Below are 72089 nucleotides of genomic sequence, written 5' to 3' on the forward strand. Positions count from 1 at the left end.
ACTGTTAGGTTAGGATAAGATCATTTTAAATCAAGGTCTGAGGCTTGAAAACCTTTGGAGTATATTTTGAAACATCCAATTTTCACAGCAGAATTGCTGCTCTCAATCTGAAGCACTGAATTACAGACCTCAACATTTCTAGCCAAAATAGCCCTTGATGGTTGGGGGAAGAAAAGAATTACAATTCATATTCGGAGGGCAGCAGGTGGTTTAAGACTTATTTATTTGTTTGTTTGTTTGTTTGTTTGTTTGTTTGTTTGTTTGTTTATTTATTTATTTATTTATTTATTTATTTATTTATTTATTTATTTATTTATTTATTTATTTGTCTTGTATGCCGCCCACTCCCGGAGGACTCCGGGCGGCTCACAAAAGACAAGGGAAAGCGGGGAAACGAGACAAAGACAACATATTAAAAACAAAACCAACATTCACAATTTCCGTGGCGGTAGATGCTTCTCAGCTCATACCAGCCTGCTGGAACAGCCAGGACTTGGTGGCTTTGCGAAAGGCCGGGAGGGTAGTAAGGGTCCGGATCTGAACAGGGAGCTCGTTCCAGAGGGCCGGAGCTGCAACAGAGAAGGCTCTCCCCCGGGGAGTCACACCAGCCGACATTGGCTGGCAGATGGAATCCGGAGGAGACCTAACCTGTGCGATCTAATTGGTCTGAGGGAGGTAATCGGCAGGAGGCGGTCTCTCAGGTACCCAGGTCCGATGCCATGTAGGGCTTTATAGGTAGCGACCAGCACCTTGAAGTGGATTCGGAGACCAATAGCCAGCCAGTGCAGCTCGCGGAGGATAGGTGTAACGTGGGTGTACCTGGGTGCACCCACAATCGCTCGCGCAGCTGCATTCTGGACTAATTGGAGTCTTCGAACACTCTTCAAGGGCAGCCCCATGTAGAGCGCATTACAATAATCCAGTCTTGAGGTCACAAGGGCGTGAGTGACTGTCTGAAGGGCCTCCCGATCCAGGTAGGGTAAATAGCTTATGTCCAAGCTGAAACTCCTTTCATCTCAGAATGCTTCTCATTCAATTTTTGTCCAGGAGGTTAGCATGAGGAAATCTATAACAAACTAAGCGCATCAGTGAAAAAACAAGAACTGTAACTTCATTTGATTTCCAAAGTTCCATAGCAGTGCACCTTGTGACATGCTGGCTACGTATAACACCAGAATCTTTTTTCCAATAGCTTGTAGTCTCCAACTCAGGCAGCCACAACCTGCAATCAGAGCCGGATTTCCCTATAGGCTAACTAGGCTTCAGCCTAGGGCCTCAAGATCAAGAGGGGCCTACATTCAAATTGTTACCAAAATTAAAATTACACTATTCTAAAAACAGTGAACACTAAAACACTGAACCGAAAATAAGGAGAAATTCTACGCATATGACTAAGAAACAAACATAAAAATGTATTGGTTAAGACCGTTCCAGCGCCGCGGCAGTTGGGGAGCCCGCCCACGTTCCCGGCACCGGCGGTTGGGCGAGAGGCGCGGCCGCTCCCAGTAGCCGCCCCGTCGACGCGGAGCCCACCAGCGGCCAGGCAGGTGAGGGCGAGGGGGCCGAGCCGGGCAGCTGAGCGCAGCAGGGGAGGCGGCTGGCCTCGCTGCCTTTGCCGCAGAGCAGAGCTGCCCTCCGTCGGGAGGCCAGCTATATATATATTGATATATATTGATATAGATCACAGTAATGACGTATTTTATTGTCTCTCATGCAATTTACAAACTTAAAAATGGGAGGTGAAAGGGCCTCATAAGTGGAATAGCCTAGGGCCTCTTTTCATCTAAATCCGGCCCTGCCTGCAGTCCATCTGCTACAGACCACAATCTCCCAGCACTCCGACACTGCTTTTCCTTTGTGCTGGTTTATTAAGTAAGAAATAGCCATGCAATCAGGGCCCTGTTGACCCTCAGCCGGACTGCATTTGTTTTAATGGGCCCCCAATCACAAACTGTGATTCCATTCCATATTTTCTGCATCCCCACTTGAATCGTTTCACCTTCCTTAGTCCGTTCCAGAGTTTGCTTCCACTCAGGGCTTGATTAATAATTAAGCTAAGTACACAGAAACATAAGGCTAACTCAAGGTCCTTTCATTCAGCAGTTCCCACAGTAGCTTCTCCTAGCTCTCTTTTTTTCATGTAGGCAAAAAACAGCCCTTCTCAATATGGGCTTCTCCGGTATCCAGTGTTTACCCGCTAGGCAAAAGCCTTGCATGGGGAAGAATTACAGGTAGCCCTCAACTTATGACAACAAATTGGACTGGAAAAATTGTTAAGTGGTTCCATCATTAAACGAGATATCACATAACTGCACCTGATTATGTGATCTGTTTTGCTGCAATCATTAAGCAAATCTCTGCTTGTGATCTTCCCTGACAGCCTCTCCAGTGAGTTTACTTTTTGGAAGATGGCTTGGACAGCCACAAACAGTGATTATCTGTGACCATCGGATGCTGTGACTCCTGTAAATATGAACTAGTTGCCAAGCACCTGGATTGTCATCACCCGACTTCTGTGACATTTGCCACATGTGAACACAGTCACAAGTCACTTTTTTCAATGCCATCATAACTTTGAAAAGTCACTAAAAATGGTTGTACTAGTCTCTGCTCTCGTCCACAACTTGTGGTTCCAATAATATTTTGCATGCTTGGAGTCATGCTCAAGGCAATATAGCACAGGGCTTACCTGAGTAACCCACTAGAATCCGCGGTGCTTGTTTTTGGGTAGACATACGGTATGTAGCAGGTTTTAGGAAAAATAGAAGCAGACAAGCAGCAACAGTGGTGGGGTTTGGTAGGATAAACGTTGTGGGCCGGCAGGAGCCGTTGGAGCTACCACCAGACTCCGACAGCAAGGGGCCTTATGAGTCGGCCCTGGAAGATGTGGAGGACCCTGGACAGGGTTCCGACTCCAAGCAGGGCGCAGAGAGACTGGTTGGTCACCAGGTGGCGCCTGAGCCTTGGATCAGTGGGGAGGAGACAAGAGAGAATGATCCATAAACCACCTGTGAGTTGTTCCAGGATGCACGCCGTCGAAGGGCTACTCAAGAACAACTAGGTAATTACAGGAGGTAATTACACTCAGCTGATGCTCATTAAGATCCTCTCCCAATTATAAAAGAGACTGCTTGTGCCACGCCCTTCTTGCAGAAGTCAACGTTAGGGACTAACGAGAAACAAACTTGGCAGGCTGGATTGCTGCCAGAGTTTGTTTGCATTGCTGCCAAGGTTTGTAGGACTTGCTGCCAGAGTGCTTCTCTCTTTGTTTATTTGCCAATTACCTCCACTAGACCGATTAGATCTCACAGATTAGGCCTCCTCCGAATTCCATCCGCCGGCCAGTGTCGACTGGCGACTACCCGGAGGAGAGCCTTCTCTGTGGCTGCTCCGACCCTCTGGAACGAGCTCCCCGTGGAGATTCGCACCCTCACCACCCTCCAGGCCTTCCGCAAAGCCCTTAAAACCTGGCTGTTCCGACAGGCCTGGGGCTAAAGAGCTGTTGCCCCCGTCTCGAATGGTATGACTGTTGTGTGTTTTTAAATTATGTATTGTTTGTGTCGTTTTTAATTTTTGTTTGATATCCCCCTTCCCTGGTTTGAGTTGTGAGCCGCCCTGAGTCCCCCTCGGGGAAAAGGGCGGCATATAAATAAAATAAACATTCAAACAAGAGTCTGGACTGATTAAAAAACATTCTCATTTACGTATGTCTCGGCTTTCATTCCTGGATGGAGGAGGGGGTTTCAGAACAGATAAATATTGGGGATCCAAGATTTTTCAAGGGTTGTTTGGGGTATTTGTTTTAATGGGAAAAAAAAACACAGTATTTGTGCTCTCCCTCTCCTCATGCCTCTGAGTTCAAAAATTGGTGGCTGTTAAAAGAAATCTGTGGATTCTTTGGAGTGTTTTTGGTGATGCAATTTCCCTTTTGTGCTGCATATGAGCAGAAGCAGGTAAAGTCATACCTGGACTGCATTCAGTGCATTTACAAATACTTACTTTCAACTAGGTTTAGTAGTGCAATTAAAGAGGTATTTTGTAAACATTCTTTGGTAGGTTATAACTATCTCCCAGTTTTAAGTGTAGTTCAAAACCAAACTTTAGGCACCCAGAATAAGAATTTAATGGATACAAGCATTGTTCCTCCTCTTTTTTTGCTTACTCTTAAGCAATCAATTTATTTCGTAATAGCTAACACCAACAAAATGTTGAAACAACATTGAACTAGATAAATCTTTCAACTCTTATCCCTCAATCATTTCTTGGTTTCTCTGCCATCCACTTTTGTCTACTAACAATTGGTGAGCCTACTCAATCATTGCTAGGCAATGTTGTGAATACCCGTCCTTCTGTCTCTTTTCCTTTTCTAAATTTTTACCTTAAATTTGTGTGTCGTTGTGCAAAGATTCTGCTTCTATGCTTTCCTGCTTGCTTCATTGAAATTGCTAATTGATAAGGTTCTGTTCATAAAAATCTCTTCTGAGACCCTGGTTCTTCTTTGGCCAACACTGTTTTCAGTGAAAAGTGTGACTAGAGGGAATCATGGCTGGAAAGAGATTAGATATCCTCAGAACCACAAAGTTGTCTTCAATGAAAGCTACGTATGTTAGGAATGTATCCTGTGTCAGAGACCAAAAATCCTACATATATCAATACCAAACAAAGAGAGTTTTGCTCTATTTCAGCACTCCACACACGTGGAATACTCTGAAATCCAGAAAAGGTTATTTCAGTTTTATCCAGTTGCAACCATTAAATTATGTGATTGTCAGTACCATTTATTACAAAAAACAACTTTCACATTCTAAGGGGTGGAAGAGATCAGGTTTAGGAAGAGAGGAAGGTCTCATCAGGTCTTTCATAACTTTTTCCTATACCAGTTTTTTTTTTTTTTTTGCAATCATGAGATAGATGAGATCTGTAACGCCTTGGATTTTTAAAATTTGGCCACACAGTTAAGAGATGCTATCCCAACATAACTGGAAGATGCCTAGAATGGCTAGGTTTCTTCCCATCCAACACTTTCAAAATTGTGATTAATTCCTTCTCTATAGGAGTACATTTCTGCAAGACACTCAATTGACTTTCAAAGCAGTAGAAATGCCCCACAAAAACAACAGGTACTAAATATTCCAGAGCTGTCATCCTTCTCCGAGCAACATCATATGACGATTGCATAATACTTCAGGGATGAGATCATCTCAATATCAGTGAAGAGGAAGGGCGAGTCTTCCTGAATAATACCGCTTTGTAAAAAAGTGGATTTTTGTGTTCTGAAGGAAAGTCCAACGGGAGCAGCCACGTGGGCATGGTGTTTTCCAGTAGAGGAGAGACGCTCAAGAAGTGTAGAGTGATCTAATTTTTCCCCATCCCAATGAAAACAAGGCTGCACTTCAAACACTCAGAGGAAAGGGAGATTGTCAGTGCACACACTTGCTGTTCCTTCCTGGTGCTTCCAGCAATCGATGTGGCAGTGGCTGTTGATACAACAGTGATCAAATGCTTCCAAGGAGCCCCAAACTGGCCGCGACTATGCCATTGTGCCAATGCAGTTTGTTTAGCAGTGAACGTCCAGCCAGTGGCTCAGTTGGTTGAGGTCCTGGAACTAACAAAACAGAAGTAGTCTCTGCCTATCTTTGAGTCTTTCCTAGCAATCCGTCTGATGGTCTGAGGTGGGGCTGTCCAAGATGCTTGAGGGCACAGGACGAGGCTGCTGCTTGCAGTGAAACATGCTGGAAATATAGAAAGCCTGCAAAGGAAAACATGAGAAAAAAATTGTAATTGTAATTGAATAAATTTATATGCCGCCCAATCCCGTAGGACTCCGGGCGGCTTAGAAAATACAAGACTAAAAAGATAAAAAGTTGAAAAATAAGGAGAGAGAAAAACAAATTTAAAAACAACACACCATACACTCAATCGAGGTGGGGCTGGACCTCGTTCATGAGGTCAACAGCCCCAGGCCTGCCGGAATAGCCAGGTTTTAGTGGCTTTTCGGAAGGCCGAGAGAATGGGGAGGGTCCGGATCTCTGCGGGTAAATTGTTCCACAGGGCCGGAGCAGATAAAATGGCATAAGAGAGCCAACCACTTTCAACAGAAGCTCAGTTAAAAGACAACATTCAACTCTACTATTATGCACTGAGCAGTGGTGGGTTTCAAAATTTTTTGGAACCTACTCTGTGGGTGTGGCTTCCTTTGTGGGAGTGGCTTGCCAGCCATGTGACCTGGTGGGAGTGGCTTGCCAGCCATGTGTTTGTTTGTTTGTTTGTTTGTTTGTTTGTTTCTTTCTTTCTCTCTTTCCTTCCTTTTGTCTCTTTGTTCCTTTTTTCTTTCATCTCTCTCTCACTCTTTTTCTTTCTTTTTTTATTTATTTCTTCCTTTCTTTCTCTTTCTCTCTCTGTGTCAGTCTGTCTGTCTGTCTGTCTGTCTGTCTGTCTGTCTTTCTGTGTGGGGGGGCAGTGGTGGGTTTCAAAATTTTTTGGAGCCTCTTCTGTAGGTGTGGCCTGCTTTCCAGGTCCACTGGTGGAACTTCTTCTAACTGGTTTGGTAGATTTGATGAACCGGTTCTACCGAGTAGGTGCGAACTGGTAGGAACCCACCTCTGGCACTGAGTCTACAGTTTAAATCTTTGGCCAAAAATGGCCCCTTCCAACTTTCAGATACAGCTATTCAATATATCCATTTTCTGATTCACTGGCTAGACTATTAATGTCAGATATAGAGGATGCTGATCAAAACGTTATGAATTTCAAATCCCCATAAATTTGCCTTCAGTTCGGGTCTTCCTAAAATATACATAGTTTTCTGAATTTCAGCACATCTCAGCCTTATGTTCCCTTTGTTGTGCTGGAGGCAGAGGGGAGGGGCTGGGATCACCCAGCCTGGCTAGGAAATGGAATGAGTTCCTCCAGGCTGTCTACACACAATGCTTACAAGGGTGTGTGTTTCCTGGCACCTTGTGCTAAGCCCTGTGTCTTTGCTCACTTCCCAGACCAGTTCCTTCTCACTGAGCTAACCTTCATCAATTTCCTCCACATCACAGCAGCAGAATCCTGATGGGTTTTAAAAAAGCAGGAAAAGGCTAATGGAAAAGGGCAAGTGAAAGAATTAAAGAATTGGAGGACCTCTCTTATAAAGGACAGCGAAGGCATTGAGGGATATTTGAGCCAGAAGGGAAATGGAGGTTAAAAGAGGGAGCTTGATATAATTTTATGAAATGATGCCTACTGTATCTGCTATAGGCTAAATATTCAGTCCTTCTGCCCAGAGGTGGGTTCCTACCAGTTCGCACCAGTTTGGTAGAACCGGTTCGTCAAATCTACCGAACCGGTTAGAAGAGGTTCCACCAGTGGACTCGGAAAGCAGGCCACACCTACAGAAGAGCTTCCAAAATTTTTTGAAACCCATCACTGACACACAGACAGACAGACAGACTCACACAGAGAGAGAGAAAGAGAAAGCAATAGCAATAGCAATAGCAGTTAGACTTATATACCGCTTCATAGGGCTCTCAGCCCTCTCTAAGCGGTTTACAGAGTCAGCATATCGCCCCAACAGTCTGGGTCCTCATTTCACCCACCGCGAAAGGATGGAAGGCTGAGTCAACCTTGAGCCGGTGAGATTAGAACCGCTGAACTGCAGATAACAGTCAGCTGAAGTGGCCTGCAGTACTGCACCCTAACCACTGCGCCACCTCGGCTCCTCAGAAAGGAAGAAAGAAATAAAAAAAGAAAAAAGAAAGAAAAAGTGAGAGAGAGATGAAAGAAAAAAAAGGAAAAAGGGACAGAGAGAGACAAAAGGAAGGAGAGAGAGAGAGAGAGAGAGAGAGAGAGAGAGGGAGAGAGAATACATGGCTGGCAAGCCACTCCCACCAGGTCACATGGCCGGCAAGCCACTCCCACAAAAGAGGCCACACCCACAGAGTAGGTTCCATAATTTTTTGAAACCCACCACTGCCTCTCTCACAAAGTTTAGAGCAGACCTCATGCAGATTATACTCAAATAACGTCATTGGTACTACAACTAGGACAGGCAGAAAAACCTTGTTTTCCCTTATATTTAACAGCTAAAGATTCACTGCCACAATGTTCACTAGCACCGACAGCTTGAAAAGTGAGAAAAGACGGTAGCAGGCTCATCCATAGCAAATTTCTATAATACTGTAGCCAAATGAAACCTGCACACTGAGAATCCACTGGTGGGCAAAGGGGGAACATAGGTCAGTGGCCTTTGAGCTGAGCTTGTGAGTGTCTAGAAACACCAGACAGATGTCTGACCTTTGAAACAGGATACCAAACCGGACGAGCCTTTGCTGTACTAGATAGTTGCCCAATCAGCATGCAATTATGTATTTAGTGCGCACAAGTATTTATTAGCTGGTTCAAAATAAGGACTATCTGTTGCACAATCCTGCAAACCAGAAGAGTCCCTGTGGGCTTTCCAAATGAGAGCAGAACTAACACGTGAGCAGCAATTGGTTGAGGAATCATCTCAACTGCAAATTAGGAGTTTCCATATCTGGGCTGCAAACATCCAGCAACTATTAAGATGGCAGGAAAAGCTTAGAATTCTCTGAGAATCTTCGCCATAGGTTTTGTGGTCATCCAGATAAATTTGTAACCCAAATACCACTAGCCTTACCTGAAACGATTTCAAGCTCGCTTGATCAAATAGGTTTATGTATGTAAGAGCCAGAGGTGGGTTCCTACCAGTTTGCACCTATTCGGTAGAACCGGTTCGTCAAATCTACCGAACCGCTTAGAAGAGGTTCCACCAGTGGACCCGGAAAGCAGGCCACACCTACAGAAGAGGCTCCAACATTTTTTGAAACCCACCACCGGTCCTTGGATATGATTATTCTACACTATCATGCTCCTATTTATAAAACTCAGTGCCTCTGTGAAAGGTAAGGATGACTACTGCGTTTGTGGTGCAATCAGAACATTGCCTGTGTTGAAGTTGTTTTAACGCAAACCAAAGATGCCCTTTAAAAAAGAAGCTGACATCCTATTCTTATGCATGCCAGTGCTGTGTGTGGGGTAATTTAAGGTGGTTCTGACAAGTGTCCGTTGGCATCTTCATATCCGGTCACATGGGCGGCAGGCCGCTCCCATCCGGTCACATGGGCAGCAAGCCACTCCCACAAAGGAGGCCACACCCACAGAGTAGGTTCGAACAATTTTTGAAACCCACCACTGGTAAGAGCATAAGCAGCCTTTTCCCACAGCAGCCAATCACTTGCAGAAAAAAGCCCACGAGTCTCCCAGCAGATGGACTTGAGAGGCAATCTCACAGCTTTGGAGCCTAATAGCCACTGATCCCCATTAACTGGTCCAACCCTTTTTTTGAAGCTAGCCAAACTGGTAGTCAGCACCCCATCTTGCAGTACGACTATCAAAGTTTAAATACATGTAATGTAACTCCCCCTGCATTTGTCTGCCATAAATCTTTCAGGGTTCAGTTTAATTGGGTGACGTCTCATTCTAGTATGGGGAAACCTCTTTGTCCTCTTTTTCCAAACCATGCATAATCTTTTAAACTCCAATCATGTCCCCTCCTAGTTCCTTCCTTTCTAGATTAAAAAAATCCACCAATACTTGCAATCTTTGCTCGTAGGGAAACTGCTCCATCCCCTTTTAGGCGCCCTTCTCTGAACTTCCCAGATATTCTAGGCGTGGTTGCACCATTTATTTATATAAGGCACCAGCTGATAACCAAGCATTGCCCGGGTATTTATAGACATTGAAGCGTTTGTCTGACAGGGAGCCATTGAGAAGGGCTTTCCTTTCCCCTTACTCCCATGCCCATCATCCCTGCCCTCTGCCTTCCCCCTCCCATGTGCTCCTCTCTCCCACCCCATTTACAATCCTGGCACTTTGCCCCGAAGCGTTTGTCTGACAGGGAGCCATTGAGAGCGGCCTTTCTTCCCCCTACTCCCATGCCCATTATCCCTGCCCTCTTCCTACCCCCTCCCATGTGCCCGTCTACAATTGGCACTCCAGAGTTATGCTGGAACACACACACACACACACACACACACACACACACACACACACACACACACACACACCAGGGGTGTCTTACCTCCCCCAATACTTGTTTTCAGAGGGTAAGTCATCTGTGTATCAGATTTGGTTAAAATTGCTCAAGGTGTTCCAGAGTTATTCTGCAACACCCCCCCTACCCCCCACCCCACCCCAGGGATGTTCCCCCCTCCTCAGTATTTGTTTCTAGAGGGTGTCATCTGTGTACCAAGTTCGGTTGAAAATGCTCAAGGCGCTCCAGATTTATGCTTGAAAATAGATAGATAGATAGATAGATAGATAGATAGATAGATAGATAGATAGAGATAGATAGATAGATAGATAGATGATAGATAGATAGATAGATGATAGATAGATAGATAGATAGATAGATAGATAGATAGATGATAGATAGATAGATAGATAGATAGATAGATAGATAGATAGATAGATAGAAATCATAGATGATAGATATAGAGAGCCGAGGTGGCGCAGTGGTTAAATGCAGCACTGCAGGCTACTTCAGCTGACTGCTATCTGCAGTTCGGCTGTTCAAATCTCACCGGCTCAGGGTTGACTCAGCCTTCCATCCTTCCGAGGTGGGTAAAATGAGGACCCAGATTGTTGTTGGGGGCAATATGCTGACTCTGTAAACCGCTTAGAGAGGACTGAAAGCCCTATGAAGCGGTATATAAGTCTAACTGCTATAGATAAAAAAATAGAAATATAGAGATATAGATAGGTGATAGATAGATAGATAGATAGATAGATAGATAGATAGATAGATAGAAATCATAGATGATAGATAAAAAATAGATATATAGAGATATAGATAGGTGGTAGATGATAGATAAATAGATAGATAGATAGATAGATAGATAGATAGATAGACAGACAGACAGACAGACAACAGACAGACAGATATAGATACACACACATACATCCATATATATATTTATATTTATATATATATATATATATAATATGAAAAATATTAAAGAAAGATTAATATCTTGGATCTCTATTTTCAATATTGTTTTTATTGCCACTAATATGCTGTTCTCCTCTATTTTATCGTGGAGGCAGATTTTCTTATATGTTTTTCTTCCACCAAATGCATGCCTCCAAGAACACTGGAAGATGAATTAGGATGGGGCAGGGGGGAAAGGATTGGCCCCCAATTCTTCCAGATAAGCTTCATAGACAAATAGAGAGTTAATCCTGGGTTTCTGATCTTAGTCTAATATCCTAGAACACTTGGATTCTCTAGAAAAATAGAACATGCAAAATTAAAAAAAAGGAAATTACGACACTTACTTAACTTGTACAAATCTGCAAAAATTTCATTTTAGTTTGGATTGAAAAGAATTAAAAAAGGAAATTATGACACTTACTTAACTTGTACAAATCTGCAAAAATTTCATTTTAGTTTGGATTGAAAAGAATTAGGAACAGTATAGAACTTAGTATAGAATTAAAATAAGTAAAGCTAGTCTTTGCATAGGAGAGCATAAAACAATAGAGGTTAGAGATCAGCTTTCCCCATCTGTTCACGTTCAGATTAGCTGGGCTGTGTACCCAGTGGTGTATTAACCATTAAGCAGATTTAGCACATGCTTAGGGCACCAGGCTAAAGGGAGCATCACAAAGTTGAGAAAGAAGAAAAAACCCAATGAAGATTTGTACAGTGTGTACAAAGGAGGGGGACACCAAGATTTGTCAGTGATTAGGACACCTTAGTGAGCCTTAATCCGCCACTGGCTATACCTCCCATTATACCAAAACCATAATGGCCTATTATTTGCTGTTTTCTTGTCCTGACCCATCCTGTCTTCTTTTAGAGAGCCGAGGTGGCGCAGTGGTTAGAGTGCTGTACTGCAGGCCACTTCAGCTGACTGTTATCTGCAGTTCAGCTGTTCAAATCTCACCGGCTCAAGGTTGACTCAGCCTTCCATCCTTCCGAGGTGGGCAAAATGAGGACCCAGACTGTTGTTGGGGGCAATATGCTGACTCTGTAAACCGCTTAGAGAGGGCTGAAAACCCTATGAAGCGGTATATAAGTCTAACTGCTATTGCTATTGCTATTTTAGCTTCCGAAGGGAAGCCCTTATCTCCTGCTTCATTTTGGCAACAGCCCCAGTTCAGTGGTGGGATTCAAATAATTTAACAACCGGTTCTCTGCCCTAATGACCAGCTGGGTAGGCGTGGCTCGGTGGTCACGTGACTGTGGGCGTGGCCAACTCAACGTCACTCAGGTCGATGGGCGCTTCACCTTAGCTGTGACAATGTCATAAGGGTTAAGCGGAGAGGCAGTTTCTGTAAGCAGGGCAATAAAGATTAGGCTAGAAACAACACCAGAATGTTTCCTTCCTGCCTTCCTTACAGGATTAGCCCTGTAAAGTGGGAAAAAAAACAAAAGGAGATTTCTTCCAACAACCGGTTCGCTGAACTGCTTAGAAAGTTAAAAAAATCGGTTCTCCCGAATAGGTGCGAACCGGCTGAATCCCACCACTGCCCCAGTTGAAGTTAAGGGGAGTTGTTCTTAAGTATCACCACCATACAGGGCCCCTACTGCCCAAGAAGGCTCACCTGGGCGCTTCTTCTTTTCCAGTGGGACAGTCAACACTATTTAGTCAAATAGGAATGACCAATTTCCGCCATCATCACAGTTGCTGCAAAAGTGGCCGGAACAATGTCGCTTTCTTTTGTTTGACTGTGAACATTTTGTTTGACTCAAAACTTTGGTTTGCGTGTGAAATATAATACACCATTCCTACAGAAGTCCCCCTTTAGGATGAGGGGGGGAAAACTATTTTACATTTTGTTTCAACAGCCAAATCAGAGGCCTCTCAGCAGCCCTCAGTCTGGATTATCAAAGCTGACATAAGACCTAACAAATGCTTAAAAACTAAATCTCTTAAATCCAATGTTGATTAGGCTTAGCTGTGTGCAAGACATGCTTCCCCGCAGCCCCCACCTCCATTAAACATGTTGGGCAAACAAGCCCAGAGTTTATGTCAAGGGAGGAATAGCCTTTTAGAGTTGGATTGCTTTCCACCACACAAATGAAATTCAGCTCCCCAAAGACTCATGCTCGACGGGGAAGTCTGAGAACTGTAAGATGAAAAAAAAATACTAATAAACAGGACTTTCTAGAGGACACACTTTAATTCATTTTAGATCACTCTCCTCCTGCATGACAGCAAGAACATAGAATAACAGGGTTGGAAGAGGTCTTCTAGCCCAACCCCCCACTTGAGCAGGAGACACTATACCAATGATGGAGAAGCTTTTTGTAAATGCGTGCCAAAATTGTGCGTGCACGCGAGGTAGCGTGCATGTGCGTGCCCACACCCACAATGCACCCCGCCCACGTGAGAATGCCTGTGCGACCCCCTGCACACACACGCATGACCTTCTCTCCATGCAGTGGGGGAGAGTTTTCATCCTACCCAGGCTACAGAGGCTTTCCTGAAGCTGCCCCCCCGGAGACCCCTCGGAAGCTGGAAATGGATCGTTTACGAACTTCCGGTTGGACCGTTGGGCCTGTTTTTCACCCTCCCAACACTCTGGAGGCTTTCCTGAAGTCCGGGGAGGGTGGAAATGGCTTCCCCGGGCCCTCCAGAAGGCCAAAAATCAGGTTGCCAACGGGCACATGAGTGCTGGAGCTGACAGCTCATGTGCCAGCAGATATGGCTCCGTGTGCCACCTGTGGCACGTCGCAACTCTATACCATTCTGGACAAATGGTTGTCAAACATCTTTTTGAAAACCTCCAATGAAGGAACACCTACAATCTCTGGAGATAAGTCGTTCCACTGAGTGATTGTTCTCACTGTCAGGAAATTTCTCCTTAGTTTTAGGTTGAATTGAATTGAATTGATTAAATTTATAGGCCGCCCAATCCCGGAGGACTCCAGGCGGCTTACACAAAACAAGAAAAGAAAAAAAATAAACAAAATAAAAATAAAGATTTAAAAATTCTCCAACACGCATACGTTCTGATCGGGGCTGGACCCTACATAATAAGGTCAACAGCCCCAGGCCTGCTGGAACAGCCAGGTTTTAACAGCTTTTCTGAAGGCCATGAGGGTGGGTGAGGTCCGGACCTCTGCGGGTAGCTGATTCCACAGGGTTGGAGCAGCCACAGAGAAGGCCCTCCTCCGAGGCCCCGCCAGCCGACACTGTCCGGTTGACGGCGTCCTAAGGAGGCCCACCCTGTGGGATCTTATCGGCCGTTGGGAGGTATGTGGCAGTAGGCGGTCTCGCAAATACGCTGGTCCTGAGCCATGTAGGGCTTTAAAGGTAATGACCAACACCTTGAATTGCGTTCGGAGACCAATTGGCAGCCAGTGCAGCTCGCGGAGGATAGGTGTAATATGGGTGTATCTTGATACACCCAATATCGCTCGCGCGGCTGCATTCTGAACTAGCTGTAGTCTCCGAACGCTTTTCAGGGGTAGCCCCATGTAGAGCGCATCTCTCTTACATAACCTTTCACCGATTACTTCTTGTCCTATCCCTGAGGTGTTTGGAGAATAGGTTATCCCTTTCCTCTCTATGACCGCCCCTCAAATATTGGAAGACTGCTATCGTGTTATTTCTAATCCTTCTTTTGTTAGACTCGACATATTTAGTTCCTGCAACTGTTCATCATACAGTTTAGCCTCGGTCAACCATTTGCAAATCCATCCAGTGGCGATGGTGTCTTATTCCACATTTTTCTACCTTACCAAGGAGTAAGTTGTGATCTGCTTTGCCAAATACCTTAATAAAGTCTAGGGAAACTATGTTCACATTATTCCCAGATCCACTAATTTAATCACTGTGTCAAAGAGGGCAATAGGTTTTTTTCTGGTATAATCTGTTTTAACACATTCCTGTTGGCTTCTCGTAATAGCTTTGCTCGTTTCTAGGTGTTTGCAAATCAGTGGTGGGATTCAAATAATTTAACAACCGGTTCTCTGGCCTAGTGATCATCTGGGTAGGCGGGGTTCGGTGGTCATGTGATCATGTGGGCGTGGCCAAGTCAATGTCACTCAGGTTGATGGGCACTTCGCCTTGGTTGTTACAATGGTAATAAGGGTTAACTGGAGAGGCAGTTTCTGTAAGGGGGGCAATAAAGATTAGGCTAGAAACAACACCAGAATGTTTCCTTCCTGCCTTCCTTACAGGATTAGCCCTGTAAAGTGGGGAAAAACAAAAGATTTCTTCCCAAAACCAGTTCTCCGAACTGCTTAGAAAGTTACCAACCGATTCTCCCGAATAGGTGCGAACCGGCTGAATCCCACCACTGTTGCAAATCTGCTGCTTGATTATATTTTCTAGGATTTTTCCCAGGTACTGAAGTCACATATTAATCAACTAATTCCTTCTCACTCTCGAGAGGCAAAAGAGGGTCAGGCAGAGTGACAAACACAGGTTGTAACTTACCACCCAATAGGCTACAAGTGCTCCCTGTAGCAGTCCCACAATCACATCAGATGGGTGGTGCCGATAGTCTGAAATGCGAGTCAGGCCCGTGTACAGGGCTATCATCAGTAACACAAACTGGACCAGTGGGCGTAGCAGGCGAGCGCCACGCCAGGTGAATCGGGCCTGCAGGTAGAACTGGGGAACAAGCAGCGGAAACAGAGTATAAAGCAAAGAGTAGCTCACAGAGAGTTTCCCCCCCCCCCCCAATCTGTTTAAATCTGCAACTCTGGCAGAAGCAATGACAATGATCCAGGAATCTCAAGAGCAATACTCCAGAGAAATTGGAGGATTAAAAGAAGGGGCTGGATAGATTCAGCATGGAAACGCTAATAAATGGAGCTTTCTTGCTTAGCACAATAGATTAACCAATTGATGCAGTGGTGGGTTTCAAAAATTTTTCGAACCTACTTTGTGGGTGTGGCCTCCTTTGTGGGAGTGGCTTGCCAGCCATGTGACCTGGTGGGAGTGGCTTGCCGGCCATGTGCTCTCTCTCTCTCTCTCTCCCCCCTTCCTTTTGTCTCTCTATCCCTTTTTCCTTTTTTTCTTTCATCTCTCTCACTTTTTCTTTCTTCTTTCTTTCTTTCTTTCTTTCTTTCTTTCTTTCTTTCTTTCTTTCTTTCTTTCTTTCTTTCTCCCTTCCTTCCTTTCTCTTTCTCTCTCTGTGTGAGTCTGTGTGTGTGTGTGTGTGGTGGGTTTCAAAATTTTTTTGAACCTACTTTGTGGGTGTGGCCTCCTTTGTAGGAGTGGCTTGCCGGCCATGTGACCTGGTGGGAGTGGCTTGCCGGCCATGTGTTCTCTCTCTCTCTCTCTCTCTCTCTCCCCTTCCTTTTGTCTTTCTGTCCCTTTCTCCTTTTTTTCTTTCATCTCTCTCTCACTTTTTCTTTCTTTTTTCTTTTATTTATTTCTTTCTTCCTTTCTCTTTCTCTCTCTGTGTGAGTCTGTGTGTGTGTGTGTGTGTGTGTGTCAGTGGTGGGTTTCAAAATTTTTTGGAACCTACTTTGTGGTGCAGAGGTGGGTTCCTACCAGTTCGCACCTATTTGGTAGAACCGGTTCATCAAATCTACCGAACCGGTTAGAAGAGGTTCCACCAGTGGACCCGGAAAGCAGGCCACACCTACAGAAGAGCTTCCAAACATTTTTTGAAACCCACCACTGGTCCTTGGATATGATTATTCTACACTATCATGTTCATATTTATAAAACTCAGGGCCTCTGTGAAAGGTAAGGATGACGACTGCGTTTGTGGTGCAATCAGAACATTGCGTGTGTTGAAGTTGTTTTAACGCAAGCCAAAGATGCCTTTTGAAAAACAAGTTTACATCCTATTCTTATGCATGCCAGTGCTGTGTGTGGGGTAATTTAAGGTGGTTCTGACAAGTGTCGTCGGCATCTTCATATCCGGTCACATGGGCGGCAAGCCACTCCCATCCGGTCACATGGGTGGCAAGCCACTCCCACAAAGGAGGCCACACCCACAGAGTAGGTTCGAACATTTTTTGAAACCCACCCCTGGTCCTTGGATAGGATTATTCTACACTATCATGCTCCTATTTATAAAACTCAGTGCCTCTGTGAAAGGTAAGGATGACTACTGCGTTTGTGGTGCAATCAGAACATTGCGTGTGTTGAAGTTGTTTTAACGCAAACCAAAGATGCCTTTTAAAAAACAAGTTTACATCCTATTCTTATGCATGCCAGTGCTGTGTGAGGGGTAATTCAAGGTGGTTCTGACAAGTGTCCTCGGCATCTTCATATCCGGTCACATGGGCGGCAAGCCACTCCCACCTGGTCACATGGGGTGGCAAGCCACTCCCACAAAGCAGGCCACACCCACAGAGTAGGTTCGAACAATTTTTGAAACCCACCACTGTCCCTGTGGTTCATGCAGTGTGCCGATGATCTGCCCTCTTCCCAAACACCACGTCTATGAACCTGAAGAGGGGAACTTACCACTAAGTACATCGTGGTATACATGGCAAAGGAGGCATGGCCAGAGTAAAAGGATTTTCTGGAAGAGAAAATAAGATATTTCTCTGAAGATAATATGCACTGCTTAGTTTGGCATACTGGCTCCAGCCACAAATGACATTTGATCATTACATAACCTTACTCTGACTACACTAAACCATTTTCTTCTGATATCCTTTTCATGGTTTTGATGGCTATCCTGAAAGGCTCCAATCCCACCAACATTAATCATAAGTACCCCAGGACTCAACGTAGTTAACTATTTCATTAAAATCCATTATTTTAGGGAGACTTACATGCCCATAAATTTTCATCGGGCTGAAAGCTTGGAGAACAGATTAATTTGATTGTACAGAAAAAAAAGATTATTTGATAACACAACAAAGACTTCAGAAAGCTCCCTTGGCTGCCATCTAGTGGCTATCCAGATTTCTGGAGTCCAGATAGGATAGCTTTAGTGTGTTGGAATGTCTAACAGTCCCTGGGAACATGCAGAGAAAGGGGGAAATATGAGAAGGAGATCCTCAGAGTAATTCCATCTTAATTACGCTGGGTTTAAGTTGATCTAGAGCAGTGTTTTTCAACCACTGTGCCGTGGCACACTAGTGTGCCGTGACATAGTGTAAGGTGTGCCGTGGGAGAATTACTTTATATATAGTCAATATAGGCACAGAGTTAATTTTTTTTAACATTTTCTAATGGTGGTGTGCCTCGTGATTTTTTTCATGAAAAAAGTGTGCCTTTGCACAAAATTTTTTGAAAAACACTGATCTAGAGAAGGGATTTGATAGACCTCTGAGAATTTGATACATTACCCCTCTAGCAATAAAGTTTCCCCCCCCAGAAATCCAAGGGATTCTTGAGTTTGTCAGCCTTGAAAGGTTTGATACCCAGTGAAGGCTGAGGTCAGTTTTGACTGTAGCTTTTGGGTCAAGCTAATAATAAAGACTGCAATACAATAAATGCATTGTTCTCTAACAGAAGCCTCCCTCGGTCTATTTTATTTATCAGTCCTTCCTGTTTGTTTTTTTTAAAAGCATTCTGTCTCCTCGACTACCATCATGATTAAGCTGACAGTAGACCTATTCAAATCAAAGATAAAGCCAGATAGGGATAGAACAGGAAAGTTGGGAGATAGGTAAGCTGCAGGCGGAAAAAAGCTTCTGCGTGTGTTTTCGTTCGTTCTAAAATGAAATCTGATCCCATTCCTCCTTTTGAGGCTGGGATAACGACAGACTGAACTGCACAAACCTCCCCACCATTCCCTCTAGTTCTGGCTGGGTTAACTGCTCATCCCGTTGATGTCAGCCTCTGCTTCGCTGCTGCTTTTCGGCTGCCATTGAAACGGGGAGGGGGGAGGCATGGTATTTGGGAGGGGAATCATTATGTGCTGGAGGATTGTTATTAGGAGCTGCCCTGACTATCTATCCGCGCATGTGGAAGAGGGGAGTTTCCCGCCAAGGCTAACCGTCCAGCATTATAGAGCCGTGGTGGCGCAGTGGGTAGAGTACAGTACTGCAGGCCATTTCAGCTGACTGCTAGTTCAGCGGTTCAAATCTCACCGGCTCAGGGTTGACTCAGCCTTCCATCCTTCCGAGGGGGGTAAAATGAGGACCCGGATTGTTGTTGGGGGCGATATGCTGACTCTGTAAACCGCTTAGAGAGGGATGAAAGCCCTATGAAGCGGTATATAAGTCTAACTGCTATTGCTATTGCTATTATTCCACCCTGATGATGCTTTTTGAAGACATCTCCCACCTGACGGTTGGGTGAAATATTATTGGACTATGAAATGGGGTGCCAAGGGGAGGGGATTGAACTGTACATGATATCCATTGCTTCCGCGCCAATTTACTCAGACTCAGCTTTGCTTTGCTACTCATCGTTTGTAATTAGTAAAAGCACACTTAATTCTAAGCATGGAGTTGAGTGGTTTCTTTCCTGATTATTAAACGAAGGAGCACCTGATAGTTCCAACCTGTATCTCCTCAGTCCAGATACTCTCCAGATCTTACATGAAACACATTTGCTGGAGTGTGTTTCGTCAGAAAGAACCAGAAGAGATGAATGGAAATGACAGAGGAGTCGGCTGAATGTCAGGAGAAATGTATAATGGTAAAACAAAGGGGAAAAAAGAGATTTCCTACCCCCCAAAGATAATGCAAGCTTTGGATGGCATAAGAATTGCCATCCCATGCCATGGGAGGAGCATGTAGGGGTGAGTATGGCAGAATGGGAAATCCAAGGTTTTTTTCTATCTATTCCCTTGGATTTGTGTCTCTTGCAAGGGATATACCACTTGCATCCTTCTCCATGGGCACGGGCAAACATTTCGCCACTCCTTGGGATTGCCCATTCAATTCAGTAGTCTGATTGAACAAAACTTGCCATTGGGGCAAGAAAGTGGGTGCCTCTCTGATATTTCACTTCTAATGTTCCTTGTGAGCAAGCTTTTTTTTTTTAAAAAAACAACTCCTATTTATTACACCCAAATTGTTTTCTTTCTTTGGTTTAGATGTAAAGAGCCGAGGTGGTGCAGTGGTTAAATGCAGCACTGCAGGCTACTTCAGCTGACTGCAGTTCTGCAGTTCAAATCTCACCGGCTCAGGGTTGACTCAGCCTTCCATCCTTCCGAGGTGGGTAAAATGAGGACCCAGACTGTGGGGGTGATATGCTGACTCTGTAAACCGCTTTAGAGAGGGCTGAAAGCCCTATGAAGCGGTATATAAGTCTAACTGCTATTGCTATTGCTATGTACCCTAATATATCGGCTTCACTTTCTCAATTTTGAGATTTCCCTCTTATGGTCTCTGATAAAATGATAAAAGCTACCTACTCCAACTTGAGAGATGAACCTGCAACCTGAGTGGCAGAAGCGAGTAAGTTGAATTTAGGTTCATACCCAGCACTGATGCCTACAGTTAGATGACTTCTTGGCATCTCTTTGCAATAGTAGCAATAGCAATAGTTAGACTTATATACCGCTTCATAGGGCTTTCAGCCCTCTCTAAGCGGTTTACAGAGTCAGCATATTGCCCCCAACAACAATCCGGGTCCTCATTTTACCCACCTCGGAAGGATGGAAGGCTGAGTCAACCTTGAGCCTGGTGGGATTTGAACAGCCGAACTGCTGAACTGCAGTCAACTGAGGTAGCCTGCAGTGCTGCATTTAACCACTGCGCCACCTCGGCTCTTTGGAAGTTGGAGCCTATTTGTTCTCCTTCAGAGTGCAGATCAAGCATGGACACATTTGTGTAGCCGATAGCCATGCTTTTTAGAAGCTTTTGAGACTGCAGTTCATACCATTGCACACATTAATAGGTATTCTTGTTTCCCTCGGGGAACTTTTTGGTGGCTCCGGGGCTTACTTAAAAGGTACTTCGGACCTGCAAGTTGCTCACACTTTACACACCTTTGAGCTAGACTTACACAATTCTTATCTTTTCTGGCTAGCCGGTCCCACTGCCTGGGTTGTAAACTAACTTAGTTGGAGGCCACCAGAACAAGGCAAGTTGCTGCATGCAGCATCAGAAGGAAACAAAGATTCAGCCCTTTTTCATAAGCAATTCGGCTACAATGCATGTGAAATAACCGTGGCACGACAAAACTACGCTCGACTAAGCCGCGCCCGATTAAACCGTGTCGCTGACGTCATCAACAGGGCGACAACAGCGAGCGCGGAGAAAGAAGGGCGCTTTAAATAGCGCTTTGAAAGCAAGCCGATTCAACTTAAGGTAAGGGTTAGGTTTAGGGTTAGGTTTAGGGTTAGGTTTAGGGTTAGGTTTAGGGTTAGGTTTAGGGTTAGGTTTAGGGTTAGGTTTAGGGTTAGGTTTAGGGTTAGGGTTAGGTTTAGGGTTAGGTTTAGGGTTAGGTTTAGGGTTAGGTTTAGGGTTAGGTTTAGGGTTAGGTTTAGGGTTAGGTTTAGGGTTAGGTTTAGGGTTAGGGTTAGGGTTAGGTTTAGGATTAGGGTTAGGTTTAGGATTAGGTTTAGGGGGTTAGGTTTAGGGGTTAATTTTAGGTTTAGCTTTGACAGCGTGCTTCTGTCTCCGCGCTGTTGTCGCCCTGTTGATGACGTCAGCTACGCGGTTTCGTCGAGCGCGGTTTTGTGGTGGAACCGAAATAACAGGAATAAAAAATATCTACACACCGTCACTTTCCCGTGAATCGTTGTCAATGTGCCAATCGCGGGGCTGGGCATCGAGAGGCTGTCATAATACATACCTGGCCTCCTGTTCCTTAGAGCGGCTACCAGTGCATACATAGTCCTCCAGGTATCCAGCAGAGCAGACGAGGTGCGTGAAATTCGGTTGGCAGACAGCCAGAAAATGTGGGCGGAGGCGACCTACGGCAATTTTCGCCATGTTAGTGAGGGACTGGCCCACGCAGCAGCCAAAAAGGAAGGCCCCAATTTCTTTATAGAGGGCAGCCACGTAAGGATTGGAGATTGTGGAGCGTGATCTGTGGGGCAGATGGTGCACGTGGAAGATTTCGCCTACAGTGATCTGCAAGAAAGAATAGAGAAGGTTGGTCTATAAGCAATTCTGAAATAATTTGGGAGTAGCGATAGGATAAATGTTTCTTAAATAATGTGGGAAAGAGGAAAAGGGGGACCCATCCTTGATGAAAAAAGTAGGGAGCGTTGGTATAAAGACCCTTAGATCAGAGAACATAGAATAAAAGGTTTGGGAGGGACCTTGGACATCTTTCAGTCCAACCTCTTGCTCAAGCAGGAGACCCTATACTCTTCCAGACATATGTCTGTCCAATCTTTCTTGAAAACCTCCAGATGCCTTTATGCTTAGGCCTTGGTGAAGGAAACGTGTCCAATTACACAGTTCATTCTTTGATCATTAGGCTATGGGGCAGTGGTGGGATTCAAATAATTTAACAACCGGATAGCAATAGCAATAGCAGTTAGACTTATATACCGCTTCATAGGGCTTTCAGCCCTCTCTAAGCGGTTTACAGAGTCAGCATATCGCCCCCAACAACAATCCGGGTCCTCATTTTATCCACCTCGGAAGGATGGAAGGCTGAGTCAACCTTGAGCCAGTGAGATTTGAACCGCCGAACTGCAGATAGCAGTCAGCTGAAATGGCCTGCAGTACTGCACTCTACCCACTGCGCCACCTTGGCTCCTTGGTTCTCTGCCCTAATGACCATCTGGGTAGGAGGACCTTGGTGGTCATGTGACTCTGTGGGCGTGGGCAACTCAATGTCACTCACATCGATGGGCGCTTTTTCTTAGCTGTGACAATGTAATAAGGGTTAACCGGAGAGGCGGTTTCTGTAAGCAGGGCAATAAAGATGAGGCTAGAAACAACACCAGGATGTTCCCTTCCTGCCTTCCTTACAGGATTGGCCCTGTAAAGTGGGGAAAAAACCAAAGGAGATTTCTTCCAACAACCGGTTCTCCGAACTGCTTAGAAAGTTACCAACCGGTTCTCCCGAATAGGTGCGAACCGGCTGAATCCCACCACTGCTATGGGGATTCCGTAGTCATGAGCCTAGCATTCCTTCCCCCTTGCCTCCCTCCTGACTCACTGCTAGGAAGGCGATCAGGATGCCTGCCGAAATGAGGACTGTGTCGTTGATGGTCTCAGGATGCTTCAGGGGGTAGCTGATGCTACTGTCATTGCAGAAGAAGCCACGGTGCACTGGAGAAACGAGGCCGAATTCGCAGATGAAGAATGGGACGGAGACTACAGAAAGAGGACAATTTTTTATTTTATTTTTCCCTTTCTTTGTTACTTATTAAGTATTTTAATTTTAAACTTGCTTTTATCTTTTTTTTTCTTTTATCAGCATAATAAGCACACACACACACACAACACAGAGGTACGATTCAATGGAGATTTTAATATTAAGTAATTAGCTTAAGGCTGAAACCATTAGCATCTATGTGATAATTTAATATGAGTTGCAGTTCTTTAGTGTTATTTTTGCATTTGGATGGGGAAAAATAATAATTTTATGCTTGTAATATTGAATCCTTAATGATAATTAACATTGATATGTATTTCCGCGCTCGACTAAACCGCGCCCGATTAAACCGTGTCGCTGACGTCATCAACAGGGCGACAACAGCCAGCGCGGAGAAAAAAGGGTGCTTTAAATAGCGTTTTGAAAGCAAGCCGATTCAACTTAAGGTAAGGGTTAGGTTTAGGGTTAGCTTTAGCGTTAGGTTTAGGGTTAGGTTAAGGGTTAGGGTTAGGTTTAGGGTTAGGTTAAGGGTTAGGGTTAGGTTTAGGGTTAGATTAAGGGTTAGGATTAGGTTTAGGGTTAGGTTAAGGGTTAGGTTTAGGGTTAGGTTAAGGGTTAGGTTTAGAGTTAAGTTTAGGATTAGGTTTAGGGGGGTTAGGTTTAGGTTTAGGGGTTAATTTTAGGTTTAGGGTTTACAGCGTGCTTCTGTCTCCGCACTGTTGTCGCCCTGTTGATGACGTCAGCGACGCGGTTCAGTCGGGCGCGGTTTTGTGGTGGAACCAGTAAATAATACAATGTTAATAATCTCTAATCATATCATACAAACACCACAAAGCAACGTATAGAAAACAATGCTGTAAACATAGAATACCAAACTAGCTAACATCATCAAGGCTAATAAGGTGTGGGGTTTGCCCTCAATTTAAATTCTAGTGCCTTGCCCTCTCAGTGAGGACGGGAGTTGTCTTGTAGGGTTCTTTGGTCAGGCCCAGTGGTGGGATTCAGCCGGTTCGCACCAATTCGGGAGAACCGGTTGTTAACTTTCTAAGCAGTTTGGAGAACCGGTTGTTGGAAGAAATCTTTTGTTTTTTCCCCACTTTACAGGGCTAATCCTGTAAGGAAGGCAGGAAGGAAACATTCTGGTGTTGTTTCTAGCCTGATCTTTATTGCCCTGCTTACAGAAACTGCCTCTCCAGTTAACCCTGATTACATTGGAACCGCTAAGGCGAAGCGCCCATCGATGTGAGTGACATTGAGTTGGCCACGCCCACCCAGTCACATGACCACTGAGCCCCACCTACCCAGGTTATCATTAGGGCAGAGAACCGGTTGTTAAATTATTTGAATCCCATCACTGGTCAGGCCACTTACTGTTAACTTACTAGGAGTGATGATGCTATCTAGCTTAGTAATTAAACATCTGCAAGAAAACAATTAAGCGCTGATAGCAACAAGGACTCCTCACAAAGGGAAAATGAAAATAACACATGTGTACTTTCCCAGCTTGGTGCCTTCCAGAGTTATTAGTATTAGCTGTCATGTATTGTGGGCAATTCTAGCGTGACCCGTCAAAAGCGTGGAGGAAAAAATCGCGCTCGCCGAAAGCGCGCATGTGACGTCATCACAGCGCGACGAAAAAAATTAAAAATTGAAATAAAATTAAAATTAAAGCAAGCCGATTCACATAAAGGTAAGGGTTAGGGTTAGGGTTAGGGTTAGGTTAAGGGTTAGGGTCAGGTTTAGAGCGTTAGCGTTAGGTTAAGGGTTAGCGTTAGGTTTAGCGTTAGGTTAAGGGTTATGTTTAGGGTTAGATTTAGGCTTAGGTTAAGGGTTAGGTTTAGGGTTAGGTTTGGGGGGGTTAGGGGAAGGTTTTAGCTTTATTTTTACATTTTTCGATCACAGCGCGATGTTTTCGTCGCGCTGTGATGACGTCAAATGCGCGCTTTCGTCGAGCGCGATTTTGTCCTCCACAATTTTGTGGTGGAACCCAATTCTAGTCCTTACGTTTTTATCAAAGTATACTTTCTTGTGACAAGAATAAGACATGGATCCCTATAAATACAAAATTGGCCTAGTTCTCGGGGGTCCCCAATAAGCAGAGAGATATAGTCCCTGTCTAGGTTAAATTCCTCCGGTAGAAAGGAACAGCCAGCATGTATTCGTTGCCCTGAGAAATGCAAAATGCTGCCCTGCGGTGGGATAGGATGGGTGGGTGGGTGGGTGGGTGGGGGGAATACACAGCGAGACAGTGTCTACATGGATAGGAAATACATCCAACAATGTTCTTGCAACTCACAGGATCTTCCTCCCAAGTATGCAGCCCCTGTAGCCATTATTATGGACATTTTGCTAATAAATAATACATATGAGAGTTTTAGAATGCAGAATAAGCATAGCAGACTAAGAAAGGACCTTGGAGGTCTTCTAGTCCAACTCCCTGCTCATGCAGGATTTTCCTTTGGAATGTTAAAGTAAGTCTCTCTCTATATGTTACGTTGTAGTTTGCTCATTTCTGTCCTATTCCTTCTGTTGAGACCCACCTACTATCTAAACCTGGATTAGATTTGAGGACAAGCACTTCTGCATCTTAAGTTCTCTTCCCTCCCTGAATCCAGTTGCAAAGCCCTACAAAAAACATAGAATACCAAACTAGCTAACATCATCAAGGCCTACATGGCCTAGGACCCGGATATCTGCGAGACCGTCTTCTGCCGCACACCTCCCAACGGCCGATAAGATCGCACAGGGTGGGCCTTCTCCGGGTGCCGTCAGCCAGACAATGTCGGCTGGCGGCTCCCCGGGGGAGGGCCTTCTCTGTAGCCGCTCTGACCCTATGGAATGAACTACCCCCAGAGATCCGGACCCTACCCACTCTCATGGCCTTCTGAAAGGCTATTAAGACCTGGCTATTCCGGCAGGCCCCGGGCTGTTGAACTCATGACCGAGGTCCAGCTCCGATTAGACTGGGTGCATGATGTGGTTTTTTAAATCTGTTTTCCTCCGTTTTTTAACTCTTTACTTTTAAAAAATTATTTTCTGTAAGCCGCCCGGAGTCCTTTGGGATTGGGCGGCCTATAAATTTATTAAATCAATCAATCAATCAATCAGTCAAAGGAATTAAAAAATTACAGTTTTGATTTATTACTTAAGATGTCATCTGATATTAATCTGAGAGAACTCTGAATGTATACATTTTACCATGGTTTATATTTAGTGTCACAACCCCTGGTAAGCCCCAATTATGGGAGGAAGCTAACTGCTTCCATCATCTGTCAATCGGCTCGTCACAAGAGTCCATCACGACAGAAACCCAACATTTTTACTGTTGCCTTTTTGTTATATTTGTGTTTTTTTTTAAATTTGGTATTTTATTTACATGGTATTTTTATTTACCATGGTTTATTTCAACAAATCCCAGCTCAAGACTAACAACAGTTTATCTGGGATGAGATGATAAGGCAAAACCATAGTTTAAGAAAAGCAAAACTTCTGATGTTTTTTTTCCCCTGGGCTTCATTGGAAAAAAAGGGAGCAATAAGTCTGTGGCTCACTATCATAAAATGCAAATGCACTTTTCATCTCAGCAATTCAGTGTACATAATAAGGCAGGCTATTATTATTAGAGTGAGGGAATGAAATGGAAGTTGTGGTTTGTTTAACCACAGTGACTTATTAGAGTTGAAGTTGAAAGTTGACTGGATTTACATGGTATGTAAGACCAAATCAAACCAACCACATTGTAGTTGTAATTTGTCTCTCTGGGTCCTCCTATGGTTTTCCTCACTTGCAGATAACTAAACAAAGTGGTGAATGCATCTCTGTCTCATTCGCCAAAATCTTTTTGCTTTCAAGTTCAATGCTGAACAAAAAACAAAGTGAGTTTGAGGAATGGCTTAACATTTGTGGGAGAAAGTAGCTCTAATTGATGCCCATTAATTAACACCCACTGGTTATGTTCAGGTTAACTTAGGCCAGATACAAGCCTAGCATGCTGCAATTTGTTTTCTCCTTGATTAGCTTTCTATTAGCGCTGACTCTTGAACACGATTTAAGGGATTGTATGTACAAACCAAGAAAAGGGCCTTATTTAGTAATCTAATCATGTGTATTGTCTGAGTGGAGCCATAATATTACCAAGAAGCCGACCCACAATTCCAAATCACATTTTTTTTAGCAATAGCAGTTAGACTTATATACTGCTTCATAGGGCTTTCAGCCCTCTCTAAGCGGTTTACAGAGTCAGCATATCGCCCCCACAGTCTGGGTCCTCATTTCGCCCACCTCGGAAGGATGGAAGGCTGAGTCAACCATGAGCCGGTGAGATTTGAACCGCCGAACTGCAGATAGCAGTCAGCTGAAGTGGCCTGCAGTACTGCACCCTAACCACTGCGCCACCTCGGCTCTTAACAATGTCGTTCCTTCCTAACTACCTCCCTAAGGGATCTTTTAGACAAGATTCCTGGTCTATGTCCATGCTATTACATGCCTGCTTCATCTTTAGCGATGGCAGTTTCAGCATCGTCTCTCAGATGAAGAACTACAATTGTTTAGAGTTGGTAATTGTATTGTTAGGAAACTGCATTAAAATCAAATGTGTCTCAGGGTTCCGGGTTTTCCCCACCCAAAAGAAAGTCAAAGACCCATCCCCTGCACCCACAATAGCAGTAGCAATAGCAGTTAGACTTATATACCGCTTCATAGGGCTTTCAGCCCTCTCTAAGCAGTTTACAGAGTCAGCATATTGCCCCCAACAACAATCCGGGTCCTCATTTTACCCACCTCGGAAGGATGGAAGGCTGAGTCAACCCTGAGCGGGTGAGATTTGAACTGCCGAACTGCAGCTTTAGCAGTCAGCTGAAGTGTGCCTGCAGTACTGCACCCTACAGTGCCTGCAGTACTGCGCCACCTCGGCTATTGCTATTGCTATTTTTTTTTTTAAAAAGGAACAAAAGAGTGGTTGGATGCATCGAAAACAAAATTAGGTAGGTGGGAAGCTAACCGAAACCACAGGGAAAGAAATAAGAATGATAGGAGGACATTTTGCTGCTGGAAGGATGGTGGTTTTAGAGTCTCTGTCCTGGTTCACACTGTGTACTAAGCCATTGAGAGACCGCCTGCTGCCAATTACCTCCAATAGACCAATTAGATCCCACAGATTAGGCCTCCTCCGAACTCCATCCGCCGGCCAGTGTCGACTGGCGACTACCCGGAGGAGAGCCTTCTCTCTCAGCCTTCCATCCTTCCGAGGTGGGTAAAATGAGGACCCGGATTGTTGTTGGGGGCAATATGCCGACTCTGTAAACCGCTTAGAGAGGGCTGAAAGCCCCATGAAGCGGTATATAAGTCTAACTGCTATTGCTATTGCTAATCTCACCGGCTCAAGGTTGACTCAGCCTTCCATCCTTCCGAGGTGGGTAAAATGAGGACCCAGATTGTTGTTGGGGGCGATATGCTGACTCTGTAAACCGCTTAGAGAGGGCTGAAAGCCCTATGAAGCGGTATATAAGTCTAACTGCTATTGCTATTGTATCTGCACACTACTCTCATAAGGGTAACTTCCTTTCCCCCATTTTCAAAACGAACTTTTTGCTTCGGTTTAAATTATATGAATTTTTGAAAAACTATTTTCAAAGTTAAAAAGTATCAGAAAGCCCACCTAATACAGGAATTTGGTAAAATAATAGTTTTCTTTCTTGCATTTCTTGCAGCTTCTGTTTGCTTTCCCCCCTCCCCCTCCAAGGAAAATAAAAGCGATTGGCAAGGGCTTTCCTGGCATGGGAAGCTGGGAGGGCACAGCAAGAGGGGAATTGTCTGGGGGGGGGGAGAGTGTGCAGAGCAGCCGAGCTGGCCAATCTGAATTCCTGGCAAGTTGCTGCTGAATTGCCCCAACCTGCATAGAATCTCTTCCAAATTAGCTTAGAGTTCAGCTGGCATCAGCACAGGGCAACAGTAATGAAGAAATACCTCTAGACTTGAACTTGGGAGACAGTTTCCCAAATGTATGGTTTTATCACAATATTTAACAGACGAGGCCTGCCACACCCTCTCGAGAGCTCCGGAGCATATTCCTTCATTGAAAAGCCATGGAGCCTAGCCCCTTGCCCAGCTGCTGATTGAGGTGGAATAGCTAGCAGTAGGGTTTCCAGGGATGGCATGTTGATTATCTGGAGCGACGCTAATAACAGCCCCAGATCCTTCGAGGTCATACAAAAGCTTATCTCCCGTGTTTCAGTTATGCCAATATGCGTCTTTTCAATCTTTCGATTTTACTTGATGTGGTATTTCTACGAAGCTACATATTCCCAAGCATCCAAATTTTCCTCCTATGCCCTTTCCTAATTTTTTTGAAGGTCTTTTTTAAAATTATTATTATTATTATTTTAATTTTATCAATTTCATATATACATTCACAATTATATGATCTCATAACTGTTATTAATAATATGTATTTATAACAATTTTTCCCTACTGTTGACAATATACTTGAAGATTGCTTTTTTAATATCCCATAGATCCATCTTATCTTACAACGGTCCTACTTCTTCCCTCCCTCCCTCTTTCCTTCCCTCGTTTCTTCTCTCCTACTCCCCTTCCTTCCCTCCCTCCTTCCCCTTCCCTCCTTCCTTCCTTCCCTCCTTTCTTTTCTCCTTCTCTCCTTCCTTCCCTCCTTCCTTCCCTCCTTCCTTTTCTCCTTCTCTCCTTCCTTTCCCCCTTCCTTTCCTCCTTCCTTCCCCCCTTCCTTCTCTCCTACATTCCCTCCTTTTTTTGAAGGTCTTGTTTGCTAGCTCACAATAACTTTTTCCAGGTTTCCACAATGGTCATCTCTTGCCATCATCTCCCTCCTCCCTCCAAGCTCACCTTATATGGTGCCCCAGTCCTGCCATGCATGTAGATCTTCCCTGGCACTAAGAGGGAGCTATTAATATCCATTTCTCTTGGCGCCCTGAGATATTCCCATTGCCTCTCTTGGCCAACTGCCCAGGTGCAGCCTTAATAAACAGTGAGACTGTCCGGGCAGTTACACCAGGTGGAAGGTCCCTGTCTGAAGAACTGATTGGATTCAGGATTAGGATTTATTTCATTTATATGCCGCCCTTTTCCCCCGAAGGGGACTCAGGGCGGCTCACAACTCAGTCAGGGAAAGGAGGTACAAACAGGGGATAAAAAGACAAACAAACAATACACAATTTAAAAACACACAACAACCATACCATTCGAGAAGTGGGGGCAAAAGCTCTTTAGCCCCAGGCCTGCCGGAACAGCCAGGTTTTAAGGGCTTTGCGGAAGGCCTGGAGGGTGGTGAGGGTTCGAATCTCCACGGGGAGTTCGTTCCAGAGGGTCGGAGCAGCCACAGAGAAGGCTCTCACACATTAATATAAGGCACAATGTTTTCTGCTCAGAATAAAGCAGATGGGGGACATGGTTTGCTTGTTTGGGGGGTTCCCTCTCCTTTAATAGGCTCACTAGAAGTACATAAAAAGAGCAGCTAAAAAGGAAGTAAGAAAAAACAAGCCACGAGTGTTTTGCTTCTTTGCAAGACAGATTCTAGCTTCCTCAACAAACCACGATAGACACAATTTGTGCCTTAGCGCAATGCACGAAAACAGCCTTCAGCTGCAAAGCAACTATCTCCTACAGTTCAACAGCATGACAAAGGAGGACTTGCTCTGAGCCACGAGTGACACCCTTTTGACATTATTTGGCAGGGTGTTACTCCTGGTCTCTGAAAACAGGCAGCAGCCTGCCTGCCCCGCCCCCCCCCCCGCCCCCCCCCCCCCCCCCGTCACAGCAACACCCAGGAGAGCAAGATTCAGCCTGTGATGTTTTCCGAGTTCAGGGAAGGAGGAGAAGGTTCATGAAGAACTGAAAGTAGGAAAAGCAGTGGAGGGAGGAGGGAGGATGCTCATAAAACTGTGTTGGGATCAGTTGCAGAAACAGAAGCAGTCTGGAGTTCCAGCAGAGGATAAAACCAGGATATTCCTTTCCGGGAACAGATTTTGCCTACCTACAACTTGAACTCCCTTTGTCCCAGTGGTGGGTTTCAAATTTTTTTGGAACCTACTCTGTGGGTGTGGCCTCCTTTGTGGGAGTGGCTTGCCGGCCATGTGACCTGGTGGGAGTGGCTTACCGGCCATGTGTTTTCTTTCTTTCTTTCTTTCTTTCTTTCTTTCTTTCTTTCTTTCTTTCTTTCTTTCTTTTTCTTTCTCTCTTTCCTTCCTTTTGTCTCTTTGTTCCTTTTTTCTTTCATCTCTCTCTCACTCTTTTTCTTTCCTTTTTCTTTTTTTATTTATTTCTTCCTTTCTTTCTCTTTCTCTCTCTCTCTGTGTCAGTCTGTCTGTCTGCCTGTCTGTGTGTGTGTGTGGGGCAGTGGTGGGTTTCAAAGAATTTTGGAACCTCTTCTGTAGGTATGGCTGGCTTTCCGGGTCCACTGGTGGAACCTCTTCTAACCGGTTCGGTAGATTTGACGAACCGGTTCTACCGAATAGGTGCGAACTGGTAGGAACCCACCTCTGCTTTGTCCCAAGTTAACCTGAGCTATGCTAGCTGCCAGTACCTCTGGGTCAGCATCTGAAGGACAATCCAATTCTTATCTGAGATACCTTCTGAATGCCCCTTCCTGCCCACCACTACCGATCCAACCTTGTTATCACTGCCAGTCTGCCAAATTGCCTGCAACCGGAACCCTTGCTCCTTCCAGATCTCTGTCAAATTCTGCAGATGAAGTAGTGGCCTGAACAAGTCGGCTCCTTAGTAGCCATCGATGTCAGTCCACCTAGACAAACCTTGGTGCAAATTTTCTCCTTAGGGTCTGGCCATATTTCCCAACAACCTGGCTCTAGCATATATTGAATGCTAGGTTAAAATTGTATGAAGTCAGAAGAGGATTATTGATACAACGCGATGGATGAAAAGACCCGCAATTTCCCAGTGTTCCAGCTTATAGGAAAGATTACCCAAACTTTCAAACTGACCTAGCAACAGCAATAGCAGTTAGATTTATATACCGCTTCATAGGGCTTTCAGCCCTCTCTAAGCGGTTTACAGAGTCAGAGTCAGCATATCGCCCCCACAGTCTGGGTCCTCATTTCACCCACCTCGGAAGGATGGAAGGCTGAGTCAACCTTGAGCCGGTGAGATTAGAACCGCCGAACTGCAGATAACAGTCAGCTGAAGTGGCCTGCAGTGCTGCACTCTAACCACTGCGCCTCCTCAGCTCTTATTACTACTTTATAGACAAAGTTTAATTCTGCCTTTCACCCAGATCTGTCCCAAAGGCATTATCTTATCTGGCTCTGACTATAGATATGCACGCCTGGGAATAATAAGACATTTATACCATTGTGAACTATGAAGAAACTGGATGGAAATGTTATAATATTCTTTTCAAATATTAAAATTCTAGAACCAATGGAGTATATCAAAAAGATTCCTCACCAACTTCTACCAATATTATAACATAGGGTACACATTATTATGTGGAATTCCTGCTTTATTATTTGATAATGGACACAGAACTACTATCCATCACAGAGGTTAGCAGTAATAGCTAAAAACGTGTCCTCCTTATTCAACGTGGTCCTTGACATTTCAGATACTGGATGGCAGCAGTTGCCTTGTGTGTGTGTGTGTGTGTGTGTGTGTTTGTGTGTGTTTGTGTGTGTGTGTTCTCTAAAGCAACCATTGGTGAACAATTTCCAATTTTTTAAAATAAACGTTTGCACATACTAATAGTTTGACAGGATACGTACCACACGTAGGACCTATTTCTGAATGAAATCTAAAACTGGTGTGCCTATTTCCATCTGACATTATGGTAGACTGGTATCATTTTCTATCTCTGGGCTGTTTATGAAGGTTCCATTCCTAATTCCTATTCAAGGAGAACCAGCATGGTGAATACGTTTATTACAAAAACTGGGCTATATATATATTGGGGACAATGCTTAAAGAAGCATTGACACTTAAGACTAGTTTTTGCAGCAATAAAATATATTTTGGTGTCTGAGATAGAAAGTCTACACCCCATCTCTTGTGAACAAGTATAGTCTTCTAGGAAATTCATCTGCAAACACCTAATTCAAAGTTGTTACCAAGACAATAGCTACTCTGCCTAGGGACAAATCAGATTTCCCCCACCCCTCAAGCTGTGACTAAATATTCCTAGAATTGGTTAACTTCCTTTATTTCATTTCTGCAGACATTCTCTTCTAAAGACTGCTTGTTCAGATTTCTTGTGTACCTATTAAAAGGGTATTCTCCTAATGAATCCCATTAGACTGCAATCCAATATTGTTATAATCAGTGGTGGGTTTCAAAATTTTTTCGAACCTACTCTGTGGGTGTGGCCTCCTTTGTGGGAGTGGCTTGCTGGCTATGTGACCTGGTGGGAGTGGCTTGCCGGCCATGCGTCTCTCCCTCCCTCCCTCTCTCTCTCATTCTCTCTCTCTCTTTCCTTCCTTTTGTCTCTCTGTCCCTTTTTCCTTTTTTTCTTTCATCTCTCTCACTTTTTCTTTCTTTTTTCTTTTTTCTTTATTTCTTCCTTCCTTTCTCTTTCTCTCTCTGTGTGAGTCTGTCTGTGTGTGAGTCTGTCTGTGTGTGTGTGTCAGTGGTGGGTTTCAAAAACTTTTGGAACCTCTTCTGTAGGTGTGGCCTGCTTTCCGGGTCCACTGGTGGAACCTCTTCTAACCTGTTCGGTAGATTTGACGAACCGGTTCTACTGAACTGGTGCGAACTAGTAGGAACCCACCTCTGGTAATAATGCTTCCAGAATTCCCACATAATTCCTAATTATTAAAACTATATTGAAAAATAAGGCTATATAGTATGCAGTTCTCTCATTTCAGAGACCTGGTCCTCTTCACAGCTAATTCTATGGGAGGGGAAAAAAAATGGGTACTTTCCTAGCATCTTCTTTTTTTTCTGCTTCACTTGTAAAGAGAGAGAGTCACATTTCAAATGTGGCCACATACTTTTATAGCTTGTTCTTCTGCAGTTGTGAACTGAAGTGATACCTTTGATCTCCCAAATCTACAACTAGTTCACTAAAAATTCATATCTGCCAGGAATTCATTAGGTGACCTCAGGCAATTTCTTCTCTCGGCCTTATCTGCATGATGGGGATAACAAGATTGTTCTAAGGATGACAAGATAAAAAGATCTGAAGGTCTTTGAGTACTTCAAAGCAGCCTCACAGCCTCCATGATGGCTTGGAACATCATTCCCTTACTTAAAAGTATGGTTAGCAAGGGGTGTGTGTGTGCTGGTTGGAGAACACGGGAGTTGTCCTTATCTGTACAACATTTTATACTTGCTAGTAATTATTATTAAAAAGGGGCTGCCTTGAAGAGGTTAAAGCTTCCTTGAAGTCAGTGGATGCTGATATCACTACAGTAGCAGCAAACAGTGAAAATAATTCTTTCCCTTTGCTCCAGTCTGCCTTTCTCGTCTTTTCTCTGTGCTTTCTCAGGCTCCATGTCAACTTGGAACATCCAGTTTGGGCTGTGTTTTCATATCAGAACTTTTTACTTAAAAAGATAAATAAATAAAAATACAGCTTCCTTGGAGACCAACCAGGTCACTTTCTAAGGAATTTTTTCAAGGTTTTCAATAACATAAGGACACCGGGGGTGGGGGGTGGGGGGCACGGACACACACACACATACACACACCATCCTCATCAGGACTGTGGCTGGCCTCAGCTTTTGTGTTTTGAAACACAACTCTTTAGCTTTCAAAAAAATGTACAACCCAGTTTGGAAAGGAAAAAAAAAGAGTAACTTATTGAAGTGCAAAAATGGAATGTCCCCCTGGAATGAGGGTTCACCGACAAAAGGGCGAATGACAAAACTGCGCCCGACTAAACCGCGGTGACAAAAGCGCTCCGACGAATGAGCGCTGAATCACGCCGACGACAGCGCGGCGACAGAAGTGTGCTGTAAAACTAAACCTAACCCTAACCCTAAACCTAACCCCTAACCCTAACCGTAATGCTAAACCTAACCTTAACCCTAACCCTAACCCTAAACGTAACGCTAACCCTAACCCTAACCCTAAACCTAACCCTCAATGTAACCCTAACCCTAACCCTAAACGTAACGCTAAACCTAACCCTAAACCTAACCCCTAACCCTAAACCTAACCCTAAACCTAACCCTCAATGTAACGCTAACGCTAACCCTAACCCTAACCCTTACCTCAAGTTAAATTGGCTTTCTGTCGCCGCGCTGTTGTCGACACGTTGATGACATCGCGGTTTTAGCGACGCGGTTTAGTCGGCCGCGGTTTTGTCGTTCGCCCTTTCGTCGGGTCACGGGAATGAGGACATAAGAAGAATTTAAATAAGGTCTCCTGCCTTAGGCAGGGGACTGGACAAGAAGGCCTCCAAGGCCCCTTCCAGCCCTAGGATTCTGTCTTTCTGTTTCTATAATTCCCTTGTGCCATTCTGACGAAATAGCAATAGCAATAGCAATAGCAGTAGACTTATATACCGCTTCATAGGCCTTTCAGGCCTCTCTAAGCGGTTTACAGAGAGTCAGCATATTGCCCCCAACAATCTGGGTCCTCATTTTACCCACCTCGGAAGGATGGAAGGCTGAGTCAACCCTGAGCCGGTGAGATTTGAACCGCTGACCTGCTGATCTAGCAGTAGCCTGCAGTGCTGCATTTTAACCACTGCGCCATCCCTTTCTGACGGTCGTACATCTGTCTCGAAGCACCAAACACGTCTCTTTCTACCGAGCACACTCTTGTCCTCCTCGCTGCTGAAACCCCACCAGAAGGTGACTGAAAAAGGAAGAAGCCAAAATCAACTGGTGGGCTGGATTTAAACTGAGCTTTTCCGCCTCATCAGTTCTGTCTGAAAGTTTCCTCATTACTCCGAATCATCTAGCATAAAATTGAGGCTGTTTGTGAGCCGAAAACCTGGTTACAAGGGTATAGAATTTAACTTCCTGGAAAATGCCACATTCATTTTAAAAAGGAGCCTCTAGGGTTGGAGGCAGAGGTGGGCTCCTACCAGTTCGCACCTATTCGGTAGAACCGGTTCGTCAAATCTACCAAACCAGTTAGAAGAGGTTCCACCAGTGGACCCGGAAAGCAGGCCACATACCTACAGAACAGCTTCCAAATTTTTTTTGAAACCCACCACTGGCAAGGATCTTGTAACTTGACAGCTTTAAGACTTGCATGCTTCAATGCCAGAGTTTCTGAATAACTACTTGGACCGACCTAAGTACTAATTCATAATTTCATTTCCAGTCACAGGGGCGGCAAGCCACTCCCATCCGGTCACATGGGTGGCAAGCCACTCCCACAAAGGAGGCCACACCCACAGAGTAGGTTCCAACAATTTTTGAAACCCAACACTGGTTGGAGGCAATAATAAACTCTGCGTGTCCGTGTGGGTAGAGCCTTAGGAAATATCAGAAGGCAGAAATATGACTGAACTGAGTTCACTGGAGTCTGGACTCGAGGGGGACCATATGGTTTAGCAGAAGTAGAAACCTGATCTTTGCTGCCATGATCGGCAAAAGTGGGTTATCTTAAATTATCATTTGGTCTCCTGCAGCTCCCCCCCCACCTTTTAAAGTCTATGGAGATTCTCAGTCATCCAGGTCATGGTTGCCCAAAGATGCTTTTTCAAAAGGCAACCGGATTTCAAGAGGAGATGGATTGATTATATACAAAATAAATATGGGACTAAGAAATTCCACCTGGGTTTGTGGATAGGTTTGTGGAGAGCGACCTGTGGGAAAAAGTTTTCAAACTTCTTCCCTAGGTGTCCCCCCCCCCCAATAACTAGGCTTAACTATAGGAAGAGTCCAGCAGGAGGTTGGGGGGGAAGTGCCTAGGGGAGAAGCGAATCACTGGGTAGAGTGCAGAATTGAAGTTCTGCTTGCCGTGATTGCCCATTCTTCTCAAGAATTTGTTCTCGTCTCTATACAATTATTAACCAGCAAGCAGAAGATCATTAACCAGGGAGCACAAATGTGCAGAAATATGTGTTGTTCTGACTTCCAAATGGTCGTCTCCCCTTGAATAAAGGAGAAAGGCCTGTGCCTGAAGTTTCTTAGTACTCCTAAAAGTTCCATGCTTATCAATGGCTATACAGCTGCTTCCTCAGGGAGACATTCAGTGGTGGGATTCAGCCGGTTCGCACCTATTCGGGGAGAACCGGTTGGTAACTTTCTAAGTAGTTCAGAGAACCGGTTGTTGGAAGAAATCTCCTTTCGTTTTTTTTCCCACTTTACAGGGCTAATCCTGTAAGGAAGGCAGGAAGGAAACATTCTGGTGTTGTTTCTAGCCTAATCTTTATTGCCCTGTTTACAGAAACTGCCTCTCCGGTTAACCCTTATTCCATTGCAACAGCTAAGGCGAAGCGTCCATCGACCTGAGTGACGTTGAGTTGGCCACGCCCACCAAGTCACATGACCACCGAGCCCCACCTACCCAGATGGTCATTAGGGCAGAGAACCGGTTGTTAAATTATTTGAATCCCACCACTGGAGCCATTCTATAGGTGGTTTCTGTGTTGGCGAGCAAGCAACTACTTATTGGATGTTTACCTCATTGGAGGCGAGAGTGGGCAAAGGGACATCCATTGCAATCTCTCCTGATACTGCCACGTGGTCTCCACCTATCTTGTAGGAAGTGACACCCGCTCACTCTTACTGCTTTTCCCAACGGCAACCACTATAGCAGAGCACTTGCAGAGCAAGAAAGTGGAAGTGAACCTGATAACTGAGTGTCATAAACTTAACACCCTATCAGAAAGCTATTTCAGAAGACTTGACTTTGCTCAAGAGTTGCCTGCTCCATCCCAGCCGCGGACCGCTATGATTCGTAGTGACATCATTTCCACAGCAGATGCTAAGGCTAAAGTCCTCTGTGGAGGATGAAATGAATCACTCTACATGGGGCTGCCCTTGAAGAGTGTTCGGAGACTGCAGCTGGTCCAGAACGCAGCCGCGCGAGCGATATCAGGGGTACCTCGGTACACCTGTGTTACACCTATCCTCCGCGGGCTGCACTGGCTCCCTATTAGTCTCCGGACGCGCTACAAAGTGCTGGTGATTACCTTTAAAGCCCTACATTTGATTTGATTACATTTATATGTCGCCCTTTTCCCCAAGGGGGACTCAGGGCGGCTCACAATTCAAATCAGGGGAGGGGGGTACAGACAAGAAATAAAAAAAGACGGAACATAACAATACATAATTTAAAAAACACACAGCAGTCATACCATTCAAGGCGGGGGGCAACAGCTCTTTAGCCCCAGGCCTGTCAGCCAGGTTTTAAGGGCTTTGCGGAAGGCCTGGAGGGTGGTGAGGGTTCGAATCTCCATGGGGAGCTCGTTCCAGAGGGTCGGAGCAGCCACAGAGAAGGCTCTCCTCCGGGTAGTCGCCATTGGCCGGTGGATGGAATTCGGAGGAGGCCTAATCTGTGGGATCTAATCGGTCTGGTGGAGGTAATTGGCAGCAGGCGGTCTCTCAAGTACCCAGGTCCAATACCATGAAGGGCTTTATAAGGCTCTGGACCTGGATATCTGAGAGACCGTCTCCTGCTACACACCTCCCAACGTCCGATAAGAACTCACAGGCTAGGCCTCCTCCGGGTGCCGTCTGCTGGACAATGCCGGCTGGCGACCACTCAGGGGGGAGCCTTTTCTGTTGCTGCTCCGCCTCTGTGGAACGAGTTACCAGCAGAGATCCGGACCCTCCCCACCCTTGCGGCCTTCCAAAAAGCCACCAAAACCTGGCTGTTCCGGCAGGCCTGGGGTTGCTGACTCAAACCAGGTCAATCCCCAATTAATCCGAATGTATGTTGTGTTTTTAAAATGTTTGTATTGTTTTATGTTCTTCCCCTGTATGTTATTTTTATTTTATTCATACTTGTAAGCCGCCCTGAGTCCCCCCTGGGATTGGACGGCATATAAACCCATTAAATTGAATTGCTTGAATATCTGAGCAGTGGTTTCAGCTGCATCTTTCAACTCAGAACAGCCTTGGACAGATGCAGACATAACAGCTGGATAGGCCCACTTGGAACACCCAGTACTGGTTACTCTGATTCTTCCATATGATAATAAAGTTTGGTCCTGCTTTACCAGATTCCCAATTATTCAAACTCAAAATAAAGTGGACTGCCACATAAATTAAACATGTACAAATTACCAGAGAGGAAAACAGAAATGGCTCAACTTTCTGTTTTCTAGATTTTCAGATAAAGGCCAATTCAACTGCAAGAATCCTTCCATACTCCATTAACCACCAGATATGTTGGACTGCAACCTTCGTCATTTCTAGCTACTTCTAGCCAAGTACAAAATAAGTGGAAACTCTATCGACAATATGGTTTTACTCAGTGAAGAGTCTGGGAAGCTGGAGATTCCCAGTTCCCACTTGGTTCAGACAAGAAACATGATAGATGCAAGAATTCCCAGTTATATGCGTAAGGAGGTAGCAGTAGGAGCATAAAATAAGCTGATCCATCACCTCTATCGCAGAGAGAAGTTGACTATTTAATTCAGTGTTTCTCAACCGTGGCAACTTGAAGATGTCCTGGACTTCAACTCCCAGAATTCCCCAGCCAGCATTCGCTCTACATGGGGCAGCCTTTGGAGAGTATTCGGAGACTACAACTCATCCAGAATGCAGCCGCGCGAGCGATTGTGGGTGCACTTCGGTACACCCACGTCACACCTATCCTCCGCGAGCTGCACTGGCTACCGATCGGTCTCCGGATACGCTTCAAAGTGCTAGTCGTAACTTATAAAGCCCTTCATGGTATTGGACCTGGGTACTTGAGAGACCGCCTGCTGCCAATTACCTCCCAAAGACCCGTTAGATCGCACAGGGTCGGCCTCCTCCGGGTTCCGTCTACCAGCCAATGCCATCTGGCTACCACCCGGGGGAGGGCCTTCTCTGTGGCAGCTCCGGCCCTTTGGAATGAACTCCCCGCAGAGATCCGGACCCTCACCTCTTTCCAGGCCTTCCGGAAAGCTGTCAAAACCTGGCTGTGCCGGCAGGCCTGGGGTTGATGAGTTCCCCTCCCCTCTCGACTTGTGTGGCTGTATGACTCTTGTGTATTTTAATTACGTGTATTGTGTTTGTATCCCCTTTCCCCCTTTTGAGTTGTTCACCGCCCTGAGTCCCTCCCGGAGAAGGGCGGCATACAAATAAACTAAATCTTAATCTTAATCTTAACATTCTGGGAGTTGAAGTCCAGACATCTTCAAGTTTGCCAAGGTTGAGAAACCCTGATTTAATTCCTTCTCATTTCTCATCCCTCTGGGGCAAAACTGTCTCTTGATAAACAATTGCCATGTACTAGTAAACGTTAGAAATTGCAGAGCCCCCATCCTTCACTCACCCACAAGTAAACACACAACATCCACCGCCACCAAGGTCTTCCTCAGCAACCTTCGCGGAGGTGCAAGGGCAGCGGATTGAATGGCCGGGCTCCCCACGGTGACCCTAAGCTCTCTATGTCCACGCTGCCACTGTAAAGGCTGCAGGGCCTGATGGTGATGATGGTTTTGCATGTTCTGTCCAGGTCAGCTTGCCTTCCTGCGGGATCAGGATGGATCTAACTGCTTAGCCCCCTGCAAGGAAAAGAGAATCCAGAGCTTCGGTTCCAGGTGGAGAGATGATTTAACTGAGATCGAAGTCAGTAGCTTTCTAGGAGCCGAGGTGGCGCAGTGGTTAAATGCAGCACTGCAGGCTACTGCTAGATCAGCAGTTCAGCGGTTCAAATCCCACCGGCTCAAGGTTGACTCAGCCTTCCATCCTTCCGAGGTGGGTAAAATGAGGACCCAGATTGTTGGGGGCAATATGCTGACTCTCTGTAAACCGCTTAGAGAGGCCTGAAAGCCCTATGAAGCGGTATATAAGTCTACTGCTATTGCTATTGGAAGAAAAAGGTGGTTTGGCGAAGAAGGCAAACCTGGCTTCTTGAGTGTCCTCGGGCGATTCTGTCCGACCTTCCAAGGGGTCTGGCGGCCAGGTGGGCTGGGCTGGGCTGGGCTAGGGCGAGGTTAAACTACAACCAGTAACTTTTCGTTGCAAGTTCTTAGCCCAGCGCGCCTGGAGGCGTTTTGCAAGGCTCTTCTTGTAACGAGATGCCAGATCCCGAGCGAACCGAACTTGGGGAGGGAACGGGGCAATTCCTGGGGAAAGGAGCTGCTTCGGGGCAGAGACCCACCTGGCGCCTTCGCTTTCGCCTCCAAGCCACGCGCGTCCGGGTTGGCGACGGCGGAGGGAGGACGGCGGAGGGACGGAGGGTTAGTCTTTCCCGGCGGGGGCTGAATCTCGGCTCAACTCAACTCCGTCTCTGCTCGCCTTTCGTCGGTTCCTTTCCTTTCCCTTCCTGACGCGCCCGTCCTCCCTTCCCTTCCCTTCCCTTCTCCTCGGCTGAGTTGCCGGAGAGAGAGTCCGAGCGGGAGAGGAAGTCGCCGAGCGGCTGCGATCCAACTCACGTCATAGAACCCATCGAATTGGATCGCACGTGCACTTGCGCGCAAGCCCCCCTCGGGCTTACTTCCGAGTCGATCCGACGCCGCCGACGCCGAACTCTTGGGAAGCAGCAGGAATGAGCCGGGAGGGGCGAAGGGGGTCCCCTCGGTGGCCAACCCTCTGGCCCACGTCCCTAGGATGGGCCATCGTCGGAAGCGTCCCGCGCCCAGAGATCCCACCGAAAGATCCCCGGGATGGGAGAAACCGCGCCGGGCAGCGACTCCCCCTCTGGCAGCAGCCGCGCTCCTTGCGCCTAGATCCGAAGGCGGTCCTGGTCAGGTGGCAGTTCTGGGAGTTTCAACCGAAGAATAGACCCCAATCTCCATTGACCTTACTCAACTCTTTTCTTCCCCCTCCCCTTCTCCAAACTCAGAGTCTCGCTCCGCCGTGTCACTGCGTGGGAGGCAAAAGGCACCGCTGGCGTTCTGCGATCCGTCTGAGCAAAGATCAGGTGTCTCCAATCAAATTATCGGAAGGGGAAAGGAAATGTAATTTAACCCATCAAGCGCACCACGGAGGAAATAGCAATAGCAGTTAGACTTATATACCGCTTCATAGGGCTTTCAGCCCCTCTCTAAGCGGTTTACAGAGTCAGCATATCGCCCCCCACAGTCTGGGTCCTCATTTCACCCACCTCGGAAGGATGGAAGGCTGAGTCAACCTTGAGCCGGTGAGATTTGAACCGCTCAACTGCAGATAACAGTCAGCTGAAGTGGCCTGCAGTACTGCACCCTAATGGATGGATGGATGGATGGATGGATGGATGGATGGATGGATGGATGGATGGATGGATGGATGGATGGATGGATGGATGGATGGCTAGATAGATAGATAGATGGATGGATAGATAGATAGATAGATAGATAGATAGATAGACAGACAGACAAGAGACAGACAGACAGATGGATATATAGATATATAGATAGATAGATAGATAGATAGATAGATAGATAGATAGATAGATAGATAGATAGATAGATAGATAGCAATAGCAATAGCAATAGCAATAGCAATAGCAATAGCAGTTAGACTTATATGCCGCTTCATAGGGCTTTCAGCCCTCTCTAAGCGGTTTACAAAGTCAGCATATTGCCCCCAACAACAATCCGGGTCCTCATTTCACCCACCTCGGAAGGATGGAAGGCTGAGTCAACCTTGAGCCGGTGAGATTAGAACTGCTGAACTGCAGATAACAGTCAGCTGAAGTGGCCTGCAGTACTGCACCCTAATGGATGGATGGATGGATGGATGGATGGATGGATGGATGGATGGATGGATGGATGGATGGATAGATAGATAGATAGATAGATAGACAAGAGACAGACAGACAGATGGATATAGATAGATAGATAGATAGATAGATAGATAGATAGATAGATAGATAGATAGCAATAGCAATAGCAATAGCAGTTAGACTTATATACCGCTTCATAGGGCTTTCAGCCCTCTCTAAGCGGTTTACAGAGTCAGCATATCACCCCCACAGTCTGGGTCCTCATTTCACCCACCTCGGAAGGATGGAAGGCTGAGTCAACCTTGAGCCGGAGAGATTAGAACCGCCCAACTGCAGATAACAGTCAGCTGAAGTGGCCTGCAGTACTGCACCCTAACCACTGCGCCACTTCGGCTCTTATGGGTCTTCCTCATTACCCAATCAAAGCACAATCCCTCCAGTAATCCGATGTTCGCTTTAGTTTGTTCCCAGCCCATAAGTGACATGGTTCACACGTCGTCTTTATGGTACTTGCATTTCTATGGTATTTTCTTCAACTTTGACAACGTCGAGGCATTTAAAATCTGCTAGGCCAGTGTTTCTCAACCTTGGCCACTTGAAGATGTCTGGACTTCAACTCCCAGAATTCCCCAGCCAGCGAATGCTGGCTGGGGAATTCTGGGAGTTGAAGTCCAGACATCTTCAAGTAGCCAAGGTTGAGAAACACTGTGCTAGGCATTCTTGCTTTATTAATTCTTAGTTAAGTTAGATAGACTACAGTGATTTGAAACAGAGGTGGGACTGCGAATGGCCGTAGTATCCAGAGGTGAGTGCTGACCATTACAAGCAAATGGGAGGAAAGAGCTGTGGGAAGTTATCACCCAGCCCTCTCCCAGAAAAATGAAATAGGAAATATTGAAAAAGGCAGAATATTTCTCTGGATGTGAAAAGAAAGAAACATGTTTTAAAAGAACAGAATAGCTGCCTGTAGCTTCCTGCCCATCCCCACTTTGTCAATGGGCCATTAAGAAGGCCAAGCTAGTCACCTTTACATAATAAAGACTTCTCCACTGCAGCTACAGGAAAGCATGATAATATTGGCCCCAGCTGACCACATGGCATCAATCCAGCCTGCCAAGCTCATAACAATGTTCTCCGACATTCGATCCTGTGTTGACTTCTGCAAAGAGGGGTGTGTGCACAAGTAGCTTTTTATAGTCTGGAGAGGAGCCTAATGACCACCAGCTGAGTGCAATCACCTCCTGTAACTGCACAACTGTTCCTGACGCCTAGTAGCTCTTCGATGGCGTGCATCCAGGAACTACTCACTACTGGCCTCCGGCTCACTCTCCCTTGTCTCCTCCCCACTGGTCCAAGGCTCAGGTGCCTCCTGGTGGCCAACCAGCCTCTCTGCGCCCTCCTTGGAGCCGGAACCCTGTCCAGGGTCCTCCACATCCTCCAGAGCCGACTCAGAGGGCCCCTCGCTGTCGGAGTCTGGTGGCAGCTCCAACGGCTCCTGCTGGGCCACAACACTAATCTGATTTGGAATGTAGTCTCCTGGCTAGTGTAACATTGGCATATACTAAATAAAGAAATTGTCAGAGCCAGAGGAGGACTAGAAAAAGACGGATTAATTTAGAATCCTTAGTTGCCACAAATGAACAAAGTCCAACTCTCTTTGATTGCTGTTGACCCTTATTTAACTCTAACCAGTTGCTGACCATTAGTTGAGAAGATACCTGCGCGTAGGCTTTTAGCAACAAATCAGCTAATTTGAACCTTCACGTGCGGACCTGGTTTTTCATGCCTGACATCAACTGTACATTGACATCTTGGGTACCATTGTATTGATTGATGGGTATGTTTGAGATGGGTTGAATTGGACCCTTTCAGTCAAAAAATAAATCATGCTGTGTACTGTTTAGGAATGGGAAACAAGAAATGGCATTGTTTTCATAGTGAAGAAAGAACAGAACTTTGTTCTCCCACCACTAATACAGAAGATGAGGATGATGAAGCTTATGATTAAATTCAATCTGAAGTTGACAGAACACGCAGGCAAAATGTGTTGCTTGTGGTTGGAGACTGCAATGCCAAATTTGGAAAAAAAAAACATTTGGACCATATGACCTACGAAATTGAAATTAATCATGATAATTTACCCATAGATTAGGCCTCCTCCGAATTCCATCAGCCAGCCAGTGTAGACTGGCAACTACTCGGAGGAGAGCCTTCTCGGTGGCTGCTCCGACCCTCTGGAACGAACTCCCCGTGGAGATTCGGACCCTCACCACCCTCCAGACCTTCCGCGCCGCCCTTAAAATCTGGCTGTCCCGGCTGGCCTGGGGTTAAAGACTCCAACCCCTACTCGAATTGTATGACTGTTGTGTTCTTAAATGATGTAGTGTCTTTATGTTGTAAATTGTTTGTCCTTCCCCCCCCCCCTTTGAACTGTGAGCCGCCCTGAGTCCCCCCAGGGAAAAGGGCGGCATACAAATAAAGTGAAAACTAAACTAAACTAAACATTTCTGCAATCCACTTCTTTCTTCATTGCCAGCCTAGTCTTCAAACAATGCCTATATACATGGATATCAATAGATGGGGTATGCAGAAATAAAACGATTATATTATTATTTTTTTTGAGAATTTTTTTTTATTGTTTTAGTTAAACAAAGAAATATAAGAAAAAGAATTGTCTTTCGTTACATCTTGTAGAAAGCGTATCAATCGGTTACCAATACAATAATTAGAGAGGGCTGAAAGCCCTATGAAGCGGTATATAAGTCTAACTGCTATTGCTATTGCTAATACATTCCGTGCGTTTCTTCCACAGTGCTTACATATACTTCATTTAAATCATGTCGTACATTTTAAGTCAAGAAAGAAAAGTTATGTATTTTACTATCCCTTTACCATAATTCTCATTTAGTTACCATTTTTTAAACATGTTTTTATCTAGAATCATTTATATTAGAAGACACAACCACCTACTGGCGTTCATTTACAATATCAATGGATCTCCAATAGCATTACACCTTTATGACATGTTCTAAAATTAATTCGGTTAAGTAAGATATCTAAGCATCACCACCACCACCACCCCGTAACACACCTGTATGTAGAGCCGAGGTGGCGCAGTGGTTAGAGTGCAGCACTGCAGGCTACTTCAGCTGACTGCAGTTCTGCAGTTCGGCTGTTCAAATCTCACCGGCTCAGGGTTGACTCAGCCTTCCATCCTTCCAAGGTGGGTAAAATGAGGACCCGGATTGTTGTTGGGGGTGATATGCTGACTCTGTAAACCGCTTAGAGAGGGCTGAAAGCCCTATGAAGCGGTATATAAGTCTAACTGCTATTGCTATTGCTATTGCAGGGACAGCTCTCTAGGCTGTGTTTTGAATCCAGATTTGGTTGAGTTCTCAGATGACACGTTGGGGCCAATATTATCATGCTTTAATCCCATCCCCCCTGGAGGTGAAGTGGAGAAGTCTTTATTATGTAAAGGGACTAGCTTGGCCTTCTTAATGACCCATTGACAAAGTGGGGATGGGCAGGAAGCTACAGGCAGCTATTCTGTCTTTTTAAAACATGTTTCTTTCTTTTCACATCCAGAGAAATATTCTGCCTTTTCAATATTTCCTAGGGTATTTCATTTTTCTGGGAGAGGGCTGGGTGATAACTTCCTACACTAGTTTGGTAATGAAACATGCAAGAAAACAACCAACCTCAGAGAGCACCAAGGACCCCGAAACTGCCTGGAGACGTCTAGGTTACAGCTGCAATTATAGAGGCAATAGGTACATTGATTGAAGATCTGAAGGATCAGATAAGGAACAAATCTTGGAGGGAAAAAGTATATGTACTGGTATATCATTATTAGGAGTTGCTGATACTTAATCAATCAATTGTTTTTGCTGACTCAAGAATGTTCTATTGATGGCATTTAGATCCTAAAAAGTTGGCTTCTATGTATCCGAATGTACAGCCTAAATGTTGGAGGTGTGGTTCTCTCGATGCTACATATTTTCATATATGGTGGACCTGCCAAAAGGTTAAGGCATTCTGGATAAAAATATGGTGGGTTATGCAAAATATTTTTAAAAGAAGGATAAAGTTTACTCCTCAGTTATTCTTACTAGGTATATGTACTGACTTTACAGTGGTAGAGACTAACTTGATTCTGCACCTAATAACGGCAGCAAGACTGTTGGTGGCGCAATACTGGAAGAAGGAAGACTTGCCTACAATCCAAGAATGGACATTGAAAGTCACAAACTTAGCCGAGATGGCTAAAATATCGGCATATCTTAAAGATCACCCAAATGAGAGATATAAACGAGACTGGAAAAAAATGGATTGACTATATGCAAAATAAATACGGGACCAAGAAATTCCAGTTAGCCTCTGCTTAAGATCAGAAATGATTTAAACTGTTAAAAGTTAGTTCAGTAAGAAGAAGCTAAGGTCAATGTAGAGATGTCATTCATTTCTTTATTTCTTTTTTCTCAATAGATTTTAGACTGTGTTAGTTAAAAATCCATACCGTGTACAGGTTCTGGGAAGTGGGGGGGGGGGAAAGAGGAGGGGGGTTGGGGGGTTGGAGGGAGGGAGGGGCACACAAAAAAAAATTGTACTTCAATGTTTTAATGATTGACGAATGATGAAATATTTGTGTTTTTTTAAATAAATACCTTGATGTGAAGAATGGGCGACCCTCAGTGAAACTCACATTCCCACCTAAACATTTTTGACAAACACACCAGGGCTTGTTGACAAGTATTTTGGGCTATCCCTGAAATAATAGTTCGCTTTGTGCCCGTGGTATAACCATGTTTCTTCAGAAGCTGGTCAAAGTTAGCTGAGCTTTCTCTAACTGTACGTCTACTGTTACAATAGAAGAAACAGGCACCCATTGAATATAAACAAAGGAACTAATCGGTTTCTTGAATGAATACTTAAGACTGGTGCCACTGAAAGAGAAGGGGCCTCCCCCTACTGCTGAGTTAAAGTGATATCCACCCTTCCTTGACTCAGCAGAAAAATACGCCAGAATAAATTTTGCTGGTGCCCACTACAAGCATTGCTTTTATTTAGAATTTTTCTCCTCTTCTTTATAATGACAAGAAATGTGACTTCCTCCAGATTCCTCCAAGTTGTATTAGGGAGACAATTGGCGTGGGGGGTGAGAATCCACATTTTCACTATTACACTATTTCACCCTTGTCCTAAATCAGAGACAATCCATCAAATTAAAATGCTTACAGTGCTGTTGACTGAGCAATCATGCGCTATTGCACAATTCTGGGAGATCATCAGCATAGTTCTGTTGTGTCCTGTTTTGTCCCTAATAATTTTGCCTTTTTCAGGGCCGAGGACAAGATAAACATTATATTCCAGGGACGCAGGAGAAAAGGATGCGGACCAGGTTAATTATGTTTGGGATAAACACATGTCCATCATCTGACAAAAAAATAAATAAAAATAGGAATAAAATACAAATATCTACAGTTACTATAGCCAATCTTAATACAAGTAGATTAGAGCTTTCCTGCGGAGTTGATTTCTTGGTCCAGTCACAGATTGGGGCTGATGTATACCTGAAAATAAATTTAAGCTCCAGTTCAGACACCTGCCTGGAGCTGTCAGGTAAATACTCACCTGGATGTCTGCTCCAGGAAACAGAAGTGATTTACATTCTCTGGGCCAGAGCCATTGATCACTCCTTCCCTTTCTCTCTCAAGAACTATACGGTATACTCTACAATGATCTATCACCCAGCCCTCTCCCAGAAAAATGAAATATCCTATATTGTGTTTTGAATCCAGGTTTGGTTGAGTTCTCAGATGCCATGTGGTCAGTTACCATGCTTTAATCCCATCCCCCTGCAGCTGAAGTGGAGATGTCTTTATTATGTAAAGTGGACTAGCTTGGCCCATTGACAAAGTGGGGATGGGCAGGAAGCTGCAGGCAGCTATTCTGTCTTTTAAAACATGTTTCTTTCTTTTCACATCCAGAGAAATATTCTGCCATTTCAATATTTCCTAGGATATTTCATTTTTCTGGGAGAGGGCTGGGTGATAACTTCCTACCCATACAAACAGGAACTTGCAAGGAATTGTAGAAAATTCATGTGTACGTCTAAGTGTGTGACCTACACACAGAGCTCCTGTTAACAAATCTTGAATGAACTGGCATGCTTGTGATGTCGCTAAGATCTTTTAAAACAAGTCAATGGTTCTAATAGCATGGATCTCTGGATAGAGCAGAAAGTCCCATCTTCCTTGTCTGCAAGAAGAACAGATTTCAACTGGCAGTCCAACTCTACCCTTCGTTTGCTCTGAAGCAACAACGCTTGGTGGCATTTGGCTAAATAAATATAATGATCTGCAAAGAAGCTACAAAAATTTCGAAGAAAACAATTTTATATAGTGTGTAGAAAATATTCAAAATTTTAAAACAATGTCCTAATTAATCATAATGTTTTGCTTCTGAATTCTTTATTCTCTCCACATATATCCACCTGCTATTTCCTCAGTTTGCTGCTCCATTGCTGATTAGCTAGGCATCCACCTTGTAAGTGTTGGATGGCCCACTCTACCTTCCACATAGCTGACTAAACAACACACAGCCACAACTTTGTTCTGTAATGATTTATTCAACAGATGCAACTGGTTCAGCCTGTGTTAGTTGCAGTTTGAACCAGTTAGGGCTGTTTGTTTTGGCTGCTGCCAGAAGTCTTTTCTTAAGGGCATAATTCTGTGGTTCCTGCCACAGGATATATCAGATTTCTTTCTCACCTCCGTAATTGGAAGGAAATTTCAGATTTGGAAGGTGGCGGTGGTGGGGACACTCTACACCTTGTTTTTCAAGTCCTCCCCTTCCTGAAATTAGGAAATCACCGCCTGTATTGTGAGAAGGGCTGACGTTATGTAGTCGTCCAACTGCTTGGGAAAACTGCCAAGACGTAACATTGAATGGATTTTATTCTCTCACCACACTCAAAATGGAAAAGCTTGTTATTATTATTTTTCTGGCCAACATCCAGCTTCATTCTAAGAACAACAGCAAACACTGGCTGCAGTTTGCTGCTTTTTTCATTGGTCCGGAGCTCCTATATTCTTTTTTTCAATTTTTTTTATTTTTATTACATAAACAACACATACAAACAACAATAAAAAAACCAAAAGGAAAAAAGGAAAAAAAAGAACACACACACAAAAAAAGAGAGAAAAAAACCATCATCACATAGAGCATGTCGTTTGGTTACAGGTATTTTAACATTTATCATTCTTGTACATTTATTATTTCATTTAATAGGTTATAATATACAGTTTGGGTTGCTTTGTTTACCATCCCTTCCTCCTGTTATAACACCACCTTATTCTCCCTTTCTTTTCTCCCTCCCTCCCTTCTCTACTTTCCTCCTTCCTCCTCTCCTTTCCCTTCCTTCTTCCTGTACCTTTCTCCTACTCCTGCTCTTCCTCTTCCCCTTCCTACCCTCTCTCCTCCTCTTTCTCTCCTTTCCATCCTCCTCTCCTTACCTCTTTCTTTCCACCCTCTCTCCCTTCTCTACTTCCTTCCTTCCTCCTCTCCTTTCCCTTCCTTCTTCCCGTACCTTTTTCCTACTCCTGCTCTTCTTCTTCCCCTTCCTACCCTCTTCCTCCTCTTTCTCTCCTTTCCATCCTCCTCTCCTTACCTCTTTCTTTCCACCCTCTCTCCCTTCTCTACTTTCTTCCTCTCTCCTCTCCTTCCCCTTCCTTCTTCCCTTACCTCTCCTTTGCTCCTGCTCTTCCTCTTTCCCTTCCTACCCTCTCTCCTTCCTTTTCTCTCCCTTCCATCCTCCTTTCCTTTCCCTTTCCTTTCTCCCTCCCTCCCTTCTCTACTTTCCTCCTTCCTCCTCTCCTTCCCCTTCCTTCTTCCTGTAACTTTCTCCTACTCCTGCTCTTCCTCTTCCCCTTCCTACCCTCTCTCCTCCTCTTTCTCTCCTTTCCATCCTCCTCTCCTTACCTCTTTCTTTCCACCCTCTCTCCCTTCTCTACTTCCTTCCTTCCTCCTCTCCTTCCCCTTCCTTCTTCCCTTACCTCTCCTTTGCTCCTGCTCTTCCTCTTTCCCTTCCTACCCTCTAGGAGCTCCTATATTCTAAAGAGCTGTGGGCAGAGCTTGATGCTGCTGCCTTGAGGAGCAGCCTGTGTCGTAACTGTGACAGTTTTATGGAGTGTGCAACTATTGGGTTTCCTTAGTTCTCCACTCATGTTTTACTTCTTTTGCTTTAATTTTTGTCTGTTGATGGAGACAATCCATTTAGACATAAAGACTCGGCCAAAGGATACAGCTTGCCAAAAATGAACTTTGTCGCTGGAGAGTTTTGAGAATGTTGACCTCACCTTCTCATCCGCTGATTCCCCTAAATCAGTGGTTCCCAACCTTGGCAACTTTAAGACTTGTGGACTTCAACTCCCAGAGTTCTCCAGCCAGAAGAGAGAAGTTGGGAGTTGAAGTCCACAAGTCTTAAAGTTGCCAAGTTTGGGAACCACTGCCCTAAATCAATGTTGCTCTACCCTGGCAACTTTTAAGAGATGCTAGCTGGGAAATTCTGGGAGTTGTGGTCTACATATCTTAAAAGTTACTAAGGTTGAGAAACACTGTCCTAAATGCTCCAGTGTAATTCCAGTGACATGGTATTATTATTGCTTCTTACAGTAGAGGCAAGGAAAAAACATGACCCGTCAAAACCGCGGTCCACTAAAGCGCGCCCGATCAAAGCGCGTACGTGACGTCATCAGCAGCGCGACAAATAAAATTAAAAATAAATTAAATTAAAATTAAAGCAAGCCGATTCACATAAAGGTAAGGGTTAGGTTTAGGGTTAGGGTAAGGGTTAGGTTAAGGGTTAGGATTAGGTTTAGGGTTACGTTAAGCGTTAGGGTTAGGTTTAGGGTTAGGTTAAGGGTTAGCGTTAGGTTTAGCGTTAGGTTAAGGGTTAGGTTTAGGGTTAGGCTTAGGGTTAGGTTTAGGGTTAGGTTTGGGGGGGTTAGGGTAAGGTTTTCGCGTTAATTTTAAATTTACCGCTCACAGCGTGCCGTTTTCGTCGCGCTGTGATAACGTCATGTACGCGCTTTCGTCGAGCGCGCTTTAGTCTACCGCGGATTTGTGGTGGAACCAGGAAAAAATGCCAACAGTAAGGAATGCAGATTATATTATGCAAAATCGGAATAATATATATGTACATGTAGGTTCTTCTATGAGTTCAGACAATTACCATTTATTCAACAAATCATAATTAAGGAATTAACAACAAGTGTGAACTCTTGTCATAGAGCAGTTTAGGGCAATTTATTTTAATATATATAATACGTAATAATTAAATCTCACTTATTTCAGTGTGCTTCATTATAATAATCTCTTGTGTTTAAAATTTCAATTTACTTGCATCTACTGTCTGATTTGAGTTCAATAGTTACACAGTGCCACCTACTGATAAACCTAGCAAAAATAATGTTCTGTTCAGAAAAAGTTGAAAGTAACTGAATCAGTGAACCTTCAACAACAATGGTAAGAAGCAAGATGGTGCAAAGATTTCTTCGTATGGACTCGTTCAAAAAGATGTTTGGAGAATTGGATCCACAAATGGCAGCAGATATAAGACTGTTCTGTTATTGGAGAGATACAGGTTGATAGATGGAAGAGTATAATTCAAAATTAGCTAAACTTACTTAAATCCATTGGTAATAGGTATAGTTAAATAAAAATTGATAATGATAATAATGTATATAATGTTGAGCTGTTATGATAAGTAATAATTGGATATGAGAAGGGAAGGTTAGAAATATTTTTGGACTATATATAAAGATTATTAATAACAATAATAATTATCATAAACTATATACAGTTAAATTTTAACTAATAGGGGTAAAATGCTATGATATAGGATATAGTTAAATAAAGAAAGGATAATGATAATAAATTATATACATGGAGGATTAGAAAATTTTGGTATTAAATATTATGGATGTTTAGCTAAAACAGGATACGAGGATTTAATGTTAATGGAGGATTTTATAAATAAGTAAATGAAATGCCAGCGTGTGGTTATGGATTGAATCTTGGAATACTTAAGGATGAAGGATGTTTAAATAACTGTAGTCAAATAAAAGTGGAGGTATGATGATGTCAATACAGTAAATATTTGAGTTAAGATATTTGAATTAATATGAATTATATTTGATGATGGTGGAAGAGATGCACAAAAGCTTTTTGTAACCAGCTGATATACTTTTTACAATGTATGTTTGTTTTGAAAATAAATAAATAAATAAAAAATTTATTAAAAAAAGAAAAAGAATCAGTCTGAGCAAAATTCCAGCACCACATCTTTGCTGTTGTGCTCTGAGCTGGAAAAAGAATGAGGGCTCATAGTGGTTTTTTTTCCCACTATTCACATGGCGGAAGTGAAAAAGACAAATTCCATCCTATCATCACAAAAGAGATTGACAATTAAAACACCAACATAGTGGTGCCCTTATACAAAACTACAGTAATGGTGTACAGTTGTACAGTTTGGGATAGAACATAATGCTAGCATAATCATGAGGGCAAACAGCTTTCTTAGAAGAAAAAGTAAACTGTTTGGGATGCTTTAAACCAGCCTTGCCAACTTTAAGATGTGACTTCAGCGCCTAGAATTTGGAATTGAAGTCCACACAGGTTACAGCTGCAGGGGTTAAAACTGCTTTAAACTAACATGGGGGCAGGGGGAACATGACCAAGGGGGTGTATGACCTAGAGATGATAGACAGAATTTCCCCCCTTCTCTTAAAATTCTAGGACAAGGGACTATTCAATGAAGCTGAAGTTCACATATGCCCAGCAACTTGATTGGGAGATTGTCCTCTAAAAATTACAAAATGTGATCCTTGAAAATATACCAGTTGTGATTAGTTCCCCCCCCCCCCTTTTGTAAGTCTCTGTGAATAAGCAAAGAATTTCTCACAGCAGCTGATAACTGAAAAGCCTTTTAGGACTTTCTGTTAGACACAAGTAACCAGACCTAATGAAGAAGATTCAAGCTCATTATTATATTCTGCTTATTATATAGAAATCTCCCTAGAGCACCAGCCTTAGACTGGAAACAGATAGATAAGGATATCCTTATCTATCTATCTATATATATATCCTCCTCTGTGTGTGTGTGTGTGTGTGTGTGTGTGTGTGTGTGTGTGTGTGTAGATAGATAGAGATAGAGATAGAGAGATATAGATATAGATGATATAGATATAGATATAGATATAGATATAGATATAGATATAGATATAGATATAGATATAGATATAGATATAGATAGATATAGATAGATAGATAGATAGATAGATAGATAGATAGATAGATAGATAGATAGATAGATAGAGAGATAGAGAGATAGAGATAGAGATAGAGATAGAGATAGAGAGATATATTCAGGTGGCAGGGTGGGTGGGGGTGGGTGGGTGGTGTCAGTTCTGGTTGTCTTGTGACTATGCAAGGATTCAAGACTAATTCTGCTCTTGAAGTTTCCCTCCTGCCATCCTGGGTGTTTCCCAATACTTTCTCAGTGATAGAAATAAATTTTCCGGTCACTTAATTCTATTTCTCCATTCAAGCTGAAACTAAGTTAATCAATTAAAAATAGCAAATGGGAGAAAATACTCTACTCAAACTTTCTTAATCCCCCGCTTCCCCAAATAAGTTACTCAGACCTGTTCCACGTATAAAAGGAGACGGTCTATGGACACAAATAGAGTTACCGGTAATTAAAATGGTCTTCCAAGGAAATTGCATATTCACAAGAATAAACACCATGGATGACAGGTACTTACACACACTTGTGCCTCTCACGTGTCACCATAGAATTCAGTGGTGGGTTTCAAATTTTTTTGGAACCTACTCTGTGGGTGTGGCCTCCTTTGTGGGAGTGTCTTGCCGGCCATGTGACCTGGTGGGAGTGTCTTGCCGGCCATGTGTTTTTTTTCTTTCTTTCTTTCTTTCTTTCTTTCTTTCTTTCTTTCTTTCTTTCTTTCTTTCTTTCTTTCTTTCTCTCTCTCTCTCTCTCTCTCCTTCTCCCTCTCTCTCTTTCCTTCCTTTTGTCTCTCTGTCCCTTTTTCCTTTTTTTCTTTCATCTCTCACTTTTTGTTTCTTTTTTCTTTATTTCTTTATTTCTTCCTTTCTTTCTCTCTCTGTGTGAGTCTGTGTGTGTGTGTGTGTGTGTGTGTGTGTGTGTGTGTGTGTGTGAATGGTGGGTTTCAAATTTTTTTGGAACCTCTTCTGTAGGTGTGGCCTGCTTTCTGGTGGAACCTCTTCTAACCGGTTCGGTAGATTTGACGAACCGGTTCTACCGAACTGGTGCAAACTGGTAGGAACCCACCTCTGCTAGAATCAGTAGGTGCATACTTCCACACCTAGGACAAGCTCCCCTACAAAACAACCCTTTTGCACCCCAGTTTCTCTGCAGCTATCTGGCTTTCATTTTATTTATTCTTGCCCAACTCTGGCTTGAGTTGGAACCCCAAATTATTCTGACACAGACACACCAGCATCCTGTTCATTCATAGTAACTGTGAATTTTTCAGAATCCTCTAATTCAAAGGCTTTAGCTGGTAAACATATTGTTCTTAACAATGATTTTTTTCACCAAACATTATCATACAATTTCCCCCTCCCTTTGATGCATTTTCTGTTGTGTGTGGAGGGCTAAAGGACTTCTTCTGAATTATTTATAAAGCAAGCACCATCATGGGGAATAATTTCCTTTCAGTCTCTCTGTAAACCTAGCCCCACGGCTGCCTTAAAGTGCTATATAGAAGATGTGGTGTATAAAATTGTCTATCATGATTAGGGTTCCCAGATTTCAGAACAGACATTATTGTGATCTTGGCAGGCTGGATTGCTGCCAAGGCTTATCTGTGCCCGTTTGCTGCCAAGGACCTGTCTGTCTATTAATAAACTCCGTAAAGTATCTTTGGCTCGGAGTGTGCTTTGGTGTGGAACGAGGGGCGTCAAAACAGGTTAGTATCAGCCTAGTGAGTATATTTGCTTGGATAATCATTGCCAATGGATCCACAATATTACCAAATTCAATTTGAAAAGGCTAGAACATCTGATGTCCCTAAACCTGTCTTTAGATTGTCATTATAGCAGTAGTGATGTTATTTGATTTCAGGTTAGTTACAACATTATGCAAAAAATCGATTAATCCCACTGAATTCCGGTGAAATCTCCAGCCAGTATGTAACATCCCTAGTCTAGTGGAAAAGTAATTAGGAAGCCTTCCAAGTGATGATATGTTTGTTATGTCATCTGCAATGTTCCCTCTAATTTTTTTTCAGGGTGAGCGGAAAAGTATAGTGTTTGAGCGGCACAGTTTCATGCCTGAGCACCTAAGAGAGCCACAGTTTGAACTTCTGTCTCGTCTGCTGGACATTTGCGCAACATTCCAAGCGTCAAGCGCCAATTGCGAGCGAGGTTTCAGCCTGATGAATGCCAGGCATGAAAATGTGCTACTCAAACACTATACTTTTCCGCTCACCCTGAAAAAAAAAAGACTTCTGCTCAGCTTTTACATTGTTAGACTGGCTAGAGAGAGACATGGCACCAACAGGGTCCTGGGTCCTGGCATTTTGCAGGCAACCTGTCCTCTCACATTCCTTTGGAATGCAACCCATCACATTTGAATTAGATTTTGCCAATTATCCTATTAAAAGATAATCCTATTATTCTAAAATATGACTAACTCGATATTAAAAATGTAAATATTTAATGCTGATAAATAATAGCAGTAATTGTTATTTAGTATGATTAAAATCAGTATTGATATATCAATATATCTATCAAAATTGACAATAAACACTAAAATAACAATACAAATATATAATGTGGAATATAAATGTAATAAATATAATATATAAATACAACATAAATGTAATAAAATAATTCATCATGAAACTCTCCCTCTTTAAAGTAATAAGATCAATTAAATAGTCTAGCAAGTTTGGACAATATGCTATATGTTATGTTACTTAAGAATATATATGCCTCAGAATCAGATACAACATCCACATCATTTCCAACTGAGTCAATAAAATCATATGCCATGCCAAAACTATTTTAAATAAAGATATGAAATTAATCAAGTATTGCATTTATTTTTCAAAATGAATGTACAATTTTTTTTATTATTTAAGTTTTGTACCCTATCTTTTCTAACTAACGTTAACTTTAAAAAGATGTTACATCAGACTACAATACAAGTAATTAAATGAAGACTAAAATAAGTGTTTTGGCATATTGAGCTTTTTATATTTCTTTCTAATATTTCTTCCTTAGTTGAGAACTTGCTCCTCAGCTTACTTACGCATTAACTGTTTGTTGCTTTTATGGTTTATTCATTCACTGCTCCATCTTCAGTTTTTTTCACAGGGGGCAGGGCTTCCTTCCTTCCTTCCCTCCACTCCTTTGGCCACCAATTTTGATCAAACTCTCTCTCTCTCTCACACTCTCTCTCTCTCTCTCTCTCTCTCTCACACACACACACACACACACACACACACACAGACACGTGTTCTTTGGGTGGGGGTTGAATTACTCTGCCTCACTGCGCAAAGTCGGCTCAGCATGTGTTCGGCCCCTGCTTACGCTGAATCAAATCTGCAGCCGGCGGGACCATTTCAAAGCTGCCAGTCCTCTTGGTCCTTCTCCTTCACCGGCAAAGCAGCGGCGGTGGTGCCTCCCCCTTCGCTCGGAGCACCTCAGCTGGGCTCTGGGTTATCCCTGCCATCGCCTCCACCTCCGCCGCTTTCCTACTAGCTCCCGCGGCCTCAAGCACGGCAGAGGAGGAAGGGGGAGGGATAACGCGGGGGCCAGCTCAGGTGCTCCGCGTGGAGAGAGAGGCACCACTGCGGGAGCTTTGCTGGTGAAGGAGAAGAAGCAAGAGGACTGGCGGCTCATCAAAACAAGTCTGGGGAGGTCCTTTGCAAGCGGCCAGTTCTAGCTGCCTGCAAAGGACTTCTCCACGTTTGCTTTGGTAGAAAGCTCTGCGCGGCAGTTAGAAAGCTCTGCGCGGAGGTTTCTAGCGACGTGCGCGGCCGCGCACGCGCGCACCTTAGAGGGAACAGTGGTCATCTGATATGTCTGATATTTCATCAGTTGCGAATTAGAAAGGCTTCTTGCATTATTTAGTTTCATTTTGCATGGATTCCTCCTCTCATGAAATTTCTTTTTATAGTGTGGGCATCTGGATTCTTTGTAATGTGATTGTAATTACACACATTAATGTGTAATGTGAGGCAGCGAAAATTTTAAAATTTATTGAGCATCCAAGATCAAGGCTGGATCCGGAAGTGCTCCCGAACTAGAACAACTGTTTATTTCATTTATCACAGTTTTGTATTCTGCTTTTGTTCTGACCCCCCTCGTCCCACACCAACACATACTCCGAGCCAAAGTCAAGTTACGGCATTTCATTAACTGACAGGTCCTTGGCAGCAAACCGGCAGAGATAAGCTTGGGCAGCAATCCATCACAGATAAACCGTGGCAGCAATCCAGCCTGCCAAGCTCACAATAATGTTCTCCAACATTCGTTCCTGTGTTGACTTCTGCAAAAGGGGCGTGTGCACAAGCAGTCCTTTTATAGTCTTGAGAGGAGCCTAATTACCACCAGCTGAGTGCAATTATCTCCTGTAACTGAGTAACTGTTCTTTACGCCTATTAGTTCTCCGATGCCGGGCATCTAGGAACAACTCCCTTGGCTCTTCCCCACTGGTGACGTCCGGATCACACTCCCTTGTCTCCTCCCCACTGGTCCAAGGCTCAGACGCCTCCTGGTGGCCAACCAGCCTCTCTGCGCCCTGCTTGGAACTGGAACCCTGTCCAGGGTCCTTCACATCCTCCAAAGTCGACTCATAGGGCCCCTCGCTGTCGGAGTCTGGTGGCAACTCCAACGGCTCCTGCTGGGCCACAACAGTTTTCATGGTAACACAATACCCAAGATCAATAGCTAAGGCTCACTTTAGGCAACATGTTGGTATACCTTTCTTATAAATAATGTCTCTGTGTGTGTAAAAGCAGAATGTGGAGGGATGGGAAGAGATTATGTTTCTTTGATTTTCCTCTATGAGCTTTCTCCTGAATTTCCTTGATGAGTTGTGACTTGGAAACCAGGAAACTCAGCATCTATTGTTTCTATTCACTAAATGAAAATCAATATATATATTTTTCGTGAATGCATGATGCTAAAGGGGGGAAAAAAACAGATCACATGTTTGCGTTTCCATGCGGGTGAAGTCATGAGTGCTACTGAGAAACATATTCAGTTGAGCTATTTTAGAAATTAATACTATTCTGTGAAATTTTTGTTACGCAACAGACATGTCTGGAAAGAAATGCCAAAATAAAACCCTGGTAATGCAGAAAGATGTGCTTGTCCAGTTGAACAGAGATCGTCAACTGTTTTCAGAAGACAAAATAGCTTTTATGCAAAAGAGAAACAGTTTCAGATGAATCTGCAGTGAAGCAACTGTAAAATGACCTTTAATGTACACTTTTGCACTTTTAGTAAGAATTGTAGTCCCAGATGTGTGTAATCTGAAATCCTCAAAACTTTATAATAAACAACCCGAGTCACCAGATCAGATGACAAACTGAGGGCAGAGCTGCGTCTCCTCTCTCCTCACATCCTTTGCCTCTTAGGAATTTACTTTTGTTGGCACATTCTTTGCCTCTTAGGAATTTGCTTTTCTTGGCCCATCCTTTGTCTCTTAGGAATTTGCTTTTGTTGGCTTCCGATTCCTTTTCTCTGCTTGCTATAATGGTGCTTACAAGTCAAAGGCGCACTATAATTGATATGATATGGAGGCAGGGCCGGATTTTCCTATAGGCTAACTAGGCTTCCGCCTAGGGCCTCAAGATCAAGAGGGGCCTACATTCAAATTGTTAGCAAAATTAAAACTACACTATTCTAAAAACAGTGAACACTAAAACACTGAACCAAAAATAAGGAGAAATTCTACGCAGATGACTAATAAACAAACATAAAAATGTATTGGTTAAGATCGTTCCAGCACCGCGGCAGTTGGGGAGCCCGCCCACGTTCCCGGCACCGGCGGTCGGGCAAGAGGCACAGCCACTCCCAGTAGCCGCCCCGTCGACGCGGAGCCCACCAGCGGCCAGGCAGGGGAGGGCGAGGGGGCCGAGCCGGGCAGCTGAGCGCAGCAGGGGAGGCGGCTGGCCTCGCTGCCTTTGCCGCAGAGCAGAGCCGCCCTCCGTCGGGAGGCCAGCTATATATATTGATATATATTGATATAGATCACAGTAATGATGTATTTTATTGTCTCTCGTGTCATTTACAAACTTAAAAATGGGAGGTGAAAGGGCCTCATAAGTGGAATAGCCTAGGGCCACTTTTCATCTAAATCCGGCCCTGTATGGAGGTATATTCTGATGGAGGAACCCGACTAGCAGTTTAGTGGCATCAGAGAAGCAGCGAGCAATATTTTTTCCTTATGCAGAACCTTAATGTCCTGCTCAGTCCCTTTCTGGCAGGGGTGTCAAACTCAAGGCTGGGGGGGGGAGATCTGACCCGTGGGGTGCTTAGATCTAAACCATGGGGCTGCCCTGGAAACAACGAAGGACTGGTCCATGGTGACTCTGCAAAATGGGCTCCCAATAGCAATAGCAATAGCAGTTAGACTTATATACCGCTTCGTAGGGCTTTCAGCCCTCTCTAAGTGGTTTACAGAGTCAGCATATTGCCCCCACAGTCTGGGTCCTCATTTCACCCACCTCGGAAGGATGGAAGGCTGAGTCAACCCTGAGTCGGTGAGATTTGAACAGCCGAACTGCAGAACTGCAGTCAGCTGAAGTATCCTGCAGTGGTGCACTCTAACCACTGTGCCACCTCGGCTCCTCAAGCTCTGTTTCGAGCTGCAGTGGCCTCTTACAACCCTCTGCCTGGAGTTTGGGTGGGCCGCATGTGACTTTTTTAAAAAAAATCTTTTTCTTAAAAAACAAAACAACACAAGAGCAAGAAAAAAACACCAAGTTTCCTCCATTTCATCAAGCATGTCATTTGGTTACAAGTTTTTGTGCATCAATTCTTAAGGTTAAGGATAACATCCCTGGTTTTGCATTAAACATAACTGAATATTTCGCTGTCATTGAGCATTATGTGTTCAAATTACCATTAATATTCTTTCATTTGTAACAATCCTTATTTCCTTGAATTCATAATTATCTATCAAATGACAACAAGTCTTTAAAGTATTATAATATCACCTATCTCCAAGGAGAAAAAGCGGAGATTAGAACAAATTCCCATTAATTTGTAATATACATTCATATTTTCAATTGACCATAATGCCACCAATCATCCAGAGTTCCAAAAATAGTTTTCCATTATTAATTATTAATCCATATAGTGATTAAGTATTTCAAATCATATGTATATCAATTCATTACATCATCATTGGTCTGTTTAATATACAAAGATCTTTCTAATATAAAATGGTCACTACATACAATTATACCAAAGTGTTCAAATCATCCCACTCTTATACACTGAGATCATTATTGTCCTTTACGCATATGACTTTTTCTGAGTGTATGATTTTGAAAGGGTTTCGAACTTAAGACAGAACAAGGTAAGCAAGGCTGGGAATTTTAATGGAAGAGTAATATTAAATTGCCATGAATATCACACTTAGAGGAAAATGGTATCAAGCTTTTTATTAATGACATATTCCAGTATTTATTGCTAAAACTATTATTTTGGTTTTCTTTTCTTTTTTTTTAAAAAGAATGTCAATGTAATTATCAGATTAGATGATATTTCCATATTTTGTAAAACCGGAGAATTACATATATTTTTTTTATAATTAAAGTAGTCCTCAACTTATGACAAAAACTGAGGCCAACATTTCCATTGCTAAGCAAGGCACTTATTAAGTGAGATGTGCCTCGTTTTCTGACTGTTTTTTTTTTGCCACAGTTCTTCAAGGAATCACTACAGTTGCTAAATGAATCTTGAGGTCGTTAATAGCAGTAATAGCAGTAGACTTATATACCGCTTCATAGGGCTTTCAGCCCTCTCTAAGCGGTTTACAGAGAGTCAGCATATTGCCCCCAACAATCTGGGTCCTCATTTTACCCACCTCGGAAGGATGGAAGGCTGAGTCAACCCTGAGCCGGTGAGATTTGAACCGCTGAACTGCTGATCTAGCAGTAGCCTGCAGTGCTGCATTTAACCACTGCGCCATCTCGGCTCCTAGCAAATCTAGCTTCTTCTATCGACTTTGCTTGTCGGAAGCTGGCCTGGAAGGTTACACATAATGATGGAATGACCCTGGGAGAGTATACAACTGTCATAAATACGTAGAATCTGCCAAGCATATGAATTTTAATCACATGACCATGGGGATCAGTGGTGGGTTTCAAAAATTGTTCGAACCTACTCTGTGGGTGTGGCCTCCTTTGTGGGAGTGGCTTGCCGCCCATGTGACCGGATATGAAGATGCTGACGACACTTGTCAGAACCACCTTAAATTGCATCACACACAGCACTGGCATGCATAAGAATATGATGTAAACTTGTTTTTTAAAAGGCATCTTTGGTTTGCGTTGATACAACTTCAACACACGCAATGTTCTGATTGCACCACAAACGCAGTAGTCATCCTTACCTTTCACAGAGGCCCTGAGTTTTATAAATAGGAGCATGATAGTGTAGAATAATCATATCCAAGGACCAGGGGTGGGTTTCAAAAAATGTTGGAAGCTCTTCTGTAGGTGTGGCCTGCTTTCCGGGTCCACTGGTGGAACCTCTTCTAACTGGTTGGGTAGATTTGACGAACCGGTTCTACCGAATAGGTGCGAACTGGTAGGAACCCACCTCTGATGGGGATGCTACAAAGCTTGTAACTTAAAAATGGTCATTAACTCATTTTTTAAAATTGCTGTTGTTACTTTGAACAGTCACTACACAAATGGTTGTAACTCAAGGACTACCTGTTGAATGAAACAAATTTCCTTAGCATGATTCTGAAGATTTGTACAGAGGTAATTGTGATGGTCGCAAATCTGTTATTTAATTTACATTTTTCTCATTTCTTCCTTTTTCTTGCTTTTTTTCTTTTAAATTGATAAATATTTTTAAAAAGAGATACACAAAACAATAATGTAAAAAGGAAAAGAAAAAAGAAAAGAAAAATCTAGTACTGCACATAGGAATTTGTGGTGGTTATCCTCAAACTCATATTGAACAGTTTGCTTTCATACTTACATTTGATCTTGGCCAAATGATTGAGAAACCATTTTATTCTGTGTTTGTTACTTTTTTTTATTTGTCCCTTAAGTAATTAATTAAACAGTAAAAAATGAAAATAGGAACAAAAAAAGTAACAGCTGTTTACATATAATACCATACGTATTGAATGTATATGAATGTATGGTGTGTATACAAAAATTATACACAACATTTTGAATGAAATGTAATTCATCTTTCTAAGTTTGAAGAGCAAGTTATCTTAGTAATTGGAGAGGTGTAGAGAATGGTGTAGTGTCAATTTTAGGAAAAAAATATTCTTGTTGCAGCTTCAACAATGTGACAATTTACTCATTCAACAGGGTGCCACAAATCATGAATATTATTTGTTGTTGAATAAGACGTGGTCCAAGATCTATTTAAATTTTTAATAATGTTAATTCTTCCCCCTGTTTAGATAAAAACGGAAACTGCAAATCTTTATTCCGTTCAGTTGTTAATATTTGCTATCAGAAAAATACATCCGCAAGTATTTTTATAATACTAATTTTGACTTTTGTAATCTCATAAAATTGGTGATTATTTTTAATAGTTTAGCATCTCTAAAGCTGAAAATGCTGCCTGAGGGCAGTAAATGATATAGTTGTCACTGTTGCCAGGGAGTGGCAAAAGACATATGATACTTATTTCTTAATATAGGCAACAAACCACTTCATTATTATCGAGTGCTCTGAGAAAGATGGCAGAATTTGAAAGAGTTCTACAGAATCAAGATCACTTATTAGGATATATTTACAAATTGTTATTTAAATATGAAATAGGAACCAAAGAAATAACAAAAAAAAGTATGATGAAATGGATGCAGCATTTCAAAGAAATAATCCCAGTAGATCAATGGGAAAAGATAGGGGGGAAACAAAAATTTTTACCAAGCAGCAATCAGATGGGAAATTGGTCCAAAATTTTCTGCGAATAGTATGTGGTATAAAACTCTGTTCTGACCGCCCCCCCTCCGTCCAGGAACAAAAGCCGAAACAAACGTAAATGAGAATGTTTTTTAATCAGTCCAGACTCTCCTTGGCTGAAAGCCAAATAAACAAAGAGATAAGCACTCTGGCAGCAAGTCCTACAAACCTTGGCAGCAATGCAAACAAACTCTGGCAGGATTGCAATCCAGCCTGCCAAGTTTGTTTCTCGTTAGTCCCTACCGTTGACTTCTGCAAGAAGGGCATGGCACAAGCAGTCTCTTTTATAATCGGGAGAGGATCTTAATGAGCATCAGCTGAGTGTAATTACCTCCTGTAATTACGTAGTTCTTGACGCCGGTTACGCAGTTACAGGAGATAATTGCACTCAGCTGGTGGTCATTAGGCTCCTCTCAAGACTATAAAAGGAATGATTGTGCACACACTCATTGCAGGAGTCAACGTACTTACTAGAGCTGGAGAACTGATAGTGGAAATTTTGAGTAGTTCAGAGAACCGGTAAATACCACCTCTGACTGGCCCCGCCCCCATCTATTCTCTGCTTCCCGAGTCCCAGCTGAATGGAGACTTTACAGTATCCTTCCCCTGCCACCAGAGGTGGTTGCTGCTGGATTGGCCCAGATTGGCCGAACTGGTAGTAGTGGTGGTAGGAGGCTCCCGAATCAGTAGTAAAAAAATTGCCAATCCACCACTGCCTGCCACAGCCATCAAGCCACGGCCACCAAGCCATGCCACACCCACCAAGCCACACCCATAGAACTGGTAGTAAAAAAAAATTGATTCTCACCACTGGTTGAGTCCCATACAACAATAGAACTAAATTCCAAAGGCTCCTGCTTTGCTGGTCCAATGTCTGACATCCTCCATTCTCCCTAAGTCGAAGAAGGACACTTGGGGGAATGGCAAATATCATTTGCTTTCTTGCTGAGTAAATACTCAAGCGCACAGATGCCAGAGGTGGGTTCCTACCAGCTCGCACCTATTCGGTAGAACTGGTTCGTCAAATCCACCAAACCAGTTAGAAGAGGTTCCACCAGTGGACCCGGAAAGCAGGCCACACCTACAGAAGAGGTTCCAAAATTTTTTTGAAACCCACCACTGACAGATGCCCACCCGCACCCACACCCACCCACCACCACATTTGAATGGACTTGTGTATGAGTTCCAGAGAAATTGAAACCATCACTCATGTAACTGTTGTGTTGATATTTTTATCCGGATCAAAGGAATTCATTTATTTCACTTATGTTGCAACAACAGTCCAAGTCTTATATATATAGTTCCTATTTTCTGATTCTAATGATAACATCACTAATATTTTACGCAAATTTCCTTGGCAGCAATCAAGACATATCACCAATAATGTATTATCACCTGTCTAATTGTTTTTATATTCTTTTATATGTTAATGTGTATAGATCACTTATTGTAATAAAGAATGCATGAATGTATACAAAAACGAATTGAATTTATATCTACAAAGGTAAAGCATGAAATCTGTAGACATGACAACAAAGAATTTTTTTTAAAAATGCCTTCTTTACAATCCTGTTTCTTTCTAATGTCTATTAGATCGATTTTTAATGTATTCTATAATATCAGCACAGTGGCTATAGTTCTTGCTTTGTAAGCAGGTGTGCTGGTTCATAATCTGGTAAAATAATATATCATTATTATCTAAGATTTTTTTTTTTTAATTTGTCTTGTATGCCGCCCACTCCCGAAGGACTCCGGGTGGCTCACAATAGACAAGGGAAGGGGGAAGACTAGACAAAGACAACACTTTAAAAACAAAACCGCAACATTCACAATTTCCGCGGGGCTGGATGTTCCACAGCCCCCCCGGCCTGCTGGAGCACCCAGGACTTGGTGGCTTTGCGGAAAGCCGGGAGGGTAGTAAGGGTCCAGATCTCAACAGGGAGATCGTTCCAGAGGGCTGGAGCTGCAACAGAAAAGGCTCTCCCCCGGGGAGTCGCCAGCCGACATTGGCTGGCAGATGGAATCCGGAAGAGACCCAACCTTTGCGATCTAATTGGTCTGAGAGAGGTAATCGGCAGGAGGCGGTCTCTCAGGTACCCAGGTCCGATGCCATGTAGGGCTTTATAGGTAGCGACCAGCACCTTGAAGCGGATTCGGAGACTAATGGGTAGCCAGTGCAGCTCACGGAGGATAGGTGTAACGTGGGTGTACCTAGATGCACCCACAATCGCTCGCGCGGCTGCGTTCTGGACTAACTGAAGTCTTCGAACACTTTTCAAGGGCAGCCCCATGTAGAGCACATTACAATAATCCAGTCTTGAGGTCACAAGGGCGTGAGTGACTGAGCTTCCTAGTTTTTTCTGTCTTTTTAAAAATTGAAACAGCGCACATTTTATATTTAGCCGAGGTTGAAAAGTTGGAAATAAAAGACAAAAAATTGTACTGGATTCGAAATGAACAAAGTTTTATTTGCAAGGCAGGAATTGCAATAATTGCATTACTGTATCACTCTAAAACATCTTTAAAAGATATTCCAAATTATGCTGAGAAATGACTCACTCGAAGAAATATTCTGCCCTCTGCATAGTAGCCAAACAAATGCTGAAGTTAGCCAGCAATAAATTAAAGTCCGCTATTCCAGGTGAACTGGGATTTATCTAATACTAACTTTATTTAATTCAGAAACCAATTCTACTTTCTGCCATATCCGATGCTCCGGTTACTTTTTAAGATAAGATTTTAAAACTTCAGGTTTTGCCTGATTGGCCAAACGCTACTGTAAAGAATCGTCCACTTCCAATTAGAGAGAAATTCTTGCTAATTCTTTTTATTTTGAACTGTTTTTGTCATTCGTTTTGCTTAGTTTTTAAAGATGTTAAATTGTGATATAAATGTCTTTATAGTCTATTGTGACTTAATAATCTTCTTTTAATCTTTTATAAATTGTTTATGCTCTAGAAAGTTGTCACCCAGCCCATTCCCAGAAAAATGAAATATCCTAGGAAATATTGAAAAGGCAGAATATTACATTCCCGTGGATTGTTTATTACCCTTAAGATATTAGGACAATAATGAATACATTGTGAATTATTCCACACCAATAGCTTAGTTCAATAAAACAAGGGAAAATGCACATTATCTTGTAGGAAGTTATCATCCAGCCCGCTCCCAGAAAAATGAAATACCCTAGGAAATATTGAAAAGGCAGAATATTTCTCTGGATGTGAAAAGAAAGAAACATATTTTAAAGACAGAGTAGCTCCCTGCAGCTTCCTGCCCATCCTTCTTTGTCAATGGGCCATTAAGATGCCCAAGGCAGTCCCTTTACATAATAAAGAGTTCTCCCCTTCAGCTCCAGGGTGATGGGATTAAGGCATGATAATATTGGCCCTTTACCCAACTGACCACATGGCATCTGAGAACTCAACCCAACCTGGATTCAAAACACAGCCTGGAGAGTTGCCCCTGCATGGCCCCACGGGAGTCTGACAACCAATCAGAATACATTGCTTACACAGGAACAGGAAACAGAGAGATGGGACTGAACAGATTATAAAAAGCCCAGCCAGTCCCTTCCTTTGCCTTTCTCTTCTTCCTCACCCAATATATTCATTCATCTCCGTAAATAACACATGGAGTTATTGAATATGACACACTGCCAAATTATGCAATAGAGAGCTAAGTAGAAACCCCGTGCCTTTCAAAATATGCGTGGAGAGCCAGGTTTCAGGAGAAGTCAAATAAAACATCTGTGCATAATGTTTTGTTTCTGCACACAAAACCAATCTTTCCAATTAGTGATCAGAGAGTGAGTGAAAGCAGAAAATTTGGTTTGGTGTTGAATTTCCCTTCTCCAGAAGTTACAATGAGGTATTTTCACATTGGGTTGGGTGGTTTCCCTATTAAATTATCCACCGGGTTTCACTTTGAATTTGACTTTTAAAATGTAATAATTGGGCCTTTCCCAATTAGGGAATTATGGTACAACTCTTTTGTTCTTGAGTCAGCAGAAAATTATATTGGTATTTCTTGTCCTCAGCTCAGGTCAACTGCTCACTATGCCTTCTTTTTCGAGTTACTTCTGCCCGTCCTCGGTATCGAACCAGTGGTGGGATTCAAATAATTTAACAACCGGTTCTCTGTCCTAATGACCAGCAGGGTAGGTGGGGCTTGGTGGTCATGTGACTGGGTGGGCGTGGCCATCTCAACATCACTCACGTTGATGGGCGCTTCACCTTAGCTGTTAGAATCTAATAAGGGTTAACCGGAGAAGCAGTTTCTGTAAGCAGGGCAATAAAGATGAGGCTAGAAACAACACCAGAATGTTTCCTTCCTGCCTTCCTTACAGGATTAGCCCTGTAAAGTGAGGGAAAAAACAAAAGGAGATTTCTTCCAACAACCGGTTCTCCGAACTGCTTGGAAAGTTACCAACCGGTTCTCCCGAATAGGTGCAAACCGGCTGAATCCCACCACTGTATCGAACCCTGAGAGGTTTAGGTTTAGGTTTAGGTTTATTGGGATTTATATGCCGCCCTTTTCCCTGAGGGGACTCAGGGCGGCTTACAACCACAGGGGAGGGGAAGTGCAAGGTCAAAACAAACACTTTGTGAACAAAAGAAAAATAATAAAACACAGCTTTCATTCAGCAATCAAACACTCGGGCGGGTAATTGGAAGCCTATCCCCAGGCCTGCTGGGAGAGCCAGATCTTGAGGGCTGCGCGGAAGGTCTGGGTCGTGGTGAGGGTGCGGATCTCCATGGGGAGCTCGTTCCATAGGGTCGGGGCAGCAACAGAAAAGGCTCTCCTCCGTGTGGTCGCCAGTCGACATTGACTGGCAGATGGAATTCGGAGGAGGCCCAGTCTGTGCGATCTGATTGGTCGATTTAGGGAGGTAATCGGCAGAAGGCGGTCTCTCAAGTACCTAGATCCACTACCATGGAGTGCTTTAAAGATGGTCATCATTATCCTGAAGCGCACCCGGAGACCAACAGGCAGCCAGTGCAGCTCGCGGAGGACAGGTGTAACGTGGGCGAACCGAGGTGCGCCCACTATCACTCGCGCGGCTGCATTTTGGACTAGCTGTAGTCGCCGGATGCACTTCAGGGGCAACCCCATGTAGAGCCCATTGCAGTATTCCAGTCTAGAGATCACAAGGGCTCGAGTGACTGTTGTGAGGGCCCCCCGATCTAGGTAGGGCCGCAACTGGCGGACCAGGCGAACCTGGGCAAATGCCCCCCTGGTCACAGCTGACAGCTGGTGGTCAAAAGTCAGCTGTGGATCCAGGAGGACTCCTAAGTTGCGGACCCTATCTGAGGGGTATAAAATTTGACCCCCCAGCCTAAGCGTTGGTGTATTAGCCAAATTATTGGGGGGGAAACACAACAGCCACTCGGTCTTATCCGGGTTGAGCACCAGTTTGTTAGCACTCATCCAGTCCTTAACGGCCTCCAGACCCCGGTTCATCACGTCCACCGCTTCATTGAGTTGGCACGGGGCGGACAGATACAATTGTGTATCGTCCGCATATTGATGGTATTTTATCCCGTGCCTCCGAATGATCTCGCCCAGCGGTTTCATGTATATGTTAAATAGTAGGGGGGATAGGACCGAACCCTGAGGTACTCCACATGTTAGGGGCCTCAGGGACGATCTCTGCCCCCCCACTAACACCGACTGCGACCTGTCCGAGAGGTAAGAGGAGAACCACCGCAAAACAGTGCCTCCCACTCCCACCTCCCGCAGTCGTCGCAGAAGGATACCATGGTCGATGGTATCGAAAGCCGCTGAGAGGTCAAGGAGAACCAGGATGGACGCATAGCCTCCATCTCTGGCCCTCCAGAGATCATCGGTCAATGCGACCAAAGCGGTTTCTGTGCTGTAACCAGGTCTGAAGCCGGACTGGAAGGGGTCAAGATAGCTAGCTTCCTCCAAGGCCCGTCGAAGCTGAAAGGCCACCACTTTCTCAACAACCTTCCCGATAAAGGGAAGGTTGGAGACAGGACGAAAGTTGTTTAAGATGGCTGGATCTAACGATGGTTTCTTTAGGAGGGGTCTCACCACCGCCGTTTTGAGTACGGCGGGGAAGTGCCCCTCCCGAAGAGAGGCGGTGACAACCGCCTGGATCCAGCCATGTGTCACCTCCCTGCTGTTAGCCACCAGCCAGGAGGGACACGGGTCCAGAATACAAGTGGAGGCACTTACAGCTCGGATGGCCTTGTCCACATCCCCAGAGGCAACTTCCTGGAACTCAACCCAGAACTGATGTGGCAAATGATCCTCCTGTGTCTCAGCTGGATCTACTGCGGTGGAGTCCAAGTCCGATCGCAACCGAGCTACTTTGTCCGCCAAGAATTGAGCATAATCCTCAGCCCTACCCTGCAAGGGGTCTCCCGCATCCCTCCTATTAAGGAGGGAGCGGGTTATCCTGAACAGGGCGGCTGGGCGTGACTCGGCGGACGCAACCAAGGAAGAAATATATGATCTTTTTGCAGTTCTTAATGCTCGGACATAGTCCTTGGTGCAGGTAGTTAAGAGTGCTCGGTTTACCTCGGACCTATCGGACCTCCACTGGTGCTCTAGGCATCTCCTCCGGCGTTTCTTCTCCCGGAGTTCCTCGGTAAACCAGGGAGCTCTCCGGGATCCACTGACCCGGAGGGGCCGTAGTGGCGCAATCCGGTCGAGAGACTCCGACGCCGCCGAGTACCAGGCGGCAGCCAGAGTCTCCGCCGAACTGTGGGCGAGGGTATCAGGAATAACCCCAAGCTCCGTCTGGAACCTCAAAGGGTCCATAAGTCGCCTGGGGCGGAACCACCTGGTCGGTTCCTCCTCCCTACGGTGGGGGTTTGGCCTCCGGAAGTCAAGCCTCAGTAGGCAATGGTCTGACCACGACAGGGGTATGATCTCATTACCCCTCAGACCAAGATCACACATCCACTGCTCCGAGAGGAATACGAGGTCGAGCATGTGACCCGCTGCATGGGTTGGGCCCCGAATTACTTGGGTCAAGCCCATGGCCGTCATGGAGGCCATGAACTCCTGCGCCCCATCAGAGCGTTCACCGAGCGATGGCAAGTTGAAATCCCCCAGAACTATAAGCCTGGGGAACTCAACTGCCAGCTCGGCTACTGACTCGAGGAGCGAGGGGAGGGATGCTGCAACGCAGTTGGGAGGCAGGTACGTTAGCAGCAAACCCACTTGACCCTTGAGGTCCAACTTTATCAGCAGAGACTCACACCCGACAAGCTCCGGAGCAGGGACCCTACGAGGTAACAGAGACTCCCGGATTACAATAGCCACACCGCCACCCCTTCCCTGGGCTCTCGGCTGATGAAGCACCTGAAATCCCTCTGGGCACATCTCTACAAGGGGGACTCCTCCTTCTGTGCCCAGCCAGGTTTCAGTAATACATGCCAGGTCTGCCCTCTCGTCAACAATTAAGTCCCGGACGAGGGGAGCTTTGTGAACAACAGACCTGGCATTTAGCGACAACAGCCTGAGACCAGGGTCCTGACTACTCGCGCCATCTGGTCTTGGAGTGGGACTCCTAGGGCCGGAAGGAGGGATCTCTGCAATGTAGCGAACCCTCCTTCCCCGGTAATGGCCAGCCCTAAGGTCCCCGCCGTATCTGCCTCTCCCTGTCACGACCGCTATGCTCCGACCCACTCCCATGTCCATGGTCCCCCCAACCACCCCGGTTCCTCCCGCCTTCCCCAGCAGGTCCTCCGAGTCAAACATACTCATTTATCCACTCTAACAATTCCCACGTAAAAATTTAAAACATATAAAATACAAGGGTAACAATTACTAAAAGTGGGCCATTCATTCAATTCCAGCCAGCTCCCATACACTCAGCATTCTATTTAAAATTGCGCAGTTATAGTATGTAATAATAATAATAATAATAATAAGAGATCTACACATCCTGAGGGTGCCCTTAAACAGATTTTGG

At 44.2% G+C, this 72089-nt stretch overlaps 1 protein-coding gene across 1 annotated transcript; it reads right to left on the reverse strand.

Moving 5' to 3' along the window:
* Positions 1-4149: 4149 nt before the first annotated feature.
* On the reverse strand, positions 4150-40903 carry LOC148048407 (phospholipid phosphatase 3-like). The gene is made up of 6 exons (XM_087711001.1): positions 40539-40903; positions 23010-23167; positions 21687-21967; positions 17448-17505; positions 15456-15632; positions 4150-5749 (listed from the first exon to the last, which is right to left on the reverse strand). Exons 1-6 carry the CDS (start codon positions 40708-40710, stop codon positions 5648-5650), a joined length of 948 nt encoding a protein of 315 aa, XP_087567127.1. The 5' UTR covers positions 40711-40903; the 3' UTR covers positions 4150-5647.
* Positions 40904-72089: the final 31186 nt, after the last annotated feature.

The sequence above is a fragment of the Thamnophis sirtalis genome, unplaced genomic scaffold (assembly GCF_051295495.1).
Source record: "Thamnophis sirtalis isolate CommonGarterSnake01/CBP01778 unplaced genomic scaffold, rThaSir2_p1.2 scaffold_3, whole genome shotgun sequence".
In the NCBI taxonomy this organism is placed as follows: Eukaryota; Metazoa; Chordata; class Lepidosauria; order Squamata; family Natricidae; genus Thamnophis; species Thamnophis sirtalis.

What these genes read in the sequence shown, in the direction of transcription:
- LOC148048407 (XM_087711001.1), bottom strand. Translation starts at nt 40,710, where the DNA reads ATGCAAAACCATCATCACCATCAGGCCCTGCAGCCTTTACAGTGGCAG. An exon ending in TCTAAGGAACAGGAGGCCAG is followed by an intron (nt 17,506 to 21,686) that starts GTATGTATTATG and finishes TTTCTCTTCCAG; the next exon opens with AAAATCCTTTTACTCTGGCC. An exon ending in CACTTGTAGCCTATTGGGTG is followed by an intron (nt 5,750 to 15,455) that starts GTAAGTTACAAC and finishes TTTCCTTTGCAG; the next exon opens with GCTTTCTATATTTCCAGCAT.